Raw genomic sequence first — 72089 nt, 5'->3', positions numbered from 1 at the left:
ATTATACATAAATGAATCAAAATGTTGGAAACGCTGATCAAAGGCAGTGGCTTTTCAAATTGTCTTTTTATAGCCACAGAAATATTAAAAACAAAACCATGAACAGAATCTCTAATATCTAAAAGAGATAAAAATACAGCTTTTATGGCGATAGGGAGCCTCCCAGAGCCCGGTCATTCAACTTCCTCTCAATCTTAGCAAACTGCCATAGAACCTGAAGATATTAGAGTACATTTTTGAAAACTTGATATGCCCAAATTGTAAACTCAAATGCCTCCAAGGTCAAGGCAAGTAACAGAAATGAGTGAAGCCCATCAGAAACCAACATTTGGCTGCATTGCCATGGAGACAATGGGGGGATATTGGGGATTGTGGTGTATGCTGTCTGGAATAGATAGCTGCCCCTCAGCTCTTGTTAATTGTTATCCTACAGGATACAGGCCCATCATGGCTTGTCTCCTTAATTTTCAATTGCTGAAAATCAGGACTTTTATGTAAGATTTCTTGATTAATTTGTCATTAATTTTAAGAGAATTTTAATACTTCATAGAACAAACAAAACATGTTGCAGGCCATATTTAACTACTGGTGTGTGCAGTGTCCAGTTTTTAGCATGAATGCTAAGTCAATTTTAGACTGGTCAACTGTAGATAATTTTATTTCTGATATTTTCCATTGCCAATTCATTCTTAATTATAAGACAAAGGCCTAGAATAAATGCTTCTATTACTGGCCACATATTTGCATTTGGGTCATTGAAAACCTTTACTTATATTAAAAGCTATCTAATTTACCAAATTAAATCTTACAATGTGCTTTTTTAATACCAAAAACAAATTATATAATACTTAAGCTCCAAATTTCACAGTTCTAATTAGCAACTTGATTTAAGATTTTGAAATGTTTTGATAATTAAATAAGGTATAATTTTTAAGAAATGACTTAGAGGCTAATATTGTTCCCCCTTACTTTCCTCATACACATATACAGACAAAGACACACACACACTCACTGTAGCGGTAGTACTCCCTCAAATAATTCTGGTTTTCTCTATTTAACAGCTATCTTCTCTGTCAGGAATATACACTTTCAAATTCAACTGGAGAATCAAATTATATTTTGATAATTTATAGAGAATCCAGTAAACTTGCTTGTTTATAAGCAAGATATGAAAAATGATCATTGAACATTTATAAAGATTGTTCATACTTTAACAGTTTTTTTTTTCCTAGTATGGTGGTTGTTAGTTTCTTTATTTACTCTAACAAGGCATATTCAATTTTCTCTCCTGCTCGAAAGAAAATACACATCATTGTGATTACTTGAAACATAATAGAGTAATTAAATAGAAAAGGTGCACAGAATTTTTAGAGTTCTCACTTGGTCATGTGAACATGTTCAAGGTTGCTTTGCATTGGCCAAATGCCAACCACTGCAGCAGCATCTGTTACTAACCAGGTTTATCTATTCTTTGAATTCAAATTGCATAACAGAGCACAATTATGTAGAATTTTTTGGCAAATAGTTTTTTTTTTTTTTTTTCCTACTGGACAGGAAACAGTACTAAACATGTCAAAATAACAATTTAGGTAAGAAAGATATAATTTAAAACAGAATGAAAAGCTTTTGATCTATATTCTTTGCATTTTTGAATTAAGTTAAAAGGATGGAAATGATGAAATTGTACACAGCTCTCAGCATGTCACAGCTAGCATGGCATGTTTGAAATGTGATCTTTGTTTCAGCTTGGCCACCCAGAGAAGTAGACATGAAAAAGAGATGTCTTTATATAGTGTATGCTTTTTAACAGAGACACCTCCAGACAAAGGCTTTTGCACACAAATCCATGAAAGGGTTTGTATTCCAAAGGTTTAGCTTTGCTTTGCATTTGTGTTTGGGTTCACAAAATAGGGTAAGGTACCTAGGTCCTGTCAGAAGCTTGAGAGAATTGAAGGAATTGGTTTGCTCAAATATAACTCCTATGGTATTTTATTCCCATTTATACCATTTTGCATTCCTACCAGCAATGAATAAGAATATATTCAAAACTATAACAAGCAAAATTATTTGTTTTAAAAAAAGAAAACAATAATTTTGATTTGCAGTTGTGATGGCAACCTCCAAATCTGCAAATTAGTAACAGATTTTTCACCCCCACTTAGAACTCTATATTCCTTTCCGCGATTTCTTGTGTGTACATTTCATCAATATTCTTGGGAGCAGAGTTAACATACCTCAGAAAATGCAGCTTGTCTTTTTGCCACAATGGGAAAAGAAAACTATAGATGTGTGGACTGTTATTCTGAGCCTCCACTGTGTTATCTTTGCTAAAGTAATGGCACATTCTTAGGTCCTAAAACATACTCAATTTTATGGAAACCATCTCCAAACCAAATTATTAAGATAAAATGTGAATTTGTCAAGATAATTCATAATTGTTGATAGACTGCAGCAAGAAACCCTCTATGACCTGAGCCAATCTTAATACAGAAAAATAAAGTATGCTAGTTTGGCATGAAATTCAAGATTGCCTAAATCACATCTTTGGTTTAATGCCCTGTTATGCAAATCCACTGGGATGCTGTTAAAATTACAGATTTCCAAGCCTTATCCCAGACCTACTAAATCAGAATATCCAAGGAAGGGATCTGAACTTTTCGATTTTTAAGCAATATGTTTCAGAAACACTGTTACAGCACGAATGAGATTGTGCCATGAAAAGACTGTGTGATATTGGAGGAGGAAAAGTATGCAACTCATTGTCCCATCTAGGACACCGAGAGAGAAAAGGGACACTATTAACAATTATGCCGGAAAAATAGGTATAAATGGGATTGTTCTGGGCAAAATGGGATCATTTGTCAATCTAATATTACCTTTATGGTTGTATATTACTTTTTAAAAAATAAACTTTATTTTTTAGCCCAGTTTTAGGTTCAAAACAAAATTGACTGGAAAGTACAAAGAGTTCCCATAGACCCCGTCCCCACGCATGTTCAACCTCCCTATCAGCAGTTCTCATTAGAGTAGTACATTTGTTACAACGGATGAACCTACACTGACTTATCTGTATCACCCAAAGTCCATAGTTTACATTAGGTTTCACTCTTGGTGTTATACATTCTATGGGTTTGGACATAATGACAATGTCCACCATTATAGTATCATATAAAAAATCCTCTGTGCTCCACTCATTCATTTCTCCCTTTTCCCTAACCCTTGAAATCACTAATCTTTTTACTGTTTCTATAGTTTTGCCTTTTCTAGAATGTCATATAATTGAAACCATACACTATGTAGTCTTTTCAGATTGTCTCCTTTCACTTAGCAATATACATTTAAGTTTGTTCTGTGTTTTTATGACTTAATCATTCACATCTTTTTAGCACCGAGTAATATTCTATTGTCTAGATATACCACAGTTTATCAGTTTACCTGCAGAAGGACATTTTAGTTGCTTCCAAATTCTAGAAATTATGAAGAAAGCTGCTATAAACATCCATGTATAGGTTTTTTTGTGGACATAAGTTATCATTTCATGTGGGTAAATTGCAAGAAGCATGATTGCTGGATTGTATGGTAAGGAGATGTTTAGCTTTGTAAGAAACTGCCAAACTGTCTTCCAAAGTGACTGCACCATTTTGTATTCCTACCAGCAATGAATAAGAATTCCTGCTGCTTCACATCCTCATCAGTATTTGGTGGTGTCAGTGTTCTGGATTTTGGCCTTTCTAATAAGTGTGTAGTGGTGTCTTGTTGTTTTAATTTGTATTTCCCTAATGACATATGATATTGAACATCTTTACATATGCTTACTTACCATTTGTATATTTTCTTTAATGAGATGTCTGTTCAAACCTTTTGCCTATTTTTTAATCAGGTTGTTTAACAATTTCATTGTTGTTGAGTTTTAAGGATTCTTTTCATATTTTGGATAACAATCCTTCATCTGATTTTTTTTACAAATATTTTCTCACAGTCTGTGGCTTGTCTTCTCATTCTTTTGATACTGTCTTTCGTAGAGCAGAAGTTTTTAATTTTAATTTTTTTTTTTTTTTTTTTTTTTGAGACGGAGTCTCGCTCTGCCGCCCAGGCTGGAGTGCAGTGGCCGGATCTCAGCTCACTGCAAGCTCCGCCTCCCGGGTTCACACCATTCTCCTGCCTCAGCCTCCCGAGTAGTTGGGACTACAGGCGCCCGCCACCGTGCCGGGCTAGTTTTTTGTATTTTTTAGTAGAGACGGGGTTTCACCGTGTTAGCCAGGATGGTCTCGATCTCCTGACCTCGTGATCCGCCCGTCTCGGCCTCCCAAAGTGCTGGGATTACAGGCTTGAGCCACCGCGCCCGGCCGTAATTTTAATTTTTCTAGTTTCCTAAGGTGGAAGCCTAGGTTATTGATTTTAATTATTCTCCTTTTCTAATAAAGGCATGCAATGCTATCAGTTTCCCTCTAAGTACTGCTTTTGCCACACCTCACAAATGTTGGTAAGTTTTATTTTTATTTTTCATTTAGTTCAGACAACTTTTAAATATATCTTAGGCCGGGCGCGGTGGCTCAAGCCTGTAATCCCAGCACTTTGGGAGGCCGAGACGGGCGGATCATGAGGTCAGGAGATCGAGACCATCCTGGCTAACACGGTGAAACCCCGTCTCTACTAAAAAATACAAAAAAAAACTAGCCAGGCGAGGTGGCGGGCGCCTGTAGTCCCAGCTACTCGAGAGGCTGAGGCAGGAGAATGGCGGGAACCCGGGAGGCGGAGCTTGCAGTGAGCTGAGATCCGGTCACTGCACTCCAGCCTGGGCGACAGAGCGGGACTCCGTCTCAAAAAAAAAAAAAAAATAAAAAATAAAAAAAAAATATATATATATATATATATATATATATATATATATATATCTTGAGATTTCTCCTTTGAACCATTTCTTTTTTATAAGTATGTTGTCTAATCTCCAAATATGTTTGGATTTTCTTGCTTTTTATTTTATTTTTTTGTAATCGATTTTTAGGTAAATTCCATTGTGTAGGAATTCCCTATGACTGGGCCCTTCTGGAGTTTTAAATTCTGACTTGTACACACTGAGTCTCAAGCAATTCATCAATTACAGTTCAGGTTTTCCTACCCAGGCATTGGCTCCTGAAGAGATTTCTGTTCATGGTTTTTTTCCTCTGTTAAATTATTATTGTCTATATCTGCTTGTCTGTCTTTCCAATTTTGGGGACACCAGGTTTGCTCTGTGACCTCACTTCTCTGAAGGATCTAAGAAGAGTTGTTGATTTATTAGTTTGTTCATTCTTTTTATTTGTTGTTAGAATGGCATGGCTACTGAAATGGCGACCTCTAAGTTCCCTACATGCCAGACCAGAAACCGGAAGTCTGGGTGTTACTTTTTGTTTTCATTTTCAAAAAACTTCCAAATAGAATCTTTTGTTTGATCCGTTTGGCAATGTACCTAATAGAGCTAGATATTGTAGCTAGCACTTAGCATCCAAGGAAAGAAAACCCACCAGAAAGCATAGATTATGTGCTTACACAGTGAAGGTTAGCTCCTGAAAGTGTAGAATAGGGTGCTTTCAACTTCAGCGTGATAGCTTTTATGGCAAAACCTCTTGCAGTCTCCAGAGGTTTTGCAAATGATCCACAGGTGAAGATGGTTTGAGGAAACAGATGTGTTCTTGAACATTTGTGTGCAAATTGAATTTTTTTAATTGAATCTGATTTAGAATTCATTTAGGAGAGCTATATATTTAAAGTAGCCCTTTGGTGAATTCTTTTGTGAAATGAATAATTACTCCCTAATTTATCTTTTTTGAAAATGCAAAGTTTTATATGTGGCACTTTCTTAAAGTTAAGTACCAATTCTAGGCCTGTGTGGGAAGCATAGTATACTTGTGGCTCTTGGTAACAATGTAGCTCATTTTTCTATAATTAAAGAAGATGCTGAGCATAAATAACTGAATATATCTTATATGCAGTGTTATGTTTGGAAACAGAAGTGGCCTAGAATTATGAGCTTGAAGAATAATAGCAATTTGAAGAAGTCTAAATAAACTGAGTGTTCAGTCAGCATTGACTAACTTAATGTTAATAATACAGATTGAAACGACACTGCACTAGTTATTCTGATTCTATAGGTCATTACATCTATATATATATAGGGCCCAGGGATGTGAATTTTTGGCAAACATTCTGCACTGTCTATACGGTAGTAGTCACTACTTGTGGCTATTTAAATTTAAGTTAATTAAAATTAAATTCTGTTTCTCTGTGGCATTAGTCACATTTCAAGTGCTCAATAGTCACATGTGGCTAGTGGGTACTATACTAGATAGCACAGATTATAATGTGTTTCCATCATCTTGGAATGTTCTATTCAACAACCATGCAGTGATTTTAATAACAGGCAATATTGGGAAACAACAGTTTAATTACAAAAGGACTCTTCTCAGAGAGAGGGCCTTGAAGCCCTTGTTGTAGTCCCCACCAGAGAGGTAAGTTTCTGTAATATTAGTTTATTTGTTGCTATAGGCGCCATAGAGAGCCACTGTGCTGAGAAGTAAAAAGTCTTATCTCTCTCAATGTTAACCTTTATCATATAAATAATAACTTCATGCTTCTGCCTTATAGGTATGACTATTTAATGAAAAGAGGGGTTTTCATTGACCACAAATGAAAATCAGTTTTATTACTTTAGAAGCACACCTCAAAGATTGCATAAGCAACCGTGTACTTTCTGTAGAGGGTGCAAATAGAATTGATAAATTCCAAGTCAAGTAATAAATTTCAGCTGGTGATATTTTTTTAGGATAAATTTAGTAGAAGGCAGGAAATGTGTTATTGAATTCATATGTTATATTAAAAGATATTATAGAACTTCAGAAAGTGCTCAGCATTTATAGCTCAGAAGAACTTTGGTACAAAGAACTGGTATCCTTTCCTTCTTTCTATAATAAATTAGTAAATGAAACAAAAGCCTCTAATGTAACAGTTTGGTGCCTCAGTTTCTCTACCTACAAAATAGGAACAATAATGGTTACCACTTTATTGGAGTGTTGTGTGGATGAAATAAGATATGATAAAATCACTTGGAACACTGCTACCTATACAAAGGCTTAATGAATTTTAGCCATCGGTTTGTTAATATTATAATCAACAACATCACAGAGTTATTCACGCACCTGGGAATAGAACTGGACTTGCTAACATTTTAGTCCGTCTGTTTGTATTGTGTTGTTTCAAATTATATTCTACCATGTTCCATCATATTTAATAGACTCACTTAGAGTGCCTGGGATCTGAGATGTTTCTGACATAGCAGGAACTGCCTGAAAAACCCAGTTTTGTCCTGTGCTCTTTATTCTCCAGTTCAGTCAACCTAAATCCTCAAAGAACTTGCAAAAACTGAAGACCTAGGAATGGATCAGGCCTTGAGACTCTGAAGGAATTCACAAGTATTCAAAAAAGTAAAACTATGTCTATTTCTAGTTGTCTATTTTGGAAAAAAAATTTAACAGACTGCTCTATTTACAGTAAATATCTAAATATGAAATGACAAAAATAATATTTTTTTTTCTTTTTAGATTCAGTCCACTGATGACCCCTGACAGGTAGGACTTTGGACTAAATGTCACTTTCTTGGTTTGAGTATCTACCAGAAATTTCAGTGTTTCTGACAAGGATTACATTTTCAGTGTGGTCATTCTTTGACTTGTTTTCCAAGCCTCCAGCTAGTAGTTCATCTTGTACTTGTGTGTTATGGCCATCATTTCTTGTTGAGGTCAGTGATTTTTGACAGGATGTGTATTTTTCACTCTAGAGTATATAAATTTACACAGTAGCATATCTGACTAGGAAGAAGGATCATGTGTTGTTATGGTTTTGACGGGTAAACCTTTGTAAAGAGTCAAGTTCTTTGAGCCTAGATTGGATAAGTCCACTGGGCTTCCAGTAAAACAGATCAAAAACCAAAGGAAAATAACCATGTTATAGAGTAGATTGTAATTTAGTCATTTAAAAATAATTAAACCCTCACAATCAAAATACATTTAAAGATCAGGTGATTCAAAGTAGCGTGTTCTGAATAGCCTCCCAAGAAACCATTTTGTGAGATATATAAAAGACTGCTTTGTTTCAAACATTTCTCATCTCCTGTCGAGCCATGACTAAAGATCTTGGTTTTGCATGTTCTCTGGGAGTCACCTCCCACTCATCACTTGGCTGATCTTATAGTCCCCTTTTCCACCCACCTCACTCTTTGCATGGGCTTTCCCTGCTACTTTTTAATGCCTCCCTTCTGTGCCATCACAAAGCCCACATTTTATTGCTTTCTCTGCTAAAGCCTTTAACACCTCCTTTGTCCCAGCCAATTACTGAAGAAGCAAGTTAATTGGGAATGTAAAGGACAGGGAACACAAAGATTTTTTCTTAAGCCTTTCTCTAACCCCCTCCCCACCCAACCCCTGACTAGTTTACCAGTAATAGCCTCATTGGAAATCCCTGCTCTCTCTCCCTTCTTTATGGACAAGTTAGAATAGTATGTGTTTGCCTTTCTAGCACTATCTTGTTGCAGGCTGAAACAACAGAAAGCATTTTAAAGAGGTCCATTTAGAGGGCAGTCATCAAAGAAAGATCCATTTGAATTCACTCTTTCACCCGCACTATTCCCAAACTGGGCTTGGGTTGGGATGAGAACCATTCAGAAGCATATTAATAACCCCAGAATCAGAATCTATAAAGTGGTGCCTTATGTATCTGATTCTTTTCAAAGTGTTCCAGGTAGACTTGATTGTCCATGGGCAGACATTTAGGAACTCACTGGTGCCTGCCTCCTACATCCCCTGTTAACTACTGTTGTGGTAGAAGAGAAAGTTCTGGGCTGGTTAGCAATGCTTTTGTGTGCTGATACTCAACCTTAAGTCAGTACAGATAATTGAGTTCATTTATTAACTTTTGTAAATTATCATAATAGAACACAAAAGGCCCGAAGCAAAAAAGTAAGATGGGATTCTTGTCTAACAGAAGATTTGTTTGTATCTTATACAGTTTAGCAATGAAAAAAAGAAAATGAGAAAAACTCTGTCAGTGCAAAAGCAGAAAGGTCGCAGCAACCAGACTGCTGATGAAAACAGGTTGCTATTGTTCTTAGCCAAATTCAGACTGCTTTTACCATAGAACTACTTATATAATTTAAATCTTTTTTCTGACTTCTGTTTGTGTTATCTTCCTTTTAATTATCAGGCAGCACAGTTGGGGAAATTTGCCTGTATGATATATCTGCATTAAAAACATTCTCATCCAGTACACTTGCCTACTGTTAAAAGATAATTTTCAAAAATAAAAACTATGACTCTTTCACAGATATAAAGTGACCATGTGTTAGTGATTTCAAGTCATTATTAATGAGAGAATCTGACAACTTTTACAGTTTTACAGTGGGTACAAAGACACATTTATAGATCTTGAATATTGAAATGAACTTGCAAATGGGGGTAAACTGTTTTTTTTTGTTTGTTTGTTTGGTAGGGGAGCAGAGGTGGCCTCCCTCTTCTGGACAGAATTCACTTCCACATCCATAGACAAGAATCATTTGCATTATTGCCATCAGTTCCTTAAAATTTAGAGTTATATACAATGACTCAAGGGCAATAAAAGGTTAGAACCAGATAACCTAAAAGGGTGTGCTCTAAACAATGCATCGTTTTCACTAAAGCACAAACTTTTCCCTACACTAATGAAGAGTATATAATAACTCCCTATTGCTATTAGATTCGAACTTCTGTGCTTGACTTTCAAGCCTGTCCTGAAGTTGTTTACTTTATGCCATTCCCTTGATTTATCATGTTCTCTTTTCTGACTTCCAATTTTTAAAATCCTATTTTTAGCTAACTTTAATTTGATTATAAAATCAATAATTTCACACATTCGGGAATTTAGCAAAATACAGAAAAACATTTAAAGACAATGAAAATGATTAATAATTCTACCACATCTGGAGGAGGAGATACACCAAAACGATTGTTAAATAAAATTTATAGGAGACCATAGATTTGGACTGAGCTCCTACACTAGTCTCCAACAGACCAAAATGAAGTCACTCATGCTAAAATTCCAGGTCACCAAACTGAAACTAAATTGTTTATCTGTTTACATTCCAAGAAATCTGGAGAGAGAATGGCCAAATCCCGAACAGATCTGTTTTAGCCAGCATGAAAAGGGAGTCCTCTCTGCTTTAACCCTTACAAGAAAAGTAACCTGAAGTAATCTTGTTAACCAATCCCCTTTTTGTATTTTGCTGTTTCCTTGCTCCTGCTCGAGCTACCTTATGAAAACTGACTGTTATTTCATGCCCAGCATTGTGCCTCTCTACTTTTAGCTGAGATGCTAGCCAATTCATGAATTACAAATAAAAACAAATTAGCTCATTTAACTAATTTTATTAAAATTTTATCTTTTGACACTATTAATTGTCAAAGAAGTTTGGAGGCATTTTCACCTAATATTCCATAGCTCTCAATATCGAATTTGCCAACGGTTCTACCCACCTACCAAATGAAGATTCCACCCTTGACTTTGGCCTTGATTTCAGAAAGTTCACACCTGCCAACTCATTGTGCTCTTTTTAAACTTTCAGCAATATTTCTGCAATGCAAACTTAGTCCTTGTGCTCTATCCTAACAAAGAAGAATACTCCTTGTTCTTCTATAGCCACACATCAGTGGCATTCCCACATGCTTCTTTATGAAACTGCAGCTGAGCTTCTACATAAAGGCCATCAAAGGCATTCAGGAAATTGAGAACACTGAACCAGTTTTTCTCCATTTGCTTTGGTTTGGGAACAGCAGGTAAATGGAGGATGAGATATTCCAGGGGTTTTACACAAGGCTGTTGCTGATGCTCAAAGTCCTGCACTATGCCTAGTGTGTCTTTCTTTCCTTAGGGTGCAGACTGCTAGTCAATGCCATGTTCTTTAATCTTAGATCCAGAATCTTAAAGATACCATGGGCCAATAGCTTTCCTACACCCACATCTTTAAGACTTTCAATGGGCAATCCAACAGTCATAAAGCTGGAGAGACCACTAACCTCAAATACAGGAGCCAGTGGCACATTGCCAACAGATGAACACATACATAAAATGCATGCCTGGCCTTCATTGGTGGTTCAATGTTTAACGAATGACTCTATTAAAACAAAAATTCGTAAATACTTGATTTTATTTGTAGCATCTGCCAGTTTTCATGATATAAATATTCTCACCATGGTTGATTTTAAGCTACTACCATGGTGTTACTGAACATGGAGTTGGGAAGAGATTTGTGCTGAATAGGTTATTGCAAGGAAGTAGGAGCCAGCTTTAGCACATCACTGCCTCCTGCTCACCACCACCCACACAGAGACCTATGCATGGAGGACACCTGGCCAGAGCTAGCTTCAGAAAGAGCCATCCTAACAGTAGCTGGCTTGGGATGATCTCCCCAAGTAACCCACAAGCCTTTTGTGGCTAGTGGGCCTTAAATGATCATATTCTCTCACCTTCCTCGTGCCCTTTTGAGTTGGGCCTAGGTCACCTTGTACAGGTATTCTGGCTCAACGCTACAATGATGCCAAAGGCCAGAGCCAATTTCCTTCCACACCATCAGAAAATATGTCATATCCCGGGAAAATTCCACTCCAATGGGACCCTTATATTCTGAGGCTTTCTGGAACAAAGAGGATTCCACTAGACATAAAAACTTATTATCAGGGTTCAAATTTTCTTTGTGGAAGGCCAAGTGGACATATAGACATGAGCTTATGCAGACTCAGGGAGAGATCTTAATAAGCTATTTTTATTTTTTCATGGCTTTATAAAAGTATAATTTACCGACTGAATAATTTACTCATTTTAAGTGTGCAATTCAATAATTTTTAGAAAATGTACAGAGTTGTATAGCCATTACTATGATCTAATTTTAGAACATTCCATCACCTCAAATAGAAACCCCATACCCATAAGCAGTTATTCACATTCCTGATACCACCCACTAAAACCACCATCCCATCCCCACCTCTAAGTAATCATTTTCTGTCTCTATAGATTAGTCTATTATGGACATATCATATAAATGGATTTATCCATTAAAACCTATTGCGTGTGGCTTCTTTCACTTACCATAATGTTGTACAGGTTCATGCATGCTGTAGCATGTATCATTGCTTCTTTTTATTGCTGAATAATATTCCATTTTATGGCTATATTGCATTTTTAAAATTCACTCAGAAGTCGAATATCTGTGATTTTTTTTTTTGACTTTTTGGCTTTTATGAATAAAGCCACTATGAACAGTGGTGTGCAAGCTTTTATACAGGCACATCTTTTTGTTTCTGTTGGGTAGATAACTAGGATTTCAATTGTTGGGCCTGAGGCTGCTTTTATGCCTATCTGACTAGGACCAATAATAGCTTCAGACTGATCTCAGAAAATGGTTCAAATAATAGATTGATGCTTTCTCATCCATATCAGGTTCTCAGTTACCTCCCCCTCCACCTGTCTATATCCCTTCTACAGTTTCTCTTTTTTCCTACTTTGTTTCCCCTGGGCATCCAAGCAAGAGTTCTCCAGAATCTCACCTTGCACTTATTTTAGTCAGTTGCATTTTCACCTATTTGATATTTTTTCCTGCCTTGACTCAACATTATCTATCTTAGATTAGCTGAGCTTGCCATTTCATGGAGTGGGTGGTAATAAGACTCTTAAGGTATCTTCCTACAGGCTCTCTTTGATTTAAGGAGTCCTAAGGAGAGGATGGAGGAACTCGGAGAGCCAGCAGCTTCTGTATGTGCTTTCTTGGAAATAAGACAACCTCTGCTGTAACTTTTCTGGTCTCTGAGGCAAGTGTCTGTATTACTCTCTTTCTACTAGAAATATAATACATTTTATTGACTTTTAAAGAGTCTTTGTTGAAATAATAAATCTTTACAAATACAGTAGAAAGTTGTGTATTATCCTTTTTATTGGCTTAACAATATAACATAAGCATTTTTCAATCATGAGTAATTCTTCAAAAACATCATTTCAATAGCCGTATACTATTCCCATGTATTCCTCTACTATAATTTATTTGACCATTCCTCCATTTGAGAGGCATTCAGGATTTTTCACAAGGTGTGCTAAGATGTATTTGGCTGCGTTTTTCATTTCTTTGACTGGATTCTTATTGGATTTACTGAGACCAAGGATGTGAATATTTTTGAAGCTTGTATTTCTGATTTCAAGGCCAAATTTAATTCGACCTCTACCATAAAGGCTTCTCTGGCCACTCTAGCCCAGTGATCCCCCTTTTTCTCTGAAGCAATTGTGCTTATAGCTATTAGCACATATGAATTTCATTTAATTTTTCCCTAATTATTCATTTTCTTTTATTTTTGCATTAATGGTTATACTGCAAACTCCACAAGAATGGAGACCATGCTCTGCATTTTATTTGAATTATTCACAGAATTTTCTCCCAGTTGCATGAAAAGAGAGATAGTATTCTCAGTCTCTAAGAAAACAAGCATTTCGAAGGACAAGTGACACTCTTCTAAACATAGGAAATATGAATTTGTTGACATTATAGCTCGTTTGAGTCTGCTCTCTTAACCTTCTAAGTTTGATAACCCTCTTTCTTCAATTATTAGATTTGCATATTGTAATAACACTAGACAAGCTTAAATTTTATGTTATAACCACTTCTCTAGCCTATGACCTTTTGTACTTGAATTAGTAGAATTAGATCTACCTGATCCTTTCTGTAACTAAAATGTACACCCTTCCAAACATCCTGAGTTCTTTTCATTAACCCTAAGAAAGAGTCAAAACAGTATGTAATAGCATAAACCTCATGTTGACTGCCATCCTTGATTTACTAAACAGTCAAATGTGAGATTTTTTTTTTTTTTCAGTCAAGCATACTAGAAAGATCAGAGACCTAGAAAGTAAGACACACGGGAAGTGGGTGCCTCAAGATAGCTGACTAGAAGCATCTGGTACTCACCTACTTCACAAAGAAGAATCAAAACAGTGAGTAGACAATTGCAGTCCAAATCGATCATCTAAGAGAACTCCAGAACTCAACAGAGAAATGACAGGAAATACCTAAGGCAAAAAAGCTGAGGTAAGTGAGACAGTCTGCTCAGCTGAGATTAGCTGGGAGCCCAAAGAAGCTTCCCAATGCAAGGAAAGAGTAAGTGAGAGACCCCAGAAGATCCACATTCACACTGTGGACTCCTGGAATTCTAACCATAGGAGAGCCACTCAACCCTTGCAGCCTCTGAGAGTAACACAGAAAGCTGGAGACTGCATGAAGGCATTGCTCCAGAGAAAGAGCTCACACAGGGTCCCACACACCCCCTGAATCTTAAGCAACTACAGCACAGCACCATTTTGAAAGTCAAGTCCCAACCAGACTGCATTCAGCCATGGGGCTCAACAGCTCTGTATCTCCACATCCCTAGTGCCCCATTGACATCCCCTGCCTGCAGCCACTGTGACACTGTTGGCTGCTGCTGCCAGGGCCAAAGCACAATACATTCACAATGACCCCACAGTCCCTGGCAGCCAGGTCACCACACATTTTCATGTGCCCTGAGGACAAACTCCCCCTGCCTGCAGGCTGCTGCCACTGAGTACCAAAGCATGCTCCACTGGCAGTAACCCTGCTCCCCCTTCGCCAGCACAGGGGCTGCTATGCATTTACAAGTGCCCCAAAGTTAGGCTTCACTGCTTGCAGTCACAAAAGGGGCCAAAGCATGTATCCCCAGCTGCCTGTCTATGGCTACTGACACTGAAAGCAATTCTGCCTTCCCCAGCAACAAAGCTATAGTATAGCCAATACCACCCGTACCCAATCACTCCACCAGGGGCTTGGGGATCACCCCGCCCCTTCCCACCTTAGCACCCAAAAGCTGGCTGGGTTGAGGACAGGTCCATCATACCTGACTCTGAGTCCCCACCTCCTACCCAGTGTCTGAGCATGCTGTCCAGGAGCCTGTGGACTGTTTTGTCCAGTCTCTCACTATTGGCACCTCAGCACTCCTCTTGGGGCCTTGAAGACAGGCCCACCGAACCTGAAACTACCACCACAGCTGGCACCTACCTACATGTACTACTTGTAAGCCTAGGGCCTGGCCCTGCAAGCTCATCACAGACACTGCCAACACCAATGCAGATTGCTTAGGAGCCAGAAGGTTGTCCTGCCACTTCCACTGCCATCACTCATGCCATGCCTGCTGCCTAGGGGCCCAAGGACCTGCCCACATACCTGAATGATTGCTGGCAATCCCACTGGTGGTGCAAGAATCAACTTGCATGGATCTGCTAACAACAATGCCTGCATACTATCCTAGGGCCCCAAAACAGTCATACTCAGCACACTGCTGTGACCACTGGGGCCTGAGGACTGGCCCACCTAGTGTTCCTGCTCCCAGAAAAACTTCACAACAGCCTCCACTAACAACTGCACATTAAGACATGAATGAAATAGCAGGTGCCACTGATGATATTTAGCCAAATAAAGTATATGGAGCCTACACTATTGCACACAGCGAAAATCAGTGCCTACCCAACACCATAGATGTAACCAAAAAGAAAAAAAACACACACACAAAAATCAAAATAAAGATATTAAAGGAACTCAAATACACAGATAAATACAAATAAGTCACAAATAATATGAATAAATCAGGAAAATAATTCAGGATATAAATGAGAAGGTTACCAAAGAGATACATATCATGAAAAAGAACCAAACAAATCCTGGAACAGATGAATTCATTGAAATGAAAAATACATTCAAGAGCTTCAACAATTGACTAGATCAAGCAAAATAAAGAACTTCCGAACTTGAAAACAGGTTTTTTGAAATAATTCAGTAAGACAAAAAATAGAAAAGAATAAAGCCTACATGACATATAGGATGCCATAAAGTGACCAAATATTTGAATTTTTGGCATTCCAGAAGGCTAAGATAAAACCAAAGGGATAAAAAACCTACTTCATGAAATAATAGCTGAAACTTCCCAAGTCCAGCAAGATATTTAGACACTCTGGTACCGGAAACTCAGAGTTCCCCAAATACATGCAATTCAAAATTCAGATCACATAGTAAAACTGTCAAAAGTAAAAGACAAAGAGACTTCTAAAAACAGTAGAAGGAAAGCAGCTAGTCACTTAAAGGAGAACCTCAGTCAGATAATAGCATATTTCTCTGCAGAAACCTTACACCAGGAGATAATGGAATGACATATCCAAATTGCTGAAAGGAAAGGACTACTAGCCAAAGATGCTTTAGCCAGCAAAGTTAGCCTTCTTAAATAAAGGTGATATAAACTCCTTCACAGAAAATCAAAAGCTGAGAGAATTCATCAGCATTAGACCAGTCCTACAAGAAATGCTTAAGGAAGTCTACATTTGGAAGTGAAAGAACAATATGTACCTTCATGAAAATATAAAAAGTATAAAACCCACTGGTAAACATACAAATAAGAAAAAAAATTAAAATGTTACCATTTTAAAAGAAAAGCACCAAACCACAATGTTAAGAGGAAAAAGGAACAAAGGATATTAAACCCCAAGAAATCAATTCATCAAATGACAGAAATAAGACCTCACATATCAATAGTAACCTTGAGAGTAAATGGATTAATCTTTCCACTTAAAAGATGAACACTGGCTGGATAGATTTTTAAAAAATCAAATATATCCTACCTACAAGAACCTCACCTCACCTATAGAGGCACATACAGACTGAAAGTAAGGGTGTGGAAAAAGATATTGCCTGCAAGTAGAAACCAATAGTAACCAGGAGTAGTTACACTTATATTAGATAAAACAGACTTTAAAACAATAAAAAGAGATAAGGTCCTTATATAATAATAAATGAAACAATTTAGCAGGAGGATATAATTCTAGACATATATGCACACAATACCAGAGCACCCAAATATATAAAGCAAATATTAGATTTAAAGGGAGAAATAGACTCTGATACAATAATAGTTGGGGACTTCACCCCGCTCTCAGCGTTAGATCATCTAGATAGAAAATTTTTAAAAAGTGGATTTAAATTGCACACTAGATCAAATATACATAACAGACATAGAACATTCCTTCCAAAAGCTACAAAATACACATTCATGTCAGCACATGGAAGATTCTTCAGGATAGACTGTGTTAGGCCACAAAACATGTCTCAACACATTTTTTTAAAGCAAAATTATATCAAGTATCTGCTGAGATCACAATGGAATAAGATTAGATATCAGGATCAAGAGGAACTTTGGAAACTCTATAAATGCATAGAAACAAAACAATATGCTCCTGAATGACCATTGTGTCAAGGAAGAAATTAAGGAGAAAATAAAACAATTTCTTGAAACAAATGAAAATTTGAAACAAAGCTTCCCAAAATCTATGGAATACAGCAACAGCAGTACTAAGAGGGAAGTTCATAGCAATAATTGTGCAAAAAAGTAGAAAGATTTCAAGTGAACAATCTAATGATACACTCCAAGAAACTAGAAAAGCAAGAATAAACCAAATTCAAAATTAGTAGAAGGAAAGAAATAATAAAGAACAGAGCAGAACTAAAAATAGAGACAAAAAAATACAAATAATGAAAAAAATGTTTTTCTGGAAAGAAAAATCTCAAGCCAGTAGCTAAACCCACCAAGAAATAAAAGAGAGAAGATGCAAAAAACCAAAATCAGAAACAAAAAAAGGAAACAGAACAATTGATAGCACAGAAATACACAAGATCATCAGTGACTATCATAAACACCTATATGCTAACAAACTGGAAAAACCTAAAGAAAATGGATAAATTCCTGGACACATACAACCTACCAAGATTGAATCAGGAAGAAATAGAAAACCTGAACAGAACAACAGCACATCCAAAAAAATGATACACCATGATCGAGTGAAATGTATCCCAGTGATGCAAAGATGGTTCAACATATGGAAATCACTAGACATGATATATCACATTAACAGAATAAATAACAAAACCATACAATCATCTCAATAGATACAGAAAGATCATTTGATAAAACTTAACATCTCTTCATGATAAAAAATAACAAACTAGGCATAGAAGGAGTGTATCTTAACATAATAAAGGCCATATATGGTAACACAGCTAACACTATACTGAATGGGAAAAGCTAAAGCCTTTCTTCTAAGAACTGGAAGTAGACAAGGATTCTCACTTTTACCACTCCTATTCAACATAGTCCTGGAAGTCCTAGGTACAGCAACTAGGTAAGAGATAGAAATAAAATGCTTCCCAATTGGAAAAGAGGAATTTAAATTGTACCTCTTTAAAGATGATATCTTATAGCTAGGAAAACCTAAAAGACTTCACCAAAAGGGTTATAGATCTGATACATTCAGTAAAGTTGCAGGATACAAAAATCAACATTAAAAAATCAATATTGTTTCTATGCACCAATAATGAACTGAGAAATCAAGATGGCAATCCCATTTACAACAGATACAAAAAATAAAATACCTTGGAATAAATTTAACAAAGAATGTGAAAGACCTCTATAAGGAAAAATACAAAACACTGATGAAAGAAATTGAAGAGGACACAAAGAAATGAAAAGACATTCCATTTTAATGGATTGGAAAAATCGGTATGGTTAAAATGAAGATACTGCCCAAAGTAATCAACAGATTTAGTGCAGTCCCTGCCAAAATACCAATGTCTGTCTTCACAGAATTAGAAAAATCAATCCTAAATATTATATGAAGCCTAAAAAGAGCACAGCAATCCTGAGCAAAAGGAACAAAGTTGGCGGCATCACACTACCTGACTTCAAAATATGTGACAAGGCTATAGAAACAAAAACAGCATGCAATGGTATAAAAATACGGACCAATATAGAGAGAATAGAGAACCCAGAAATAAATCGATATATTTATATCCAACTGATTTTTGACAGAGATGGCAAGAATATATATTGAGGAAAGGACACGTTCTTCAATAAATGGTGCTGGAAAGATTGGATATCTATATGTAGAAGAATGAAACTGGGTTCCTGTCTCCCACTGTGTACAAAAATCAGCTCACAATGGATGAAAGACTTAAACCTATGACCTGAAACTATTAATCTACTAGAAGAAAACATAGAGAAAACATTTCAGGACATTGGTCTAGGCAAAGACCTCAAAAGCACAGACAACAAAAATAAAAATAAATTGAACTATATGAAACTAAAAACTTCTGCACAGCAAAGCAGACAATCAACAGAGTGAAGAGACAACCTGTTGTATGGAAGAAAATACTTGCAATCTATTCTTCTGACAAGTGATCAATATCCAGAATATACAGGGAACTAAAACACCTCAACAGTAAAATAATGTCATCATCCTCTCATTAAAATGTGGGAAAAGGCATCAGTCAACGTTTCTCAAAAAGACATACAAATGGCCAACAGATATATGAAAAGATGCTCAAATCATTCATCAGGGAAATGCAAATCAAAACCACAATGAGATGCCATCTTACTGTATTTGGAATGGCTATTATCAAAAAGACAAATGCTAGTGAGGATGCACAGAAAAGGGAACTCCTATACACTTCTGGTAGAAATGTAAATTAGTGCAGCCACTATGGAAAACAGTATGAAGCTTTCTAAAAAATAAACTAAAAACAGATCTACCATTTGATCCAGCAATCCTGCTACTAAGAATTTATCCAATAGAAAAACCAGTGTATCAGATGGATACCTGCACCCCCATATTTATTGCAGCACTATTCACAATAGCAACCTGTGTCCATCAACACATCAAAAGATCGTGAAAATGTGGTGTATATACACAATGGAATATTATTTGACTGTTAAGAATGAATGAAATACTGTCATTTGCAGCAACACAATAGAACTGGAGGTCATTAGTGAAGTGAAATTAGCTAGACACAGAAATACAAATGTTGCATGTTCTCATATGTGGGAGCTAAATTGTTCATCTCATGGAGGTAGAAAGTAGAATAATAGACACCAGAGGTTGGGAAGTGTGTGTGGGGTGGGAGGAGGGTAATGAAGAGAGGTTGGTTAATGGGTGCAAACATACAGTTAGATCAAAGGAATAAGTTCTAATATTCAATAGCAGAGTATGGTGACTATAATTAACAACAATGTATATGTGTTTCAAAATGGCTAGAAGGGAGAACTTGAAATTTTCCTAACACTTAGAGAAGATGAACACTTCAGTGATGGATACCCTATATGCCCTACCTGATTATTACACATTCCATACATGTAACAAAATATCACATGCACTTCATATATATGTACAAATATCATGTATCAATAAAAAAATTATAAAGAAACATGGGCTTTAGTCCCAACTATGCACTGAGTGTGAAGATTAGAATGTCACTTAACTTCCCTGGGCCTCAGTTTCTTTACCTGTTATGTGTGGCAGAATAACAGTCCCCTGAAGGTGACTACAAATAAATTTACTGAGCCTGTGATTACATTAGGTTGCGTGGAAAAGGGAGCTTTGCAGATGTGATTAAGTTAAGGATCTTGAGATGGGAAGATTATCCTGATGGTTCTAATATGATCACAAGGGTTCTTAAAAGTGGAAGAGAGACAGAAGTCAGAGGAAGATGTGACTCATGAAAAAGATGATAGAGGAACAAGTCGTGAGCCAAGGAATGCAGACAGTGTCTAAAAGCTGGAAAAGGAAAGGCAATAGATTTTCCCCTAGATCCAGAGAAAAACACAACGCTGTCAACTCCATGATTTTAGCCCAGTGAAACCCATTTCAAATGTCTGACCTACAGAATTTACAGTAAGGTAATAACTTTGTGTTGTTGGAAGCCACTAAGTTTCTGGTAATTTGTAAAGCAGCAATAAAAAACTGACATACTTGTAAGAGGATAGGATAGATGATATACCTCATCTCAGGCCTGTCAGATGTGAGTGATATAATTTCACATCTCTAACGGTACTTTTTGATATCTGTTAGAAGGAATGAGGCAATCATTTTAGAAATGCTGGACTTGCTGTATTCCCCAATATTATGAAGGAGTATTTAACATTAAGGAGTATTAAAATAATCAAAATGGAATAAAACTGCTTATCTTTATTGGACGATTACTTGGTAATATTACTTATGTTCCCTATTTCGCAGATGAGGAAATCAAGGCCTAGAGAAGTTAAGTGACTTGCCCAAGGTGACAGGTGAAGACGGCATCCAAATCTAAGCAGTGAGACTCCAAAACCCAACTGCCAGCACTTCACTAGGTTACCCCTGAAGACGAGTGTAACTGTGATGATGGGGAAGCTTTCTGTGTGAAATGAAGCTTGGAATATTTTCAGGACCCCTGGCACCTACTTACTTAAAACATTTTTCAGGTCTCCAAAGTCACAACCCCACCCATCTTCTTATAGATTTTGAATCATCTGAAAAATCTTCACAGGAGTCAGGTAGGTATCAAAATATTTCCTGCGATGTTGGTAAATCTGACTGCCTTTATCTTGCGGTTACAACTGGGATTTCTAACACCAGCTCCCTGAATTGAACTGGCTTTTTAATGAAGCAGCAGAACCAAGAAGCCAGAGATTTCTCCAAATGTCATCAGTCAGATGAGGCATTCCTTGCTCCACAAGGAGGAGGAGGAGGGAGGATGGGAATGTCCACTCCTATAAGAAACGTATATTTCTGGAACCCACCCAACTTGTTCTAGCAAAGTGTTATAATTCTCCAAGTCATCTCTTTTGTTTTAACATCTGGATTTTTCTAAGCTTTGCATTTTTTTTTTTTTTGGTCCCAAATCTGTTTTAGAGATAGATGTTCTAATTATCTGTTCAGGAGCATAAACTTATCTATCACTGTAACATTACATTCCTTGTCTCTCCTCTTACCTTGGGAAATATAGATTGAAAAGTGAGATGTTACCTTCTTTCCTGAACACTGAAGCAAATAATTCTTTTCAAAACTCAGCAGTTTCAATCACTACTATAATTTTACGGACAACACTAACACATGTTATTGTGTATATTAAGATAAGGAGAATCAAATCTGTGCCTCAAGTCATAAACTGATTGGCACGAGTCAATATTTTTCTTTAGTATCCTAGGCATAGCATGCCTATATTTAGGCATGTAATTCTTCTTGGTTTTGGCTCCTATAGAATTATGAAAGTTAGAGAGCATTATTAATGGACAAATTATACCTGCTGCAGGAAACATGTGGAACTGCTCACAAATGTACATCCCTAGGAATTGAGTTGGCCAAACCTATTCTCTGCTTCCAGATTGTAGAATAATTTTTCAGGATTTTGAAAGTCTTCAGTGCAAGGCAGGTACTGGTTATTTACTTTAAACAAAGCACCAGGACCTAGCCATTCTCTGAAGCTAGAAGTCGTATTTGACTTACCAGTTTTCTTACATCTCAGAAAACCTGCTACTTCCTAGTACCACCCCTTTAAGAATTTCCTCCAAATTATTTACTTGTAATACTTTCACAGTTACTTGTTGTTAAAAGTTAAATAATAAAAAGATTCTTTATGAAATGATGGTCTCTGTGTAGGAACAGATTTAACTTTCTTAATTATGTGTTTCAGTTCTGGATGCCAGCACTTTTCTGTTTTCAATTCCAGGTTAACCTTATAGCTAAGGCTAATTTTAAGCAATTTTTGTTTCTTAAGGTTATAAGGATAACATAAACTCCCTACTGGTTCTCTATATAAAACCTTAGAATATTATTCAACAGAGCAGTGTACTGGAAGTCAAGAAAACAGATTCTTGTTTCTATTAAGAGTAGTACCATGACTGATTTTAGCTGTAATATATAGAGAAACAATCTTCCAAGTAATATACCCCAGATGGCTTGGCTCTCCTCCATTAAAAAGCATTGCAGTATGTAAGTACAAAGCATTTATGAATGCAAAGTAACTCTTTCCATTACCAGATTACCTGAACAATTATTCTGCATAAATTATCAGATGCTATATTTATAAAATATAAATATATTTATCAATATAAATATACAGATGATAAAAAATGCAAAATTTAATTATTTAGCAGGTATCCATACTGAGAGTAGTACACTGTTCATATTTAGTTTTATTCCAACTTAATCCTATGATAAACAAAGTAAATACATTATATTAGTTATACTGTGTTTTTGGATGGGCTTGTTGGATTTGTTTTTCTTATTTTGGTACTACACACACCTTGAATCTGAATATTTTATGTGTTCCAATCTGTGAATATTTTATTTGTATGTTCTGTTGCTTTCCCTTTATAACATGTTTGATTTTTAAAAAGAACAATTATTTTTCAAAATGAGAAAAATATACTTCAGACAGTGAACAGAGTCCAATAGGGGCAGTTTGAAGGTATATAAAACCTTTGAACTTGTTTGTTTTGTATGATTTTTAATTCCTCCATCAGTTTCTGAATTCAATATTCTCCAAAGAGTGCCTGAAGCTTACAAGCTACTAGTCAGGCAAAGTTGGACACTGAGATTTCTAATTTAGTTTCTTTGACAGGTGAAATCACATGTATCCAGAAATTGCTGGTACTTACTCAGCTGTAACTACAGATGAGACCAGGGAGATTTTCGTGCCAACACTGGCATTCATTTGCTTTGAGGATTTCTTTCTCACTTCTCTTTCTCTCAGCTTACAATAGATGGCCTCGTTGTTTTAGATGGATTACACCTGTTTCTGAACAAATCAAATACACTTAGAGCCTTCCCAACATACATGTGGAATTTGTGAGCTGCCAAGAAATGTACTGTTTTCCAGAAAGTATAAATCTCTAAGGCATAGTTGAACAGTCCCTGCCTTCTTAGTCTTGGCCATACTCAGGGTTCCTGTCTTAGGTTTGCTTTGTTTTGTCTGAGACTTGATGAATTGATCTCTTCATTAGGCCTAACCACTTGGAGGCTAGGAAACACGGTTCCTTCAGTCTCTGATCCTGTATCCTAGCTCATAGTCAGTGAGCTTCAGAAGAGGTTTGTCCTTTATCTTTCCATTCACTTTATAGTTCATAATTCTTTTCATTCTCATTAATGCAGTGTTTCCCCTGACCACACTCATGCACACCTCAGTTCTTTTAAATAAATATAAGAAACCAAAGAATCAGCAAAGTAGTTTGGTGTCTATAATCATTTGCCTGTCCCTCTAATTTTTCTTCCTTTAAAACATTGCATATTTATTTTAATCCTAGTTTCCTTTTTTAGTCATAGTTGCTATAATATTTCATATGCATCTATATGTGCCCTTCTCAAATTTTCTAACTCTAAAAATTATCTTTGTTTTTCTTAAACTAGATTTGTCCAGTGCTGCCCACTTAATACTAGATGTGTCCAAACCTGCATCTGACCTTTCTATCTTTTTTTTTTTTTTTAATACTCCGATCTTTATTTAAAAATGGAATCTGCCAGTTTAGCGTTTTCCACCAACCCGGGGAGCTAAAACTTTCACAGGCTTCACAATCTTTTGCTTAGGTGCTGCCTTTGTGGGTGCCTTAGCAGCAGCCATCGCAGTCTTTTTAGATGCTTCCTTAGCCCTTTTTGCTTCCTTAGCAGCCCTGATAGCTTGTTCTCTTTGAGCCTTTCTAACTTCAGGTTTCTGATTCCTCTTGGCCATTATATTAGCAAGAGATGCACCAGTATTGGCCCTCTGGAATTTGACTGCTCGGCGGATTCTTTTCTTTTGAATTTCTTCCGACTGTCCCTTTTTGTGCTTCCTTCTGTAGAGGACAGTCCAATTTATCTGCCGAGGATTCCTCTTGGAAAGGAATGCCGACTCGCATTTTGCATTAAGAAACTGGAAAACTTTCCAATCGGTCCTGGCGTAGCGCCTCCGTGTCCGGGGTAGATCTTGTACCCGCTAAAACTGCACAGCTCCACCTTCATGGCGACGGCTCCACGGGAAGAGAAAAGATCTGCATCTGAACTTTCTAATCATCACGTTCTAAATCATTCTGCTCAATATCCTTAAAAAAGCAAACAACAACAACAAAAAAAAAAAAAACAGCAAAAAAAGAAAAAAACAAGCGTTATCATCCCTTCCTATTCACCACTAGAAGCGCTGTCACTAAAACACAACATATTTTAATGTTTGTAGGTATTCAGCCATATGTTACTTAACATCATGCTCATCATAGTAGATGACATACAGATTGAGTCAAAAAGTAATCATGTTCCGAAGCCATAACAATCTTTCAGTCTTGTCTCTTCCACTTAATGCTGCTGGTCTATCCCTGGGTAAAAATCTCTTATTACTACTACCGCTCTGGCCTCTTTACAAGTCTTTTTTATGTGCTCAAGTCATTTCACAATCTGCTTGTTTCTTTATGTTTGGTGGCCTACAACATACAATATTCCAATAGCTAGTTTACTAAAACACATCCCAATATGTCCAACTTTAAGTCCTAACAGCTCTTCACTATTAGTAGGCTCTTTTTGATCCTTTAATATTACACAATTCCTACTCTACATTGCTTCATACCTCTTGGAGACGGGGTTCTTGTGAGTATGATTAGAGTGATGAACTTCTAAATCCTGTTCCCCATTCATGTTAGTCAAGAACATATAAACCAAGTACCTCACCTGGTATCAACCAAAAGAGGTTTATAGTAAATGATGCATGTACATGTAAAACTATAAGAAAAATGTATAGTCCTCCCTAAAATTCTTGAACCAAATTTGTTAAGATATATACAGTAATGGCTATGGTAACCATGAATTCATAGCTTAAAGGTGAATAGCATTCCCATTGATTCCACCCCAGCCATACCACACTTTTATTAATTGATGTCTGTATTATGGCAGTGGTTATGTAGCCAAGCTGTCTAGACATATTTTCTTTCTCTTAGATAAATACCTAGAATTGGAATTACTGAGTAACAGGAGTGTTATGTTTTAGGGTTTTGTTTTGGTTTGGGGGGTTATTTTTTATTATACACTCTGATTTTATTCTATGGACTGTGATTTGTTTTATGGTAAAATATATGAACACAAAATTCACCATTTTAGCCATTTTTAAGTGTACAATTCAGTAGCATTAGGTATATTCACAATGTTGTGCAACCATCATCCCTATCCGTTTCCAGAACTTTATCATTCCAAACAGAAGCACTCCACCTATTTAAACACCCCATTTCCCCACCCCCAACTCCTTGTAACCTCTATTCTATTTTTTGTCTCTATAGATTTGCCTAATCTAGGTACCTCGTGTAAGTAGAACCATATTAATACAACATTTGGCCTTTATGTCTGGCTTATTTTACCTAGCATAAGCTTTTCAAGGTCCATCCATTATGTTTAATTTTATAAGAAACTATCAGACCTTTCACCAAGTATTTGTACCATTTTATGCTCCCACCAGCAATGAATGAGAGTTCCAGTTGTTCTACATTCTTGCCAGCATTTGATATTGTCAGTCATCTTTCTTTTTAGTCATTTTTGCAACTATTCTATATGAAAAATGACTATATGCTTTTCAGAACTGCTCTTGCTTTGATATTCTGTACCACTTAGAATTTAATTGTTCTCCATGCATTTTGTGCATATAAATTCCTTTTACCAGATGAACTTCAAACTGCTTGAGAACAGGCGCTGTGCCTTACCTATTTTTATTTACTTCGTGGTACCTTGCATTGAATTAGGCTCGTAGTAATTGCCAAATATTTTTTAATTGACCATTTGAGAACATACTGAATACAAACCAAGACAGAGGGGGAATTAGCATAAAATATTAGTTACTGTTCTATTGACAACTTTTCTTACTGTAGGTTGGGGTATCAACATTTTAATTTGTCTTCATTCTTGATCCTTCTCTATGGATTCAAAAACATAATAGAAAATAAAATATCAATAATATCTAAAATGGTAAGCTGGGAAGCATCTATGATTGCTAAAGGATTCTTAACTCAGCCATGGATTTTATTGTGTGTCCTTGTTAAATTCATCCATGAACTTAGATTCAGAAAGACTAATGAAAAACAAAACAAAACAAAAAAGAGAGAACATGAAAGAAACAGAGGCAAAGTCAGCATGTTTACTATTCCTTTCTAGGAACAAACCCAATTGAAAAAAATTCAAATGGCAAAATTTTTACCAATTAGAGTATAGCTCATTAGCAGATATTTTATTTTTCTGTTCATGAATAGCTTATTACATATTAGGAAATTAAGATTTTAAATGAAGATTTCTATCTTTTATACCATGTACTACTATTTGTTGAAAGCTAAACCTAAATGTGATGATATTTAGAAATGGGGCTTTAGAGAGATAATTAGGTTTTAGGTGAGGTCATGAAGGTGAGACCATCTTGATGGGATTAGTGCCCTTGTAAGACATCTCATGCTTGGGCGCTCACGCTGTCTCTCGCTCTCATTCTCTCTCTCTCTCTGTCTCTCTCTCTCTCTGTCTCTCTCTCTTTCATACACACATGCACACACCACACATACAGACATACACACATGCACATGCACACTCTCTGTGTCCCCTTTCTCTGTACGTTCCTCCTCCTCTGCCCCCTATTTTTGCCATGTAAGGAATCAGTGAGAAGGCAGCTGTCTATAAGCCAGGAAGAGTCGTCACCAGAAACTGACCATGCTAGCACCTTGATCTTGGACTTCCAGCCTCCAGAACTGTGAGAAAATATATTTTTGTTGTTTATGCCACCCAGTCTATGGCATTTTCTTATGGTGGCTAGAGCTGAGATAAACCTACCATTCTTTTTACCAAAATTCCACCCTTCACAAAATAAGGCATTTTTTCTCAGAAAAAATAAGTGAAAAATATTGTAACTTAGTTAAAATCTATAAGTAAAAGATTTTGCACTTTTATAAAGTAAAAAGTCCTGACTGGCACATAGTACATTCTGAGTAAATGTATTGTAAATTGAATCTAGCTCAGTATACACCTGCAACATTAGCCTGCAGCACAGAAAAGCTTAACATATAACCATAGCCAATCAACTTATATGTCTTATGATTTGAGAGGACTCGTGGTACCTCTTTCTTCAAAACAACTATCTATCCTAATAGCCAGCTACCCTTAGATATCAATTCCTTCCTAAAGAAAGCATTAGCCATGGTTTAAATGCAAATGTAGTTTTGAAGGAACATTAAAGCACTGTCAATGGTGAACACCGTAACAAGGATTAGTAAATAGGATCACCAAGCAGAATATGAGGCATGGAAATGTAGAACATGTGGACAGGTGACTTTGTATTTTCTGGTAGGTAGAGATGGATGGAGAGTAGAGTAGATGAAAGAAGTCATCTAGAGTAGTGGTGGAAAAGTAGCTAACATTTAAACATCGGGAGAATCCACATGCAAACTTAGATTTCTAGTTTCTGTTGAAAAATCAGACCTGAAAGCACTAGGTCAGCATTCCTTCATGAGAGATGCTACTTTTTAAAATTTTTAAAAAATTTATTTTGTAATTTCAATAGGTTTTTGGGGAACAGGTAGTGTTTGGCTACATGAATAAGTTCTTTTGTAGTGATTTCTGAGATTTTGGTGCACCCAGATCCCGATTAGTGTATCCCATACACAATGTATAGCCTTTTACCCCTCATCCTGCTCCCACCCTTTCCCCCAAGTCCCCAGAGTCCATTGTGTCATTCCTATGCCTTTGTGTCCTCATAGCTTAGCTCCCAATTATGATTGAGAACATATGATGTTTGGTTTCCCATTCCTGAGTTACTTCACTTGGAATAGTAGTCTCCAAATTCTATACAGTTTGCTGTGAATGCCATTATTTTGTTCCTTTTTATGGCTGAGTAGTATTCTGTGCTATGTGTGTGTGTGTGTGTTTGTGTATGTGTATATATACTTACATACTTACACACCACATTTTCCTTATCCACTTGTTGATTGATGGGCATTTGGGCTGGTTCCATATATTTGCAACTGCAAATTGTGCTGCTATAAACATGCTTGTGCAAGTATCTTTTTTGTATAATGACTTCTTTCCTATGAGTAGATACCTAGTAGTGGGATTGCTGGATCAAATAGTAGATCTACTTTTAGCTCTTTAAGGAATCTCCACACTGTTTTCCTTCATGGTTGTACTAGTTTACATTCCCACTAGCAATGCAAAAGTGTTCCCTTTTCACCACATCCTTGCCAACATCTATTATTTTATGATTTTTTTTTTTATCATGGCCATTCTTGCAGGAGTGAAATGGTATCACATTGTGGTTTTGATTTGCATTTCCCTGATAATTAATGATGTTGAACATTTCCATATGCTTGTTGGCCATTTGCATATCTTCTTTTGAGAATTGTCTATTCCTATCCTTAGCCTACATTTTGATGGGATTGTTTGTTTTGTTCTTCCTGAGTTCTTTGTAGATTCTAGATATTATTACTTTATCGATGTATAGTGTGTGAACATCTTTTTCCCACTCTGTGGGTGGTCTGTTAACTCTGCTGATTATTTCTCTTGCTGTGCAGAAGGAGAGCTGCTATTTTTAAAAGGATATTTGTTCTCACTTTTTCTATAATCCCTACCACATCCCATGTCTCTCATATCAGGTGTAACTTCATTATGGTATCTGCCAAGCCCCTGGAGGCCTTTCAGTTTGCCACCAAGGCCTAAGGCCTAGGAGGGTAGAGCTAACTGTGACACTGACTGAGAAGAAGGGATCTCCGGGCATTGAAGGATGAAAGAGATGTTGAACACAAAATAGTGATGACAGGGAGTGAGACTGCTTAGGAAGGTGACATGGCTTGCCTATGTAAAGTAAATGCAGGTGAGATTACTTTATAATCTAAGCCTTCATTTTCTGATATGCCTCCTAGTTTTCATATTTCTCTAAAAAATTAGATGGCCATATGATACAATTATTATTATAAACTATTTCCAATTGAGCACTACATTTCCAATTTATTCTCACAATTTGAAAATAATCTGTAGTTACCATTCTGAATATTTGTATTGTTCAGGATGATAAAAATGAATGAAATATTTTGGTGTTAATCTACCACATTTGTAGTATCATTTTGAATAATTCATTTTCTCATAAGTTCTCACTTTCAAATGAATTTATTTCCAAATTATATTAACCTGATAAAAACAAAGTAATGTAAGTAAGGTTACAAAAACACATTAGTGTTATCAAAATGTGATGATACATACACATCAATTTGTTTCATGGAGTGTCTTTTGTTACCTTGAAACTGGGAAGTGGTTGTTATGTTTTAAAGCCCGACAACCTCATCAAGGTAAAAAAAGAGTATTATTATTAGCTGACATAATAAAGCACTTAGCATAGTATCTGAACAAAATGAATACTTAATAAATGTTACCTATCTTCCCAGACCCACCCACTTCCTTCCTACAACTTTCTATTATTTTAGAAAGGGAAATTCCATTAGAATGAGCCTAATAACACTCTATATATGGAACCCCTTACCAGCTCATATAAAACTTGGCCAAGAAACTAAGAATATTACAAGGGTGGACAAGTGAGAAAGCAACTAGTCTTTCAAATTTAATAGCAGCTTAATCTCAGAAACAAATGTAAGAAATGGGCAATCAAAACCGTTTCTTTCATCTCAATTCCTTGTGTGGGGTGTTTAGTCAAGACCTTTGTTCATGGGCAGACACGTTGTGGGAAACGCTCTGGTTAATAATGATGGCAGGAATTTTGTCTTCTTCACCCACTGCTGTGTCCTAGCATCTGGCAAAGTGCCCATCAGATAGTATGCACTCAATATTAGCAGAATGTGGTAATAAGCTAGAAGGCATAGCCCCTGCCCTTGAAGAGTTTGAAGTTGAAACCAACAAGTAACAAAATATAACATGGAATACAACTGACTTACAAAATTGCATGGGTATAAATGAATATATCTCATTTACCTCTCTCCTTTCTCTTGTCCACCCCAATAATTTCCCCCTAAAATGCATGTAAATAGGCAGAATGAAGCAAACAAGAAATGTGTAATTTTTGATGATGTTTATGGCATTTTTCATCTCAACTCACACACTTTTGCTGTGCTAGTGCTGATCCCAAGTTACAAGGTCATAGGTTGCAGAAGTTTTTGTTTTATTATCTACATTTCCTAATGCTTCTTCTTTACTTTCTCCTCAAATACTTTAATCTAGATTTTTGTTCTTAGAGAATAAGTAAGAGAGAGAGAGAGAGAGAGAGAGAGAGTGTGTGTGTGTGTGTGTGTGTGTGTGTGTGTGTGTTGAGGGGTGGGAGTAGGGGTTGAACATGATGTTTAATTAGATCCATGATGTTCCAAAGCATGATGTTTGTGGCAACCCTGTATATATGTTGCTTCCTTTGAATTCCAGAAAGAGAATTATATTTTTTTAGTATAATCCTTAAGATACAGCTCTTCCTAGCAGCCTGGAGCGTCACACTGAGATCTTCCCATTGGCACACTAAGCAGCTGTTGGAGCTCAAAAAGCAATACCCCAAAATGAAGGCTTCAGAAGCAAAAGTTTTTCTCTGTCCTTCTCCTGCCTTCATGTCTCTCAGTCCCATTCTACCCTGAGGCTAGTCACAGAAACTAGAATCTCTCTTCCCCAAGATGGATCATAGAACCAGAACCCCTTTTCCCCAAAACCAGCCGTAAAACCTACATATATTACGCTAACTTTCCCTCCATCTTTCTGTGTAAAGACTGGTCATAAGTAAATTATCTGATGTATCTTCTTTGACTGTAGGTAATAAGACCCCCATTCCATAAAGGTTCCTACCCCATACCCAGAGGAAGAATCGCACGCTCAGAGAGGCCAAGAATCTAGACAGACAGGCCTTGCTGGATTTCCCCACTCAGACTATTAGGAATAGAGCATACCATTTTTGTCCAATCATATTTCCGCATGGCTGTCCATACTTTGTTGAACCAAAGCATAAAAAATGAACCATTTCCCCTGTATCTCTGGGGCTTAAATACAGTTGTATGTCTTTTCTTCAATGAATCTGCCTTTTGTGAATTGATTTTTTCAGTGAGACTTCAGAGAGCCCTCTGGCTTCTACACGGCATTTTTACATCACTGTAGTTGCCAGATCCTGTCTGTGTGCTATGAGGGGAACCATGGAGATGGGACTGACCATATCTTCACTCATCCTCATTTATTTTTCAAAAAGGTAGAATATCAGACAGAAGACAATGAACAAAGAGAGTAAATATGTGAGCAAATACAGTAGTCCTCACCATATATCCAATTGTTCAATGGATGCTCTACTATAGAAGCTCTGTGAGAGCAGAAACCTTGTCTGTCCTGCTTCTGCCCTAACTCCAGCACTTAAAACAGTGGCAGACATACAACTGGTGCCCAAAAAACATTTGTTGAATGAATACATTCTATGTAAAGGAGTGATTATAATTAAGGCTCAAAGTGTAGGAAGGCAGGGTAGAGTTACATGACAGTAGTTTTGCATAGGAGAAACAGCAAGTAGATTAGCTTGTAAGATGCAGAGTAATTGTGGCTGAGAGATATAAGGTAACGTATCCGGAAGTAATAAGCTATATGTGGGAAAACCATATCATTTATTACCCAAATGTGGAAATTTTTAAGAATGAAAGAGGGTAATTAATAATTGTTCCAGAATGATGACATGTATAAATCAGGACCATCCTGGGCAATCTGAGATATATGGTTACCCTCTTTACATGACAGTAAGTAACCTGAGTATGGGGTTAGGCTGATGAAAATCAAGTTTGAAAAAGATTACATTAGTTTCCATAATAGATATATACTTTAATTATGAAAGAGAGAGAGAAAGAGACTAGAAAACCTGCTAGAATTGTAATCATGATCTGTGCATGAAGTGACATATGATAGCTTTGACAACAGAGAAGAGGTGGAGCTGAAGAAGTCTGTGAAGAAGCAAGCAGATTCAAGCAACCAAGGAGTATAAATGTTCAGGCATAATACTGCCTGCCGTGTTATTTCAAAACTATATACAATGCAAGCTTTGATAAATTCTAAAATCAACTAAAGTTGTCTTATAGCTCTTCAATATTGGAAAACTTAACCTCTCTGACCTTCAGTTACCTAAAGTACCTTCAGTTAACTGAAGGTAATTTATTCAGATAAACCTCAAATTTTCAAACCGTGTTGGAAATCCAAACTGGTCCCTTCAAACTAGTATTTTTTTTTTAATGTTAACCCCAAAAATTCTTAAGTCATTTTCTCAGGTTTATTGAAAGTGCTTTAAAGCAAAAACTTAAGCTGCAACTATAAAATCAGGATTTTTTAACGTCTTTCATGATTAAGCAGTGACTCAATTTATGCCTAGACTTTGTTTTCAAAGGATATTCTTTCCAAATGCATCTTGCATCTTTCCTATATTCAGAGAACATTTATAATGAAAATCACAGGAAAAAATGATTAGATTTGGAAGATTTTGAGTTTTTCCTGGTAACTTTTGATTTTAAGAAAGAAAAATATGGAGCAAAGTCTTTAAGCCAAAGAAACCCCAGTACTACCAGATAACTTTATAGCCCCTTTCCTTCAACTCTGAGAACTCCTTCCCATTTTCCTCATACCAGGCTGTTGCAGGCCTTGGCAATTTCTGACTGTCACTCAACTATGTGAATACTGCGTTGTCCTAAAGAGGCTAGCACCTCTGCTTTTTTATTTTATTTCTCATCTAGAGCTCTGGTTTCAATTACAATCCAGTTGGCAGGTCAAAACTCTATCTTCTTCCTTCTCTATACAAATAGACATTGTGCCAAAACTTTGGAAAAGGAGAAATTATTCCCCCATCTCTCCCTCTCACTTTTGTGCTTATACACTTGACTTAAGAAAGAATTTGCTACATTATTCTCTTTAGTGAATCTTTCTCTACAATAATTGTAGCTCAACATTACCACGGGTAGAGGGATCAATAGTGGAAATTCTTGGTAGCACCTAAATGTCATGAGACTCATATTTCCCACTGTAGAAATTGAACCACTTCTGAGTTGTTGAAATTATTGCTAAATATATTTACAGTCTTTTTTACAATAAAAAGCTTTATTACTTTTATTATGGGCTGAAGAAAATGCTTTAAATCTTGAGTTCAGAAGTAATATCTCCTGTCTTAAAAGCAATGAAGCTTTTCAAGAGAGAGGTGGAAAGAAAGTGCATTCTGAAAAGGTAGTTTATGGTTTTGGAATTTTGTTGCAATTTTGGTTCATATATTTTTACTAAGTGTAACCTGTATATGTAAATTAAATGATTATGTAAGAAAGAGTAATGTTTTTATAAAGCAAGAAATGATTTTATATCCTAAAAGACAGAGAGATATAAACCAGTAAGGCAGCTCAGCATGTGCTTGATGGCTGTGAAATGACCTGTTTGATTTTCTGTTAGGGGCCAGCAGACTGTGCTGCCCTGGCCCAGCAGACCCAAACTGTGGGGTAGCCGACTTCTCGTTAGGGAGTCCTGTGGTACAGAGTGCATTCATAGCCTATAATAAATAAAGCGCATTTAAAACCTCATGTATATAAAGTCCTCCATCGTGAAAGCAATACCACAAAAAGATGTTTAGCCTTTGAAACACTATTGGAAAGAGGGAAAAAAAAAATTCTGGCTAAACCCTGACAAATGAGTTTATCATTTGGCCATATGGAATAGTGTATGCACACATGTCCAGATAGTCAAATTCATTCAAAATAGTCCTGATAGACTAATTCATCAGTTCTTTGGAGGGTAAACCCTGGCTAAGTTAAATAAAATGCTAAAATAAAAGTAGTTTAATTATCTCAAGAGAGAAGTAAAAAGAACTTGGCCTCTAGTCTTAACAAAATTTCATAATTAGCTTTAGCGAATAATCATTTGTGAGTAGCATGTTTGTTGTACACAAAAGCTTCAGCAAAAGTGGGGATTCTTTTAATATTATCACTTAGTCTTGTTTATGTGCTGAGCAGGCTGTGTGTGTGTGTGCGCGCCTGTGTGTCCCTGTGTGCCTGTGTCTGTATCCATAGTACAGATGTACATTCAGATTGGGTAGGTTGAGATTATTACAGATCCCAAATGAATGGAGTTTGTGTTAATGAGGTTTTACACTATGTGCGTGTACATGACAGACAAAGGCAGTGAAGAACAAAGTGTGCCAACTGTACCTCATATTTTAAGTCTGTCTTTCTGTTTTTCTCACTGCCAATGCCATAAACTCTAAATGTCATATGAGAGTAAACCCATTTCTTCTCTCTGTTTCTAGTATTGTCCTTTGTCATAAAAATTTTGAAGTCAGAATTTACCTGAGAATTTGTAGATACATGAAGGGATATATGCCTAGTTGTAACTTTCTGCCTTGAGGTGGCTATCTTCTGTAATTATTGCTTTTGTTGTTTCAACTTTTATTTTAGATACAGGAAGTACATAAGCAGATTTTTTACATGAGTATATTACATGATGCTAAGGTTTGGGGTACAGATCCATCACCCAGGTGCTAAGCATAGTACCCTACAGGTAGTTTATCATCCATATTCCCCTCCCTCCTTCCCACATCAGGTCGTTCCCAGTGTCTACTTGTTGTCATCTTCATTTCCATATGTGCTCAATGTTTAGCTCCCACTTGTAAGTGAGAACATGTGGTATTTTCTTTTCTGTTCCTGTGTGAATTCACTTAGGACAATGGCCTCTACTTGCAACCATGTTGCTGCAAAGAACACCAGAATTTTTGGTTGGTTGTTTTTATGACTGCATAGTATTGCATGGTGTGTATGTACCACATTTTCTTTATCCAATCCACCATTGATGAGCACCTAGATTGATTTCATGTCTTTGCTATTGCGAATAGTGCTGCAATCAACATATGATTGCATATGTCCATTTTGTAGAATAATTTATTTTCTTTTGGATATATACCTAGCAATGTGATTGCTGGGTCAAATGATACGTCTAAGTTTTTTGAGAAACCTCCAAACCAATTTCTGCAGTGGCTGCACTAATTTACATTCCCACCAACAATATATAAGTGTTCTCTTTTCTCTGTTGCATTGCCAGCATTGGTTGTTTTTTACTTTTTATAATAGCCATTCTGACTGTTGTGAGATGGTATCTCATTGTGGTTTTGATTTCCATTTCTCTGATAATTAGTGATATTGAGCATTTTTTCAAATGATTGTCAGCTGCTTGTGTGTCTTCTTTTGAGAAGTGTCTGTTCATGTCCTTTGCCAGCATTTTAATGGGGTTGTTTGTTTTTTGTTTGTTAATTTAAGTTCCTCATAGATTCTGGATATTAGACCTTTGTGAGATGCATAGTTTGTGAATATTTTCTCCCATTCTATGGATTGTCTGGTCACTCTGTTGATAGTTACTTTTGCTGTGCAAAAGTTAATTAACTTAATTAGTTCCCACATTTTTTATTTTGTTGCCATTGCTTTTGGGGACTTAGCCAAAATTTTTTTGCCAAGGTTGATGTAGAGAGGGTATTTCTTAGGTTTTCTTCTAGGATTTTTAGAGTATGAGGCCTTACATTTAAATTCATAATTCATCTACTGTTAATTTTTGTATATAGTGAAAATAGTGGTCCAGTTTATTCCTTCTGCATGTGGCTAGCCAGTTATCACAGCACCATATATGGAAGAGGGAGTCCTTTCCCCATTGCTTTTGTCTGCCTTGTCAAAGATCAAATGGCTGTAGATGTGAAGCTTTATTTTTGAATTTTCTGTCCTGTTCCATTGGTGTATGTATCTGTTTTTGTACCAGTATCATGCTGTTTTGATTAGTCTTACACTATAGTTTGAAGTTGGGTAGTGTGATGCCTCCAGCTTTGTTCTTTTTGCTTTGGATTTCTTTGACTATTCAGGTTCTTTTTTGGTTCTACATGAATTTTACAGTAGTCTTCTCTAATTATTTGAAAAATGACATTGGTAGTTTAATTGGAATACCGTCAATTCTGTAAATAGCTATTGGCAGTATGGCCATTTTAATGGCATTGATTTTTTCAATCAATCAGGATGGAATGTTTTTGTTTTTATCTGTGTGGTCTGTGATTTCTTTCCACAGTGATTTGTAGTTCTCCTTGTAGAGATTTTCCTGTACCTCTAGTGCTGTACTTCTAGGTATTTTATTTTCTTTGTGGCTATTGTAAATAAGATTGTATTATTGATTTGATTTGACTCTCAGCCTTGATGTTATTGGGGTATAGATATGCTACTGATTTTTGTACATTGATTTTGTATCCTGAAACTTTAGTAAAGTTGTTTGTCAGTTCTTGGATCCTTTCAGAAGAGTTGTCTTTACCATTTTCTAGATATAGAATCATATCATCAGGAAAGAGAGATAGTTGACCTTCTTTTTTTCCTATTTGGGTGCTTTTTATTTCTTTCTCTTGCCTGATTGCTCTGGCTAAAACTTCCAGTAATATGTTGAATAGGAGTGGTAAGAGAGAAAAACCTTGTCTTGATACATTTCTCAAGTAAATGGTTCCAGTTTTTACCTGTCCGGTGTGATGTTGGCTGTGGGTTTGCCATAGATAGCGCTTATTATTTTGAGGTATGTTATTTTGATGCTGAGTCTATAGAGAGTTTTTATTGTGAAGAGATATTGGATTTTATTGAAAGCTTTTCCTGCATCTATTGCAATGATCATATGGTTTTTGCTTTTGATACCTTTATGCAGTGAATCACATTTATTGATTTGCATATGCTAGGAAGAGCCTTAGGTCTCACAAATAAAGCTGACTTGATCATAGTGTATTTACTTTTTGATGTGCTGCTGGATATAGTTTGCCAGTATTTTGCTGAGGATTTTTGTGTCTATGTTCAATAGGGATAGCAGTCTGAAGTTTTCTTTTATTGTTGTGTCTCTGTCAGATTTTTGTGTCAGGCTGCTGATGGCTTCATAGAAAGAGTTAGGGAGAAGCCCCTTCTCCTTGATTTTTGGAATAGTTCAAAAGGATTGGTACCAGTTTTTCTTTGCATGTCTGATACAATTCAGCTGTGAATCCATGTGGTCCAGGGTTGTTTTTTAGTTGGTAGGTTTTTAAATTACAGATTCAATCTCAGAGCAGGATATTGGTCTATTCAAGGTTTTGATCTCTTCTTGATTCAATATTGGGATATTGTGTGATTTCAGGAATTTACTCATGTCCTCTAGATTTTCTAATTTATGTGATTAGAATTATTCAAAGTATTCTCTAAAGATCTTTTACATTTCTATGGGATAATTTATAATATCATCTTTGTCATTTCTAATTGTACTTTTTTTTATTTTTGTGGGTACATAGTAGGTATATACATTTGTGGGCTACATTAGATGTTTTGATACAAGCATGTAAAGTGAAATAACATCATGAGAATGGGGTACCCATCCCCTCAAACATTTATTCTGTGAGTTACAAACAATCCAATTACACTTTTAATTATAAATGTACAATTAAGTTATTGTTGACTATAGAATGGGCAAAAACTGGAAGCAATCCTCTTGAAAACTGGGACAAGACGAGTATGCCCTCTCTCACCACTCTTATTAAACATAGTATTGGAAATTCTGGCCAGGACAATCAGGCAACAGAAAGAAATAAAGGATATTCAAATAGGGAGAGAGGAAGTCAAATTATCTTTGTTTGCAGATGAGATGATCCTATATCTAGAAAACCCCATTGTCTTAGCCCAAAAGCTTCTTAAGCTTGTAAGCAACTTCAGCAAAGTCTGGGAATACAAAACCAATGTGAAAAGATAACAAGCATTCCTATACACCAACAGTAGACAAGCAGAGAGTGAAATCATGAGTGAACTGTCATTCACAATTGCTATAAAGAGAATAAGATACCTAGGAATATAGCTAACAACAACGGAAGTGAAGGGCCTCTTCAAGGAGAACTACAAACCACTGCTCAAGGAAATCAGAGAGGACACAAACAAATGGAAAAACATTCCATGCTCATGGATAGGAAGAATCAATATCATGAAAATGGCCATACTGCCCAAAGTAATTTATAGATTCAATGCTGTCTCCATCAAGCTACCATTGACATTCTTCACAGAATTAGAAAAAAATATTTTAAAATTCATATGAAACCAAATGAGCCTGTATAGCCAAGATGATCCTAAGCAAAAAGAACAAAGCTGGAGGCATCCTGCTACCAACTCAAAACTATACTACAAGGCTACAGTAACCAAAACAGCATGGTACTTGTACAAAAACAGACACATAGACTAATGCAACAGAATAGAGAACTCAGAAATAAGACCACACACAACCATCTGATCTTTGACAAACCTGGCAAAAATAAGCAATGGGGAAAGGATTCCCTATTTAATAAACGGCGCTGGGAGAACTGGCTAGCCATATGCAGAAAATTGAAACTAGACCCCTTCCTTATATCTTATTCAAAAATTAACTTAAGATGGATTAAAGACTTAAATGTAAAAAGTCAAACTATGAAAACCCTAGATGAAAATCTAGGCAATACCATACAGGACATAGGCATGGGCAAAGATTTCATGATAAAAATGCCAAAAGCAATTGCAACAAAAGCAAACATTGACAAATGAGATCTAATTAAACTAAAGAGCTTCTGCACAGCAAAAGAAACTATCATCAGAGCAAACAGACAACCTGCAGAGTGGGAGAGAAATTTTGCACTCTATTCATCTCTCAAAGGTCTAATATCCAGAGTCTACAAAGACCTTAAACAAATTTGTGAGAAAAAACAACCAACCCTGTTAAAAAATGGGCAAATGATATGAACAAGCACTTCTCAAAAGAAGACATTCATGCTACCAACACGCATATGAAAAAATGCTCAACATCAGTGATTAGAGAAATTCAAATCAAAACCACAATGAGGTGCCATCTCACACTAGTCAGAATGGCGATTATGAAAAAGTACAGAAACAACAGATGCTGATGAGGCTGTGGAGAAATAGGAATGCTTTTACACTGTTGGTGGAAATGTAAATTAGTCCAACCATTGTGGAAGACAGTGTGGCAATTCCTCAAGGATCTAGAACCAGAAATATTATTTGACCCAGCAATCTCATTACTGGGTGTATACCCAAGGGAATATAAATTTTTTTTATAAAGATACACAAATGCATATGCTCACTGCAGCACTGTTAACAATAGCAAAGACATGGAATCAACCTAAATGCCCATTTATGATAGACTGGATAAAATTTGGTACATATACACGATGGGATACTGTTCAGATGTAAAAAGTAATGAGATCTTGTCCTTTGCAGGGACATAAATGGAGCTGGAAGCCATTATCCTCAGCCAACTAATGCAGGAACAGAAAACCACACACCGCATGCTTGTGCTTGTAAGTGGAAGCTGAACAATGAGAACACATGGACACCGTGGGAGAACAACACACAATGGGGCCTGTTGGTGGGGGCTGGAGGGAGGGAGAACATCAGGAAAAATGGCTAATGCATGCTGAGCTTAATACCTAGATAATGGATTGATCTGTGCAGCAAACCATCGTGGCACATGTTTACATAAGTAACAAACCTGCATGCCCTACACATGTACCCCAGAACTTAAAAGTTGAAGGAGGAAAAAAAGAAATGATGATACTCATTTAGATACTAAAAGAAAAAAAAAAAGAAAATATGGTACATATACACCTTGGATTACTATGCAGCCCTAAAAAAAACCCAAGATCATGTCTTTTACAGGAACATGGATGGAGCTATTACCCTTAGCAAACTAATTGAGGCACAGAAAACGAAATACCACTTGTTCACACTTATAAGTGGGAGCTAAATAATAAGAACTTATGAACACAAGAAAACAATAGACACTGGGGTCTACTTGATGGGGGAGTGTGGGAGAATGGAGAGGAGCAGAAAAGATAACTGTTGGGTACTGGGCTTAATACTTGGGTGATGAAATAATATGTACAACAAACCCCTGTGAAACGTGATTACCTATGTAACAAACCTTCACATGAACCCCTAAACCTAAAAATTAAAAAATGAAACCTCAGTTGTCAATATAATGATATTTGGAGATAGAGCCTATAAGAGGTAATTAGGTATTGATATTTGAGCTCTCATGACAGATCAGTGGGGTTACGAGGATCAGAAGAAGCATGAGAGAGCTTGCTTCTTTCTCTCTGCTACAAGAGAAGGCAGTCATTTACAAGCCAGAAATCAGGCTGTCTCTAGACACCAGATCTTCTGGTGTCTTCTTCTTGGACTTCCTAGTCTTTAGAATTGTGAGAAACAAATGCTTACTGTTAAAAAAAAAAAAAATCAGCTTTTCATGAAGGTTTTACTCTAATTTATTTCACTAATTTTAATTACTATCTTAATATTGTTTATTAATATGTACAACATTAATAGTTGTATAGTTGTGAGAAAGTATTTTTGGTTTTTCTTTTTTTTGAGAAGGAGTCTAGCACTGTTGCCCAGGCTGGAGTACAGTGGCGCGATCTTGGCTCACTGCAACCTCTGCCTCCCGGGTTCACACCATTCTCCTGCCTCAGCCTCCCGAGTAGCTGGGACTACAGGTGCCCGCCACCATGCCCGGCTAATTTTTTTGTATTTTTAGTAGAGGTGGGGTTTCACAGTGTTAGCCAGGATGGTCTCCATCTCCTGACCTCGTGATCCGCCCACCTCAGCCTCCCAAAGTGCTGGGATTACAGGCATGAGCCACCGCGTCCAGCTATTTTCTTTTTTGAGATAGGTTCTCACTTTGTTGTCCAGGCTGAAGTGCACTGGGGTGATCATGCTCACTGCAACCTGTAACCTTGACTTCTGGGCTCAAGCAATCCTTCTACCTCAGCCTCTGGGGTAGCTGGGACTACAGGCACATGCCACCATGACCGGCTAATTGTTTTTTGTATGTTGTTTTTTTTTTTTTTTTTTTTTTTTTTTGGAGAGATGGGGTTTTACCACATAGCCCAGGCTGGTCTCAAACTCCTGGGCTTAAGTGATACGCCCCTGTAGGCCTCCCAGAGTGCTGGGATTACAAGCGTGAACCACTGCACCTGGCTGACAAAGTAATTCTTTAGATCTTTTTAAAATCTTCCCTTTTTTGCCGGGCGCGGTGGCTCACGCCTGTAATCCCAGCACTTTGGGAGGCCGAGGCGGGTGGATCACAAGGTCAGGAGATCGAGACCACGGTGAAACCCCGTCTCTACTAAAAATACAAAAAATTAGCCGGGCGCGGTTGTGGGCGCCTGTAGTCCCAGCTACTCGGGAGGCTGAGGCAGGAGAATGGCGTGAACCCGGGAGGCGGAGCTTGCAGTGAGCCGAGATCGCACCACTGCACTCCAGCCTGGGCGACAGAGCGAGACTCCGTCTCAAAAAAAAAAAAAAAAAAAAAAATCTTCCCTTTTTAGCCACTTCACTTTTATATTTTATTTGAAAATAAAGAATGTTTTGTTAATATGTATGCAAAGTATATTATAACTTAGTCAAATGATTCTTTCAAATATTCAGCACGCCCCAAAGTCCTTTCAACCATACCCTACATACTATATCTCCTTTCATTCTTATCGGCTAGAAACTGTAATTGTGGTAGAATATGCATTCCTTATAATCCAATGCAATCAACAAATCCTTATTAAGCTCCTACTCCATATAATTCACCTTGGTTACAAAGATGAATGTTATATTGAAATGCTTACAGAATTTCCCTTGTGGAGGTTTTCATTGAAAAAAGTGCAATATCAGTATCCCTCTCTTTATTTTTAATCCTTATCTTCTAGTTATAAAAACATAAATGTAAAATATAGTTTAAAATACAAATTTTTAACAAAATATGAGCAAAGCCATATTCTTTGAATTTTCTTCTGCACGTGCAAATGGATTTCATATAACAATGTGAATTGTCATATATTAGAGATATATGTTATTTTACTTTAATGATTATAGCACTTTCAACTAAAAGTTTACCTAAATACTATTGAACCTTTAAAAGCGATATATCACTAACTGGGAAATGGATTTTTATGCATTTACTGTCTACTAATGTAGTATGTTTTGTAAAATCACTGAATTTTAAACTACTGCAGTAATTACCTTGTCGTCTTCTTATTTTTCTGACCTCGTAAACATTCTGCATTCCTGAAACACCCCGTTGTGCACTTTATTTCAGTGCTCAAAACCGTCAGTGGCTCCATATTGTCCAGAGAATGCAAATGACTACTATTTGCTCTACATTACACTGATTTTCCTGAGAAAACTTTTATCCTTGCTGTGCTACACAGTACATTATCTTTTGTTAGTACAAATGTAATATATTTACTTAGCCTCCAAATTCCTTAAAGAAAGAAATATGTCTCTGTGTCTTCTAAATCTATTCCCCCAGAATACCCTGAATCATAGCTGTGCCCTAGGAGATACTTGATAAGTGCATATTAAATGATTGATCCAGACTATTTGAACCTTATCTGTTTTTAGTTTCTTCACTTTCTTTTGTTCGTTTATTTTACGAGATGGGGGTCTCACTCTGTCACCCAGGCTGAAGTGCAGTGGCATGATCTCGGCTCACTGCAACCGCCGCCTCGTGGGTTCAAGCGATTCTCCTGCCTCAGCCTCCCGAGTAGCTGGGATTACAGGCACGTGCCACCACACCCAGCTTATTTTTATATTTTTAGTAGAGACGAGGTTTCACCTTGTTGGCCAGGCTAGTCTAGAACACTGACCTCAAGTGATCCGCCCGCCTCGGCCTCCCAAAGTGCTGGGATTACAGGTGTTAGCCTCTGCTCCCGGCCACTTCACTTTCTAACTCAAGATTTTTTCACTATTTATTTGTAGCTAGTGGGAAAAAAAAAGTGATGAGAAGAGGAAAAATAGTCATGCTTGTTGGCCTCCAAAGGCCTGGAATCTCTACATATCCTGACTTGGCCAAACTCTCAATCCCCAAAGTGTTCAGCCTTTCCAAGACTGAACCCACCTTCCAAATTTTTCCAGACAGCCATTGTCTTCATTCTCTCAAAATAATACTACAACTGCCTCCATGTTGTGCTTTTTGATAATAGCAGTTTGCCTTGAAGCCTCTGAAATGTAACTTTAAGGCATTTTTAAGGTATTGATCAGTTCTCACATTCTATACATTGTTATCAAGTCTATGTCCAACCATTAATATACACTGATAGACACAGAGCATATTCTCCATCACTCATCTTTATCTTTCCAAATTGGAAAAAACTATTGACATATTTGTATTTATGTATACATGTACATATTATTTACTTAGTCTATGTAATCTTTTTATTAATAACTCATAGACTCTTAAGAGTTTGAGAGAAAACTTATATATAAGCTGCTATAATAAAATACCATAGATGAGGAGGTCTAAACCATCAACTTTTATTTATTTGAGTTGTGGAATCTGGAAGTCCAAGATCAAGGTGCCAGCTGATTCAGTTCTTGATAAGGGCCCCTTCCAGTTTTGTGAATGGCTACCTTCTTGCCACCTTCTTGTTGTATTCTCAGAGGGCAGAGAGAGATCATCTTTCTCTTGTCTCTTCCTGTAAGGGCACTAATTCCATTCATGAGGGCTTCACCTTCATGACCTAATCATCTCCCAAAGCTCTCACTTTCAAATACTGTCACATTGGAGGTTAGAGCTTCAACATATGAATTTTGAGAGAACACAAGCATTCAGTCCATAGCCAGTCCCAATGGTCTTTCTCAGTTTTCTTTGCAGATTTTCTCTCTTCATTTGGGATGATCAAAACTACATACAGTGATTGAGATATAGTCATGTCATCATTTCGTTCAACAAATGCAGCAAATTTGGTCAAAGTTTTCAGGGAAGAGTCAATATTCATAGTTCTTTTTCCTGGAACATGACCATTTAGTGATGATAGCCAAATTTATGGAAACCTAATAAAGATATGACTCACGTGTTTTAGTCCTGAGTGGTGTCATAGCCAAAAGTCACGCTCCAAAATCAAAAAATTCATAAACTCAAGCAATGCATCACATGTCCTGTTTCTACCCCCTCAATTTATCATACACCACACTCTTTAGAAACCATATATTTCTCCCACCCCAACCCTCCCTCTCCAGCCTTCAAAGCCTCTAAGTCCTATCTGCTCTCCCACCTCTTCATAGATTCAGTTAACTTCTTTTACTTAATCCTTTCCTCCTTCTGCAGCTTTTTTAAAAATCCTGTCTCCTTGTCATTCTTTGCCTATTCTTTGATGTATATCATGGAAATATAATAACTGGTCTGGATGAGACATGCTTTTTGCTGATAGTTGGAAGAGTAGGAGTAGTGGACAGGAGAAATTATGCATTCAAGATAAAGTTCTCTTCTGTGAAAAATGTCTATAAAAACTCTCCTGTTGATAATTATATTCTATGATGTATAGTTAGGGCTATATTTTTATATGCATATTATCTCATAGTCATTTATTTTGTAGCTCATGCCACTCTGTGCTCTTTCACACTGTCACGAAGTCTCCTTACAATTGGCCATTTAGGGATTTCTGGTTTTGTTTTGTTTTTGTGACCCAGCAAAACTTAATGTTAGCAGTAAACTTAAGTCTTTACTGTGTATTATCATTTCTAGAGATATTCCTACTTCTACTTGTATGTACATTTTTATTTACATGTCTTTCCCACCATTTTTTTTCTTCCTATGGTTGTTAGGTCCTAGAAGTCAAGGAACATTTCTATTAACAGAGCAATTAATATCAAGGCACAAACAGTTTCCAATGGCAATCAATGCCAGTATTTATGAAATGTAGGCATTTCATATATGCCAGTTGTCTAATGGTCAAGAGCAGAAATAGGGCTAATTCAAGGCAATCATAAATGCTTTTCCTGAACCAATCCCATCTCTTTTTTTCTTACTTCCTTCCTCATCTACCCTCCAATTCTAACAGCTCTTCCTATTTGTCAACTTTCTTCTTAAAGCTATGAAGTCTGAGTTCTTGCTTTCACCATTCAAATGGAGAGTATCTCCCCCAAAGTTACCAACATCCTCAAATATTTACAGAGCACATATTACATGTCAGGCATATTACAAATTAGGAGCTGTTTATAGAGTAGTAGAGAGAACAAATATAATTTCTGTTTACATAGATATAGAAACTGTAGAGACATATAGAAACCAAAGAATCACAGAAATAAGAATATTTGACAAGTGCCATAAAAGAAAATAATGACTCTATTAAGAGAATAATAGTAATCATTTTTATTGGGGAATAAGGAATGTCTATTTGAAAAACCCATGTTCAGACCAAGGCCCGAAGGATGAGAAGAGTTAGATAGAGAATAGAATAGAAGAGGAGGTTCTAGACAGTGAAAAAAACATATGTTAAACCCCTGAGGAAGAAAATAATTGGTACATTAAAAACTTTGAGAGACATTCTATACAGCCACAGCAAAAAAAAAAAAAAGCAAGGGGAAAAGTTACGAGGAAAAAAAAGCTGGAAAGTAAACTTGAGAAGTAGTATGCAGGGTTGATTTAGGCCACATTAATAATTTTATATTTAATCCTCAAGTGTAATAGGAATCTGTTTCAGGTTAAAAAGGCGTAATGAAATATTTACAATTTTATAATGTGGCTAGAGATGGATTGGATGGTACAATTGTTAAGATACTACATAATTTCAGGCAAGAAGTGATGGTATATTTGACCAGGGTAAAATTTGAGGGATATTTCAATGTGGAATTGACAGGATTTGGTATTGGATTAATGGATCAGATGTGGAAGATGAAGGAGAAGATGAAATTCTCAGTTTTCAAGCTTGGACAATTGGGGGAATTAGGTGCTTTTACTGAGATGAGGCAATCAGAAGAGCAGTGTTTGTTTTTTTGTTTGTTTTCTATTTTGTTTTGTTTTCTGAAGGATATAGGGTTACTCAAGTGTCCACTTTTTGATCTGTTAAGTTTGAGAGGCCTATATGAAACATCCAAATGGAAATATCAAATAAGTTAAAAGGGTGACCTGGTCTGAAGACATACATTTGGGAGTTATATGTATACGGATGGTATGTAAACTCATAGGAATAGATGGACAAGGACAAATGAGAGGGAACCAGAGTAACTCTCACTAATCCATACCAAGGGTTCCCCCCCCCACCACCAATTAAATGTTTTCCTTCATCTTTCTGGTGTATTTACAATTATTTTTATTATTAGAGACAGAGTCTGGCTCTGTTGCCCAGGCTGGAGTGCAGTGGTGCGATCTTGGCTCACTGCAACCTCCATCTCCTAGGTTCAAGCAATTCTCCTGCCTCAGCCTCCAAAGTAGCTGGAACTACAGGTATGTGCCACCACACCCGGCTAATTATTGTGTTTTTAGTAGAGACAGGGTTTTACCGTGTTGGCCAGGCTTGTCTTGAACTCCTGACCTCGTGATCCACCTGCCTCGTCCTCCCAAAGTGCTGGGATTGCAGGTGTGAGCCACCATGCCCGGCCTGCATTTACAATTATTAATCATGATCTTCTTGAAAGTTTGTCTACTCATAAATGTTGTAACATTGCACTCTCCTCTCAATCCTCACAGCTCTACCACATGCACATTCCTTCTTTCAGGAAAATCATCTTCTGTATCGTTTAGGGTCATACTAGTTGCTATAACATAAAGACTCCAAAATACAGTGACTCATACAAGATGCAAGTTTAGTTCTCTCTCATGTAACAGTCCACATTTAAGATCAGTGAGAAGTTGTCTTGCATAGCATAACTTAGAAGTCCAGTTTCTTTCCATTTTCTTTACTGTATCCTTGGGTATTGTCTTTATCTGCATGTTCAAAACACAGTTGCAGTCATGTCTGGGTTTTATTTTACTGGATGGTAAAAGAGACTGTGAAGGAGGAAGCAGGCTTATTATCTCAAAGGCTCTGGCCTGAATACCATGCACATTGCTATCTCTATCATTTTATTGGTGAAAAGTTAGTCAAATGGTCATACCTAACTGCAAGAATGGACGAGAAATATAGTATGTCTGTATAGTATATCTGGCCAGTTGTATTAGTTTCCTATTGCTGCTGTAACAAATTACCGAAAACTTGGTGACTTGAAACAATACAAATGCATTATCTTACATTTCTGGAGGTCAGAAGTCTGAAATGGGTCTCAGTGGGCTAAAATCAAAGTATTCGTAGAGCTGTATTCCTTCTGCAAGCACCAGGGAAGAATCCATTTCCTTGACTTTTTCAGCTCTAGAAACTGCCTGCATTTCTTGACTTATGGCCTCTTCCTCTGTCTTCAAAGCTGGCAGCATAGCATTTTCAAGTGTCTCTGACTGACCTCTTCTGCTGCCCTCTTCCATTTTACAGGGCATTCGGATTACACTGGGCTCACCCACACAATCCAAGATAATTTTCCTGTTTTAAAGTCAACTGATTAACAACCTTAATTCCATTTGCAGCCTTAATCCCCTCTTGCCATGGAGTCTACATATTCACAAGTTCTGGAGATTAGGATGGGGACATCATTTGGAGAGGGGGGGGCAACATTATTCTGCTTACCACACCAGTCATATAGATGTCAGGCTACAGGTCTATTTCCATGGAAGGAAAGGTGAATGGAGTCTGGCAGTCTTTACCACATTAACTTTCATGGCTTTTGTATTCAAGTAAATGCATTTTGACATCTATATCAAAATAGTGGTTGTTTAAATGTCCTGCTTCAATCAATTCTGTGCTAATGACTCTCCAAAATACTTATAAAATATTGTCCTACTTGTGGTTTAATTCCATATATAAATCAAAACTCATCATATAATTTTATCCCAGTTGTACCATTACTTCTAGTCATAGCTAAAAGCCTTGAGGTCCTCTTTAACTCTTCCTTCTCCTTTGGCTCCTGTATTTAAATTATCATTAAAAAAAATAAAAGATGGTTTGATATTTATCTGTAATTGCTATGTCTTTTTGATTGGCCCCTCCTCGTTCATTTTTACTTACCTTGCCTTTGTTCAGTTGCTCATCTCTTCACTTATCACTTACTAAAATACCCTTCTTGACTATGACTCCACTCTTTTCTGTGCTCTAATCTGTCCAAGTTTTGAAACTGTTTCTTTTGTTTTCTCTGTTGTTTATCTTATTGGTTCAATCCTATCATTTTCTGGCCTAGGAACTTCTCTGTTTTCTACATCATTATAACCCAGCCCCTTTTCTGGGCTTACTAAACTTTTAATAATCTTACTCAACTCCACTCTGGTAGACGTGATCACTTCTGGTATCAGTTTTATCCTTTCTCACACACACAGACCCATTTCTGTGCCTCTCCTTATGCCAAATCCCTCCTTAGTTACAGTGCTGTCTCATTGTTACCACTCCATATCCTAAACATACCCCAAGGCTTTGCTTAACCTTTAGCTTATCCGTTGTCAAGTCTTTTGTTACCATGCCAGCGAATTAGCAAATTAGCGGATCTCCCATTTCTTGACTATTGGCTTTTGCCCTTCAGGTAAATATCATATATATATATAGCATTTGGTTGGTCTGTAATTAATTCATAAATGAGAATTTTGATGATCCAAATATGTAGTAAAATTCTTCAGGGTTTAAGTCATGTCTGGCTTTTTTTTTTTTTTTTTTTTTTTCTTACTTTGCAGTGCCTAGCATAGTGCTGGGAATATAGAACCTCAATAAATACTTGTTTAGTAACTCAGCCATCCTCTTTCCTTCTCTCTCCTTTTTAATGGTAATGGCCTTAGCTTGTTCTTGAGGGGTAAATACTTGAGAAGAGGAGAGAGGGCAAATGATTAAATATAAAGGGGTGAGGTGCAGTCCCCAGACAAAAAGCAATGCAGGCCAACCATTGTATTATGCATTTTACATGTGGTGATTAAATTATTGTTGACATTAACATATGACAACCTGTTGAAATGATTTGTAAGTCTTTTAGGGTTTTACAAACAGCTTTATCTCTCAGTTCTAAATGATGAAATGGCAAAGAATTATTTATTGTGTCTTTCCACCACTGGCATATGGAATTTTTAAAAGATTTATTTTAACTTTGGGGTTCTCTTGAGATTAGAGAACTGGCAAGAAAAAGAATAAAATCTTCTTTGTCTCCTCAGGCCCACAGCATTATAAGCTCTACCATGCTATTTCGTCAAGGATCTTTCTCTTATCCATGCAAAGGAAGTGCTTTCTTTTTATTGTAATGTAGTTGTAAAACTCAAACAACCATCATAATTTCATTAAATCATGCTGAACTTCATAGAATTGCTGAAAAGGATTCATAATATGCAATATTTGTTCTGCAAACTGACTGAATATTTATAATATTTAGTCTATATCATGCTATTTATTCTAAAAAATGACATATTTGTTTTTGTTTTCTTAGTAGAGCATAAGGCAAATTATATTAATTAGGCTATTTACATGATTTCCTAACTTAGAGCAGTGAAACTTGCCTTTAGCTAGCAAATAATTGGAATTACAATTGCTAGAGATATCACAAGTTTGTTAATTATATCAGGCTTCATCAAGCTCTGATAGGTTGCTAAATGGTCTTTTTTCCCTCCTCCCCCCTTTTTGCCTTTTCTCATCTACCTCAACTCCTGTCCTCTTCATTCCTTATGTAGAATGAAATTACTATAAACTCTATATATAATACCTGATCATCTGAGCTACAATTTCCACTTCAAATGTGGGAGTCTATAATCTTCTACAGATGGACATTTTGTAGTTTGTCATTGTTCCCTTTTGAAAAAAATTAGGCTTGAATGTTGAGAAAAATCCAGGTCTTACCCTCTCTGCTTTTCAGAAATAATGGAAATTTTAAAAAGAGACATTAAAGGCAGAAACCAAAACAATGAAATCTAACAAATTTAGTAGTAATGTAGTATCCCTGTAAAACTATTTTAGTTTTTACTATTAAGATGTATTTAGAAGTTTTCCTATGCCTTCCCCCGCCCCCCCGAAATTTGGGGATAGAAGCCAGTTGGGGAAGGGTAGGGGGCAACAGAAAAAAACATGATTCAAAACGAATCACTAATAACTGAAAGAAACTATAACTAAAGCATTATCTGATTATGTTACTGTTGCCTAATGACTTCCAATGCCTCCCAATTGTTCTTAGAACACTTTCCAGACTGTGTTCTATGGACACTAGTTTTCTAGCACACTACTCCTGAGATACAATCCTCAAAATAAGTGGGAAGTATTCCAACCTCAAATAACTTCAGGAAATCCTGTATGTTATACCTCATTCTGGGAGAGTCACACAACATGTCAACAGATGAAAGGATCTGAGAAATCCTAAAGAGGACAACTATTTAATATTGATTAACCTGGTATTTCCAAAACATGTTTGAGCATAGGTTTTTCTTTCTCTTTTTACATAACGCCTATTGTCATTTTGTGGACTTACTTTCTGGAGGAAATGGTACCTTAGGCTAAGACCAAACTGTTCCATACGTCCTATAGGGCTGGTCACAGTTCATCCCTCCCTGTCTCTCATCTCACCTCTTGCTCCTTTCCTTCCTGCTCCTGCTCTTTTCAGTTCCCTAAAAGAAGCCATCCTCTCTCACTTCCAGACCTTTCTTTACTGGATGAATTTCTTCTCATACCTCTGGTCTCCAAAGAACTGTCCTTTCTTTGAAAATCCTTGCCTGCCCCCACACCTTTAAAACTCAGGGGTTCTATTTAGGGGCACCTACCTTTTTCTGTTTTCCAAGGCACACTCTATTTGCTTCTGTCTCTGTCAGTAAGCTGTGTTCACTGTTATATCCTCAGGCAGTGGTGTGATAGAGCTAGCTTGCGCTGGAACAGGCTTGTACTGGCTCACAAGAGCCATTGTTAAATTTTTGGAAATGTTGTGAGTCCATTGATGTCCCCATGGTAGCTCAAAATCAGTCATGGTGGGAATATTTTCGCGACAGAAACTGGCAAACATAACAAAGCAGGCTTGTTTTGAGCTGGTTGTTAAATATTCACCAACACATCACTGACTCCATGCCTAGCGTAGTACCTGATACCTGATGCACAGTGGGCATGTAGTAATTTTTTGAATGAATAAATAAAATAATTCTATTTTTCAAAAATATTTTATGTTGCCTCAGTGTGTCTACTTCTTAGGCTCTGGGAACAATCCTCTTCACATTGTGCAAGTTTTCTTGTGTCTTTTTTTTTAAAAAAACTATTTTGCCTAAAGAAAAGGACTCTGTCGTTTATTTCTACATAACCTAGAGTGCCTTGAAGAGAGTAAGCAGTTCATAATTTTTAAGTGACAGTTATATCTGTGAATTGAGCTTGTGCTGTCTCACCTCCTTTAGTCAGTTAATTATACCTCCTCTAACCCTTATTCCACTGGTAGTGGCAATCATTGAGCCTAATTTTTTTTTGTCTAAAATATATTGAGTATAGAGTCACCATGGGGCAGAGATAAAAATTGGTGGTTGTTTTTCAAGCCCCAATTCCACTCATCAGATTTTCCAGGTGAGGAGGGGAAGGGATAAACACACACGTACACACACGCACACACATGCATACGCACATGCACATACACAAATACTGCTCTCTCAAAGCTTAGAGAGTTGCCTAATTAACTTAAATAATTAGATTACCGTCTTGGGTCAGGTTCTCCAGGAGCCAACTTGGAGATGAGGATTTCTGTACAAGTGATTTATTAAGGAGGTTCTCCCAGGAGAAACTGGTAAGAGTGAGTAAAGCAGGACAGGGATAGAAAGCCAAGTAGGAGTATAATCTTGGGCAAAAGTCCTGGGGAACGTAGGCTTCTGCTGGACCCCACAGAGGAATGCTAGACTGTTAACATCTCAGAATCCTCCCAACCTGAGGCAAGGATGCTGGAATTTCATACTCTTGTTCCTGAAGACCATGGTGGTTGGAAACAAAAATAGGCATGGGACAGGCACACAGATATTGTAGGAGAAATCCGAGGAGATCTGGAAGGAACACGTTAAGTCTAAAATGAGATTATAAACAAATTAAGAGTTAAGCTGTCTGCCTTTGGATATGCTTTAATTATCTTTAGTCATGACTATTGTTAATCACCTCTTTGACCTTGGAGAGATAGATTCTGGGTCTCAGTTTCCTCAATTATAAAACAGAGATAAGGAGAGGTATACCAGCTTCACAGGACATGTTAAGCAGTTTGGACTTCAGCCTAAGGCAGCATTTCCTCCAGTAAATCCAAAAAATGCTAATAGGTGTTATGTAAAAAGAAAAAAATATCTATGCACAAACATGTTTTGGAAAACCCAAGTTAATCAATGTTAGATGACTGTCCTCACTGTAGAATGTCTCAGAGCCTTTTATGGGTTGATATATTGGACTACATATCTCTAATGTCCTTTTTACATCTAACATTCTATTGTTTCTTAATCACTGTGACAAGTCTGAGATTTTACCCTACTTGCAAGCTAGAAAGGTAACCTCGCAGAAGACAGGAGACTCCTGGATCAGAGGCAAGGGACAGTTTATTATTCTATAGCAGTAGCAGTACCCACAGTATCAGCATTTGTGTAAGTTCCCTGAGCCACAGTTCCCAAGGGAAATATGGAAAGGATCAGATGACATCTACATAGGCAGTGGGATGCATTATAGGAAAGAAACTCTGAGCTTAAGGAAGCCAAATAGTTTATCATGGGCGGTAAGTATGCCTTATCCTTTTCCTGGAGGAAGATATTATTTTTAATATACTCACAGAAAAAAACCCTGCCCTCTATTTCAGTTCCTCTAGCAGAGATGAGATGTTGGCTATACACATACTTTAAAAAAGATCATCCAGCACAAAAGTAGTCAGTGCTTCTGCTTGCTTAATGTGTAGAAAAGCCTAATCCCTATGGACAAATGTCCTCATACCTTGTTCTAGAGTCTATTTCACCAATTATTTATTTTAACATAATATCTGAGATGTGTGGACAAGAAATGAGTAAGCATTTTCCTGAAACTTGAGTAAATGTAATCCTTTCTGATCAGATCATCTCTTGGAAAACAGTGAGAGCTGGTGAACTCAATAGGTAGATTCTCAGGCTGAGGATATGTACCCCATAAGCTTGTTTGTCTTTCTTCCTTCTTCCTGTCTCTGTTTATTCAAGTTGCTTAGTAGTTACTAGGATTAGTCACACTATTTCCAATCTGTACTGTGACCTCACTGTTTGCTTTAAGAAATACAGTAAACTTTGAGAATAACAATAGATATTATTCACCAACTTCCTAACAAATCCACCCAAGTTATTTCTTCATCTGTGGAAAGTTTCTCACCTTGGACCACCTTCAGAGAGAATATAATCAAGCTAGGCAGATAAGTATACCCTCACAGGCCCAAGGCAAATCACAATTTTAATAAAAATTGGAAATATGACCCATAGTATTGGGACTTTGCCTCTCTAGGCTGTTCGAATGTATCATTTTCAAGGCTTGGTATGGAGCAGGCTATAGACATCCTAGAGTGCTAGGAACATGCATTAAGTTTTTCTTAATCTATTTTTCTTACCTGACAAGGTAAGCACCTTGGATATTTTCTGGAAGTGAAAAATGTGTACATTATAAATACATGAAATAAATTATTTACAAAATTGATTTCTACTCCAAGTAATAATAAAACCATGCCCAATCAGAGTACTAAAATATAGTCAGGTGAATTGATTAGTGTGATAATCTATAACAAATATCAGTTTTCTCTGAATTTTAAGCAACATAGCCAATGTCCATATCCTATAATAAGTTAATGTTTATGAAATTTTCAGATTGTCTTATTATTTCCTCAGCTTGAATCTTCCAGGTAAGTTATTCTGGCATTTTTTTTTTCACATGGATATAGCACAGATTCTTTAGCTTATTTCATTAAAGTCAAATAGAAATATATTAGCTAAAATGTTCAAGTGATTATGTCACATGGTTCAGACCCTGTCTCCATTTTCAAAGCAGAAGGGGTATAAATGTTTGAGTTGTCATCCATGAGCTTAAGTTAGTGTAAATGATTACTTTGTGCAAGCTGTGGAATCAGTCTCATTTCTCTTACCTCACATCTCAGTGATATACACACATACCAGCATAATTAACCTCAGTTCATAAGGACAAAATCAATAGCATTTATGAATTCCACAAATGATAGGTGAAGAAAATCTGTAACAGTGTGCTGGATCCTACACTTCCTCTGGGAATGGGTTGATTACTAAAATTTGAGAATCACACTTGCAATTACAGTGTTTGGCCCTGCCTGGGTGTTATGTGCTACAATTATCAGAACAGTAGAAAATAATATTTCAATATGGTTTATTTTCTATGCTTCTGAGTGAGTCTCCCTAGGAATCAGTTTTATTAATGAGACCAAATTATAAGCAGCCCTGCTTGCTTGTCCTTGATATAATGAATTTAAACAAATAGCCAAAAATAGGCCCTGGTAATTATGTTTTATAGTTATGTACTCCATGTCATTTTTCAAGTTGCTATCAGAGTGTTATGTACCCAGTAGGTGCTCAATAAATATTAATTGATGTTGATGTAACAGTTTCCTTCTGGAAGTAGTCAATTTCTCATATTTGTGCATCCTTTGTTTTCTTCTGTGCCTCCTTGATTACAAGGATCTGATCAAAGACTTCCTCACCTCCTCATGCTTAGAAGAGCGCATATTTTAAAAATTGTTAAATCCCTTCTTCATAACAAAAGCAACTGCTGTCAAAATGATTTCCTCGCCACATTTAGCATTTCCCTCTGTAAAAATAAAACCCACAGAACATCATATAATATCTTGGACAGTATGATGGAAAAAAGTGCCTTTCATAATAAAATCAACCACAAAACAGAAGTCCTTCCTTAACCAACTCTAGGACTAACGGTTATTGGAGTAGGTGGCAGCTTATTTGAGGCACAAATATATTATTCCAAACAGTCATGCTTGACATTCCCAACTTCAGAAGGGCCTTAAAGTCTATTTAAACTGGGTTAAGGGAGTGTGTTACCAAAGAGGGAAAGCACATTAATTTACACATGACTTGGGATTGGTTTTTCTGATTAATCTGTTTCTAATCACCAGCAGGGAAAAAAAAAAAAAATATATATATATATATATATATATATATATAGAGAGAGAGAGAGAGAGAGAGAGAGAGAGCGCTCATAGGAGATGAGGCACATGCTTTGCTTCTGATGAAGGAAGGAAGCAAGCCAGGATGAGGAACACATGAGATCATTGAGTCACAGTGATAGCAAATCTCGGACAGCCAGGGAAACACAAGGGCAATGGATATCTTGGGCAAGAAGAGTGCTTATGAAAAAGGCCCAGAAAGAAGAAATGACAAAGACAAACTCTTAACTCCACAATTTCTGCTTAGATCAACTGCATTCCTAAGTTTAAATTAAAAAAAATTTGCCTTGTAGCAGTGGTTCTCAACCATGTCTATACATTAGAATCACCTAGACAGCTTTTAACAAATACGTATGCTTGGGGCTCAACACCAGAAATCCCAATTGGTCAGGGGTAGAAGCAGAACACTGATATTTTTTACATCTCCCAGGGTGATTCTAACGTGTTGCCAGTTGGATAACAACTGACCTACAGTAAAATTGAGGAGTCGAGGCTTGCTTCATACATATGAATGATTTTTAGTCACTGTTTTTCTTAAAACAGTGGTTTTAAAACTTTAGTGTCCATCAGCATCCCCTAGGGATAATTGCATATTTAATTAGCACCTTCAGACAATTCTGATTCCAGTCACCCACTTTGATGAAAGGAGCCTGAGATGAATGAGAAGGATCAACGTCTGGTCTATAAGTAAAGATAAGTTTGGGAATGTACAATACAGACTATAGCTTTGCTACTTAAGATGAGGTCCTCAGGCCAGTAGTATAGCACAGTCATCTTTCATTTGAAGTGCAGAATCTCACGCACCTACCCCAGACTCACCAAATCAGGGTCTGCATTGTAACAACATTCTCCAGGTGATACAAATGCATGTTAAAGTTTGAGTAGCACTGGGCTATTGAACCCTCAGACCTCCCTTATAACTTGACCATTCCTTACTTGTTCAAATCACTGTATAAGTGGTTTTCAGACTGTTTTGTTACATGGTAGACAATCAATAAATATTTGAATGAACGATTGATTCAATGCACTGCCCACCTTTAAGTATCAAATACTGAATAGAACATGTCCCAAGTGATTTTTTTTTTTCTTTAAAAACTTGGAACATAGGCCTTTTATAAATTTGCAGCAGGGAAGGTGTTTTCCAAAGATTAACTAGAGGAGAAGAATTTGCCTCTTATTTCTGGCTACACACCCCCTCCCACGTAAAGTTCATTAACTCCACACAAGATATTCTCTTTTGACATGTGCATTTCAGACGGGTCTATGTGAACCCTGAGGAAATGTTTGCACTTTGTTTTCTCTTTACTTTGCATGTCTGTAGGCATGTGCATGCACGCGTGTGCGTGTGTGTGCATTCTCTCATGCATGTGCTTATGTACGTACATTCACTAACATACATAGTGGTACTCTGGGAACACAATGAATAGAGTTGGTCCCTATATTACTATTATTATTGCTAACCTCATCATATCTAGAATGAGATTGAATGATGATGTAAGATTCAGTCAGATTTATATATATTGTTGACATGTTTGTGATGCTGTTGATTCAGATGGCCAGAGAGCTACATCTGTTCAGAATTTGAAGGTACTTAGTAATTTCTTTTTATTGCTATTTGCTGGAAAGTGGCATTAAAATTTTACTTTGCTTGTTTATACCAAACCTTTCAGCTATGAACTGAATATCCTTGAGCATAAGAAATGCTGGCATTGCATTTTTTATAAGCACTGTAGGTGATTCTGATAAAGGTGTTCTCTTGATCACAGTTTGAGAAAACTTGGTCCAGAGTACCAATCAGGAAGCAGGAAGAACAATAAATATTATTGAACCTTCACCATGGACCAGGCACTGTGCTGTTAGGTGCTCTTCTGTATATTGTTTCACAAAATCTACACCACAGCCCTCATTTTCACATATGAGGAGAATGAGGCTCAGGGAAGAAAATAATGTGCTCCAAGTCACACAGTTTCTACATGATGGATCTCAAAATTGAACCCACAATGAGCTGAGATCACATGTTCTGGAATCAGACTGCTTGGGATAGGGACTTAGGTCAGCTACTTCCCATGTGACCTTGGAAAGTTGCTTAACCACTCTGTTGCTGGAAAGGGGTCCCAATCCAGATCTCAAAAGAGGGTTCTTGGACTTCGTGCAAGAAAGAATTTGGGGTGAGTTCAAAGAGTAAAGTGAAAGCAAGTTTATTAATAAAGTAAAGGAATAAAAGAATGACCATTCCATAGGCAGAGCAGTGGCATGGGCTGCTCAAATAAGTATACTTATAGTTACATCTTGATTATATGCTAAACAAGAGGTATTCATGAGTTTTCTGGGAAAGGGTTAGGCAATTCCCTGAACTGAGGGTTCTTCCTCTTTTTAGACCATATAAGGTAACTTCCCCATGTTGCCGTGGCATTTGTAAACTGTCATGGTGCTGATGGGGGTGTCTTTTAGCATGCTAATACATTATAATTAGCATATGATGAGCAGTGACAACGACCAGAGGTCACTTTTGTTGCCATCTTGATTTTGGTGAATTTTGGCCGGCTTCTTTACCGCATTCTGTTTTATCAGCAAGGTCTTTGTGACCTGAACCTTGTCCCAGCTTCCTGTCTCATCCTGTGATGTAGAGTCCCTAACCTCCTGGGAATGCAGCCCAGTAGAACTCAGCCTTATTTTACCCAGCCACTATTCAAGATGGAGTCGCCGTGTTTCAAACACCTCTGACAACTCCATATCTCAGTTTCCACATCTATATAATAGAAATAATACCTCACAGGGTTAGTAAATAATTGAGGTAATAGATGTAAAGTACTCAGAAGAGCAGCTGATACAGAACAGGCACTCGGTAAATGATAGCTGCTCCTGCTATTTTTATTGTTATTATCCTCATTACCATTATTATCAATATCATCATCATTATCTGACTCCAAAGGACTTGCTGTTTTCTACATCATGTTACCTCCCCATAGTTGTGATTGTAATATATTCTGCAGAACACAAAATTACTCCCTCAAGAGAAGAGAATATGTAATAGTATACTGAACACCTTGAATCAGTTACTCCACCCTCTCTCCTCAGAAATCTCTCAGGGAGAGATTGCTCCTTTCCCTCTGCTCTCACAAGTTACAGGTCACTGTGGGCTCCAGTATGGACATTATTTAAGTGCATCATTGAGTATGGAGATATACAAGAAGCTGTAACTGCGTTAAAAACACAGGCAGCAGAGGCCTCAGCAAGGTATCGCCACCTATGAAGCAGATGAACATTTGTTTCAAAGAACGATCCCCCTGTTGAGTAAACATTTCAGAGCAGCAAAAGGCATCAAGTACATTCTATAGTTTAGATGGGCTATTCTAAGTTTTAAATGTATTAGTGAAGGCAATAAAAATATTTTACCCCGAAGTGTATTTCTTTGACATATTTTGAAATTGCTGCTGCAAGACCAGACTGAGGTGGCCCTGCAAAGCTCTTTTGTGGGGGAAATTTGCATCTGTAGAGGATCTCCATTAATGCAGCTAGGCCTTCCCTTTCTAGGCCTTTCCCTAATCTAGGAGGGATTAACTTCAAGTCTGATACCTTTAAAGGTCTGAAAAGAAACATTTACCATCTATTTTCTCTTAGGGCTGCTACCTGTGAGGTTTCATCTACATAATAAGACTACCTTTGCTAGCCAGGCCTCTTCTTTTCTCCCATAACCTGTCTTGCCATTAAAACCTGCTTTACCAACAAACCTGTTTTTGGCCATGCTCTGAGCCCTCATTCTGTCTATAACCTCAAGATGGTATGTAGGTTTCTGTACCTCATTAACGGGGGCGGGGGTGGATCTTCATTCTGAAGAAGAATGTACATGTTAAATTAATTTGTATGCCTTTTCTCCTATTAATCTATCTCAGGGCAGTGATTTTTTAGCGAAACTTTAAGGGGCTGAGGGCCGTGGCCCCCATGTTAAAAAAGTCTTGTAAACCAAAAATAAAATTTGAAGGCCACCTGCAACCATCTGAATGGACTTCCCGCTAAACCAGGACCTCTAAAATTTCACCTGAAGGACTGGTTCAGGCCATAATGGGAAGTGGGGGTCGGACATGCCTCATTGTACCCCTCCAGCATTAACATCAACACAGACCTTAAGTCTGGTAAGAAACATTTACAGTCTATTCTCTCTAAAGCCTGCTACTTGGAGGCCTCATCAGCATGATAAAACCTAGGCCTCCACAACCCTTTGTCTTAACCCAGACATTCCTTTTTGATGATAATAACCCTCAACTAATTGCCAATCAGGATATGTTTAAATGTATTTATGACATGGAACCCTCCCATCTCCTCCCCCAACTCCCTACCCGCTTCAAGTTGTCCTGCCCTTCCAGATCAAAGTTGTCCCGCCCTTCCAGATCAAACCAATGTAAATCGTACATGTATCGATTGATGTATGTCTCCCTAAAATGTATAAAAACAAGCTGTACCCTGACCACCTCAGACACATGTTGTCAGGACCTCCTAGGCTGCCTCACAGGCGCATCCTTAAATATGGCAAAATGAACTTCCTAAGGTGATTGAGACTTGTGTCAGATACTTTTTGGTTTACAATCTTTAGACCACAAATACTATTTCGGAGCAGCAAATAGTATTTAATCCCATCTACTTTGGTCCCATGCTTCTAGTTCTTTTCCAGTCAGGAGGGTAAATACTGTATATGGATCAGGAATATAGATTTTAGGGGTTAGAGAATGATAAACCCAGGGCTTAGCACTGCCACTTATGAGCTCTATATCTTTGAAAAAATTACATCACTTCTCTGAGCCTCAACTTTTTCAGAGCCATAACAAAGATAATAAGAATTCTGTCCTTAACAGATTGTTATGAAGATTAAGTGAAATACCCTCAATATGGTACCTGACATAGTGTATGGCCCCAAATGTTAAAAAAAAAAAATTGCTAATATAGTAGCAATTATTCTGCCACTCCATTTGTTTTCTTCTGCTATTCCTAGTAAGCCTTGAAAGCCTCCTCACAGAATTGGACACCAGTTGTGACACCTTACAACATTACACAGATTATTTATTAAATACTCAAGAGCTCAAACTGGATTTCCACAGGTCCCAGAGAGTTCAAATTGGTAGGGCCCATGGAGATTGGGTATTGACATAGAAACTCAAAATAATTTTTTTAACAATAAATGTTGGTTTACATGTATTAGAACATAAAATAGGATTACAGTGAATGTCTTAAGATTTAATAACATATTTTAACGTGTCTTAAATTACTATATGACTTGATATACTTTCCATTGGCAATCAAAGTGAAAAATGGTACACTTGTTCAACTGCCCACATGTTTTATTCTCATTAAATAGAGAGTGAGTGCACTATTCCAAACATGAATCTCTCTGGAATGAGACATTTTGGAAGCTATGACCTTTCCTTCTGTTATCATTGGAAGAAAAATCAATGTATTTTCTACCTTAATTCATGCATGCTGGGGAGAAATCCGCCACTTGGATATTCTGGTGTAATTATTTCAATATAAGAAATAAAACCTAAATACAGAGTCTTGCTAGTTTAAATAATTAAAGCCTAAAAAACCCACTATTGAAAATCCCACAGTGAGCCAAATTTATATGTGATTACTGCAAACTTAATGTTTCTGCTCCTTTAGGAGTTTTATTAAAAACAAATTCCCAAGTTAAACACTTAGCACAGGACACCTTGTTGAGCCCCTCAGTACAGAGAATCCCCAAATTCTGTGTTCTACTTTCTGCACTCTTTGAGGAGAACCTATCCGGAGCAAAGAAAAAGTCATAGACAAAAGCTTGAAAAATGTACTCCAATGGATACGACAGGAGGCAGGGAAATGCTGGCTAGAAGAGAGTGGTTCCCCAGCAAAGGCCCCACCCACAACCCTGAGCCTGCAGCCCTAAATGAGAACCTCACATCCCTGTTTTCCTGCCCAAATGTTGCTTTTTCCAAAACCACCCTGGCCCACCATGCCTCCATCCTGTACCCATAAAAACTCGTAACTCCACTGGCAGAGGAACAGCAGCACGGCAGAGAAAGAGAAGGAAGAAGCATATGAATGTTGAAGAGGCAGCTGGATGGTTAGAGAGGAGTTTGACCAGGGACGGCCGAATTGCAGGGGAAGATTATCTTCCCACTCCTCTCCCTTTCCAGCTCCCCATCCCACTGAGAGCCACTTTCATCACTCAATAAAACCTCCACATTCACCATCCTTCAAGTCCGTGTGACCTGATTCATCCTGAACACAGGACAAGGACCCAGGTACCAAGAGGAATGAATAGGCTGTCACCCTGATTCTCCACTGAGCGATTAACACTTAGCCATCTGAAGATGGCAACTGCTTCAAGACCATTAACTGTAACACACCCCTAAAAGCTACCATAGGGCCGGAGCCCAAAAGTGCTCGCCCCAGCCCCAGTACCCGCTTGCCTGTGTGCTCCCCGCTCGCGCAAGAAGTTTGAGCGCTGCAGCCGAGTAAGCAAGCCACACCCCTGTTGCAAGTCCCATGAGGAGGTCCAGGGAACTCTCGCATCTCACAATGAATTTGGAAACATTTTCCTGAAAAGAATGAACCTTTTCCTAGTTAAAAAAGAAAAAAAAAAAAAAATATAATATATATATATATATACACACACACACACACACACACACACATCTTACCAAAATGACTCAGAAAACTTGATCTGTAAATGTAAAAAACAAATTTAGTCCTTATTTTAAAATCTAAATACAAACATAAACATATTACAGGTAGTTACGTATGAATGGGGTAGGGGAGGCCTCTACCCTCACCCAATAGAAATGCCAGGTTCAGCAATTATCACGTTGCCTGTCTAAAAATGATAATTCAGCAGTGCCAGGGAAAGGCCATTTCCTGATGGTCTACGCCTGTTAACATCAAAATGTTAATTGAATGTAGGCCCCAGGGAGAAGCAACTTCCTGGGCATGCATGTTAAGGGACAAAAATGGTGAAGTATGGTCTTCTGGGGGCACATTCCACCCTCAGGGAAGAAAGCCTCAGATGGGCACACTCATAACTCCTTAAACACACTGCACGTGCTCAATTCCAAAGGGTAAGGAAGCCCACCCTAAGGGAAGAATCATGGGAAAGAGGCAAGCTTATAAAAGTCCTAGGATCACGGTTAAATGGGGCACTTGACCTTCTCTTTTTAACCTTCACGTGCCCATTGGGTCTTTTCCAATTTCATTTTCCTTTCTTTCCTGTTCTAAGGCCTTTTAAAATAAACTTCCATTCCTGTTCTAGAACTTGCCTTGGTCCCTGTTTTTCCTTTATGCCTCTCAGTCGAATTCTTTCTTCTGAGGAGGCAAGGACCAAAGTTGCTACAGACCCTTAAGGCTAGGCCACCAGTAACTTGGGGTAACTCGGATCTCTTCCACCAGTAACACACACACCAGGCTTAAAATGTTGTACAAGCTTCTTTTCCTGGCAACATTCAAGGAGCAGATAGTCTCCATTTTATGTAAAATATTCCAGAGCATAAAAGATGTTTAATCTCAGTGATGTGTACATGGGTATTTGTTATACATTTGCTCTTTTGTATATTTGGAATACTTTCTTATTTAAAGTTTAAAAAATAAAAAAAGTGTATAAAAAAGAAATGGCAAGGAGCTTCTCAGGGAAGAGATTAGTTATGCAAGGCCAGAAGAGGAGGCAAGAAAGAGAGTGGGAACGAATGAGCACAGGTGGAGTTTGGAGTCAGAGAACAGAACTAGAACCTGAGGAGAGATTGTTTTAGTAACTGGAGTAGAGATTGAGAAAATCATTTAGGATGTTGTTGCATGGCCCAGTTAAAAAAAAAAATCTACATATGCTTAAGTGCTCTTTGACTCAGAGATTACTCTTCTTTTGGATGTGAAAGAAATAAAAATATTTTACCCCAATATATGGCCCCCTGGTATAGTGGGCATTTTTAATTAAAAACACTTGGAGAATGACAAGTACTGGAAGAGACTTTTCCCCTATCTACATAAGGATAGAACTGACCCACCAAGGAGAACAATTGTTCTTCTCCTCCCTGTTATCTCATTATTCATTACAGGAAAAAAAAAAAAAAAAAAGAGAGAGACACCTGAACAGACCCCATTTCAAGATAATGACTGTCTCCAAGGATCATATAAATTCCAAAGAAAACTATTCACAAGTTAATCTCTGTTCCCTAATCCAATCATTCTCCCTAGCAATTATGTGTTGTTCCTCAATAGAATTCCTCTTCTACCTTCTCCCATAACCTGTTTTACCAGAATCCAAGACCCCATTCTTTCTGTAACTTCAAGATGGTATATAAGTTTCTATACCTCATTGGGAAGTTGGGTCTTCATTCTGAAGGCTCCTGTGTATACATGTTAACTAAATTTGTATGCCTTTTCTCCTATTAATCAATCTGCCTTATGTCAGTGATTTTTAACAAACCTTTAGAGGACTAAGAGCCTTGGCCCCCACAGATTGTGGTGCCATGTTAAGATTGTCCCAAACACCATCCACAAGGAGGCCAAGTTTTATTTAAGCTGCATATGTATATATATTTACATTCCTTAATAGTATCTGACCACCCAGAGAAAAGTACCATCAACATACAAGAAGCCAGTTCAAATTGGCCAGATCAAAGCATGTAAAAACCGAATGTTCTGGTTTGCCTTTTGACCACAGTCAAAATCACAGAAGCTTACCTGCTCTTATAAATTGACACAGGAAGACGAAACTTGCAAAAAATGTAAATCACCAAGCTTATGGTTATTCCTCCTCAAGACCTGAAGAAACCGATGAGCCCACTTTTTCAAATGTTAAGATTTAGCTTTCCCTTCTGCAAGCAACCAGAGTTCTAGCGTTCCCAAAAGTCAGTCTCTAAATAGATGAGAGAAGGATGTGCCAAGAGAGAATGTTTTTGTTGGACCTCTTTGAGGGCAGGAATTCTGTAAATGTTTGGTGTCATAAACCCCTAATGAATGAAATAAAATCACTGCAAATCAACTTCTCAGCATAGTCACTACTCTTCTGGGTATGGTAGCCAAGGTATGCCTGAAAGATGGTGGGCTGGGTTAATGAAGCTACACGATGTTGGTCATGTTACATCTTGGCATCAAGGGAGACCAGCCTCCAGAAAATAAGATCTTAGAAGCCTATGTTCCATTTTTGCTAAATAAAGTAAGCCTGTTACAGAGTATTAGACCTTCATTAGCGAGTAGGAATAAGAGATGGGCATTCCGGAAAAATAATAACTACAGAAATTTTAAAAAGCAACAGATAGTACAACTTAGCAATATTCAAAACCTAAAAAGATTAGCTTAGCTGTTTTCAAATGGCAAGAAAAAATGGCATGCATGCAAAGCATATCTAAAGTGCTGTAACTACAACAAAATGAAATTCTCTGGGCAGCGATTACATAACTTACCTAGACTTGCCTTGAACTGGTGCAGTGAAAATTGCATAAACAAAAAACAGCTACATGTGCATCAGCTATTGTGTTATGGCTTTACCCCACTAATTTATTCTCCCTGGTCCTGACCTGGATGATAGCAGCTAATAATAGCAAAGAGAAAAAAAACAAAAAACAAAACAAAACCAAAAAACCCTTACCATTTTAGGTATTTCTTGTCTTTTGGATTTCATTCCAATGCTTTCACAAGGAGCTGCATTGGTCATGAACTACTTGAATTTTATACCTACAGCAGTTTTTAAGCAGAAAAAAATTGCTCATGGGAATTCTAATCCTTCCATTATAGAAATAATGAAGCTGTTTTATTTGCAAGAGGAAAATTGTTGGGGAATGTAGAAAAACTATCAAATTGCAAAAGACAAGATATAAACAGACTGCTTATTAAAATTGCAGTAGTGTTTTGTGTTGAAAGACACAAAGGAACTTTGAAAAACTAGCGTGTAGGGTATCTCCTCCATCGTTTGTTGTAATTCTTTGGCATAACTGATGGATTAGTCCACTTGTGTTGCTTTAAATAAACACTGCAGGCTGGGTAATTTATAAAGAAAAGAGGTTTAAATGGCTCATGGTTTTGCACGCTGTACAGGAAACATGGTGCCGGCATCAGCTTCTGGTGAGGCCTCAGGAGGTGTACAATAATGGCAGAAGGCAAGAGGAGCTCCATGTCACATGGTGAGAGAGCCAGAGAGAGAGAGAGAGGTGAGGTGCCATACTCTTTTAAACAACCAGGTCTCACATGAACTAACTGAGCAAGAACTCACTCATCACCAAAGGGATGGCATTAAACCATTCATAAAGGATCCATCCCCATGATCAAATCACCTCCCACCAGGCCCCACCTCCAACATTGGGAATCACATTTTAACATGAGATTTGGAGGGGAGAAACATCCAAACCATACCAACTGGTAATTTAGAAACTCCTAGACACATAGATATGCATCCACAGAATTATATACTTTGCTGTTTTGCTGTAAATACATATAAGGAAATGTAAAGTCCAAACCTGTTTTGTGGCTTTTTATCACTTCACCCTCCCAGTACTTAAAAAAAGGGGGGAATGCCTGCTACAGTTCCCTTTTTACCACATGGCTATCTGTTTCACCATCGAATACAATGACTGCATGGGCCATTTTCTGAGATGTCTGGCTAATTAGAGTCCTAGGTATTAATAGAAATGAAATCAGCTTGTTCCATTGTGGAAACTTGCATTGTCAGCGGGGCCAGATGAAGACCTTAAAAAATTTGTGTTTTGTACCTCAAAATACAATTTTGCTGTTTGAAATAATATATACATGTGTACTGCAATGATTGCAAAATGCCAAATAGGTTTGTTACAGCTATGTCTCTTTTTGTTGCCCCTGATATGCTGGTGCCTTAGTCATGCGCCTAGCTCACCTATTGGGTAAACCAGAACTATAAGTTTTCATACTGACAATATGGTTTGCTGTTTTTGTTTGTTTGATTTTCCCCCAACTCCAGTAATGACTGTTTTAGATTCATATCTTAGGGTGTCCCTAAACTCTCCAAATTGACCAACAGGGCTGTTATGTTGATTCTAAAATTGACAATCTGGCAACAAAAGCTCAGAGTAGAAATTGTCATACATACTTTCAGGTTCTTTCTTCAAAACAGATGCTTCTGAAAAAAGAAATATGGGTACCAGGGGAACAGAGCACCCTATTTGTTCACCATCCATCAATAAATTTATTCATTTAACGAGTTAAGTGCCTATTATGTGCAATGTATTCTCTCAGGCAATGAAAAAAGCAGAGATGAAAAAGACACACTTCTAAAGAAGTTTCCAATCCACTTTGAAAACATGATCTTGTGGGCCATAGCCCTCATTTAATGGCACAGAAAGGAAATTCCATTTGGAAGGAAGAGAGCAGAAAGGCTTTTTCCACTGCCTTATCAAATGTGACTTTAAGTGTCCCTGCCTGGTAAATATAATCACATTGTAAACTTTACATGCCAGAGAATGCTTTTGTCTTCTTTTGAATTTGCCCACAGTGCCTAGAAATATAGCACCTGTGCACTTATTAGGTATGTAGTATTTATGAGTTAACTACTAATTGTCGCAAAGCAGTTATATCTGCATAATGCCTTTGTTCTTTATGTATACTTTAAAAACATTTAACTTCATTTTATCAAGCGAAATTGCTTTCTATAATTTTGGCTTGTGATGTAGTCAGTACAATTAATATAAGATTAATATGAGATAAAATTAAATTACAATAGTTAAAATTAATGTAAGATGAATATATAAGTACAATCATACATTTGTCTAGTTTTTAAATTTAAAGTTCACGTTTTTGGGAGCCAAAAATCAAGGTAAACTGTGCTGTACTTAAAATCAAAAAAAGAGGGGACATAAATAGCATGATAAAAACAGAGGCTTTCAATTGTGAGTTAGTTAAGAGCAAAGAAAATGTCTTACTCATTTTCTGCATGATAGCTTCTTGCATAGGGCCCACCCAGTACGTGTTCTACAAATGTTTGGAAAAGAAGAAAGAGATTTCTGAAGAACAGCTAAAAAGTAAGCCCTCTGAAGATGTTGTAATCCCCAAGTGAAGGCTGAAAGAGACATTTGGGACATTGGATACCATATGCAAAGTTTTGGAAGCGTGAAACGGCAAGGTGCATTTAGCTGTATGGTGGGAGTTCTTGTAGATCTGGAGAATCTATTGTGCGGAGGAAACAGTTAGAGATAAAGCTGAGGAGATAGACAGAAAACAGACAAAAAGCATTTGTATTTTATGTGGAACTCAATGGGGAGCCACTATCAAGTTTTAAGCGAGGACAGTAACATAAGATTTATAATTGAAAAGTGTCAACTGGTTGCAGTGAGGAAGAGGGATTGGAACTGGTGACAAAGTAAAGTCAGATGGACTACTTTAGAAAGCTATGGCATGAATTCTGCAATCCCTCACTTACCATTATTTCCTAAACCTGTCATCACATTCCTTCAATCCCAATTTTTGTGTTTCTCTTGTGTCACAAACCTTGTTTCTTTTCTCTTTGTTTAGTCCTCCTTCTAGTTTGCCATTTACACTCATCCTTACCTGATATCATTCATCTGCTTAAGTTTCTTAGATAGCTACTCTTTTTTCACCTGTCTCTCCAAAATCCCCAACTTTGTATCAAAGTAGAAATAAGGAGGAAGTGGTGTGTGCAGAGGAAGGAAAGAAGGATTCAAACCTAGGTCTATCTGCACTCTTACTATGCCATATTGCCTCTCTAGCAAGGCACAGTATTGGTTAATAATATATATATTTTTAAATCCAAAGTCTAGGAAATATTCACATCGTTTAATCTACTTCAAAAATTATGTATTTGTATTATTTTTCTCTAACACACAAATGTTAGAGAAACTCTTGATTTTCCTCAAGGTTACAATTTAATGGGAGGGGTTAAGAGAAGCATGCTATAATTTTCTATTTAATTTAGTGCTTTTCATTTTAACCAGAAGCACTTTTCTTCAGAGAGGAATCCACAAGTCCTAATCTAAGTACATAACAAGATCCACAGCTCCCTTCTGAAAAAAGTGGCCCCAAGTTGTTCTTTCTGCAAAAAAAAAAAAATGCCAAAGCTCATGCCCAGGGCTTCCATTCATATACTGATTTGATAGAAAAGACTATTTTCCCCTGAGGTGGCTTTGCATGGAACTCTGCCCAAGAGGAATGTTCCCTACCAGATGACTGCAGACTAAGTGGAGAAAAAAACAGAAGCATTCAGAAGAGACTGGTGCCCAAAATATATCCTAAATGATGATAACCTATTTTGCCAATTTCTGTGAGATCTATGGTATGTTCCCGGCAAGACAGTTTCTGAGATATAGAGTTATTTCATGGTGCAATCACCCAGAGTGATCAGAGAGACGGTCATTTGTTCTATCTCATTTCTCTTCCCCTGTGTAGAGCTAGAAAAAGCCCACCACTGAGGGCAATCTGTGTCTGTCTATTCCCTGCTATCCTAATCTTTCTGTATAATTCACGTATACTGTCACACCCAACTGTGGAGATCATATGGATATTATCTCAATTCCATAGATAGGTGAATGGTGACTGAGAGATATTTGTGGCCAATTGCAACTAGTGCTGGGTTGGGAGTCAGAGGTCTCTATAAGTCATGGTCTTAACCTTAGATCACTTAATCTTGCTTTGTCTCAATTTGTCATCTTTGAAATGGGAATATGAATGGTTCTTTGCTCATAAGTTTGTTGTGAGTAATAAGTGGGAAAATATATGTCAACTGCTGGGAACATTGCTGACACATGGTAAGTGCTTAGTAAACGCCAGTTATTATTTTAGAAGTTGTAAATACATGAATTGCCCACCCTTAAACATCTCATAAGAGATGGAACCAGAATTATTTCTATTATTTGTAGTTTAACTATTTTTACCCCCCACAAGCCATAGTATTAATATCATGGTAAGCCTTTGTCATGGGAGTACTGAGGAGCACTCATAGTATTTGTGATAATGTTAAAGTATAATTCAACTGCCTATATCCCCACAACAATAAAATGAACCTGAGACAGGCTACAGAATAACAATATAACTACATTACAAAAGGGTTAACTAAATTACTGGTTGATAGAAGTTATTTCAGAGAAAGTTGGGATGTTCAATATATGTGCCTAATTTCTGAGCATAAAGTCTTAGAAAATAAGCTAATTAATTTCTCACTGTCTCTCTAATATCATTAAAAAAAATACCTAGGTCTGTCTCAGGCTGACATTCCTAAAACAAATTTATTAGCTTAATATATGGTACAATCTTTAGTGTTTTATGTTTCTGTGTAAATATCAATTAGCAGACTGGTTAAAATTTAAGATATAAATAAACATGCTATCTCCATATAATGGAATATTATCCAGCCATAAAAAAGAATGAAATACTGATACACTATAACATAAGTAAACCTTGAAAGCATTATGCTAAGTGAAATAAGCCAATCACAAAAGACCACATGTTTTATGACTCCATTTATATGAAAACCACGTAATGGGATAATTTATAGAGATGGAGAATAGAATAGAGGCCTCCTAGAGCTGGGAGTGAGGGTGAGGAGTGATATTCATGGCTATAAGGTTTTTTTGGGGGTTGATGAAAATGCTCAAACCATAAATTTTGGTGGTAATCACTGTGAATATACTAAAACCACTGAATTGTATGCTTTAAAGGGATGAATCGTATGGTATATGAATGACATCTCAATAAAGATGTTTTAAAAATTATAGCTAACACTCATTTTATCAGCTATTGACTGATGACATAATGCTGCATTGAAAACCACCCCCAGGCTTCATAATTTACAACATAGGCATTTATTTCTTGCTACTGAGTGGGCAGTTTGGCCGGAGTGGCTCTGCGTTAGGCTCTGGGTCAAGTTTAGGTCTGTGTTACACTTATTAGGCTCAGTAGTCAGCAGCTATCAGGAGTATGTTTTTCTCTGTACAGAAATTAGAAGGTCCCAGGAGGCTAAATAGGAACATAGAATACTTCTTAAGGCTAGTTCCAGTACCAGCACACTGTCACTTTCAGTTACATTCCATTAGCCAAAGCAAGTTACTGGCCAAGTATGGCATTAATGGGATGAAGAAATATTCTTCTTTCATGAAGATAAGGAAAAGAAATGAATGTTTTTTGAAAACTAATCGGATCTGCCACATCATTTAACAATATTTTTGTAATGAAACCCAACGTAGTTACTACATTGTATATTTTCACATGTATTTTTGTATACATATATACTTGACACATATTTTCCCATTTATTACTCACAATGAACTTATGAGCAATAAATACACACACATATACACACACATACACACACACATACAGTCCCCGCCTGTCTGGCTGCAGAAACAACAAATTAAAGAAATGGAAACTTCACTGAAAACAACAATAACAAAGACAATAATGCTGCTCTCCTTTGCTTTATTAGTAAAGAAGGTACATTGCCAAAAAGCTGTCCAGAAAATGTTCTCTGATCATTGCAATATTATGCAATTGAAGTATGGATCATCATCAACTAAAACAACAAAATGGAGCCAATGCGCCTTGCAGTGTTGCAGGTGGTCCTGGGTGTTGGAACTTTTTAGAGCTCTACACAGTGGTGGGGCCTTAAGGCCTACCAGAGAGGCAGGTGGCATGTGGGGGCTGGCCCAGTGAGGAGCCAAACAGGATATTGTTCTGATTTACAAAACTAGATCTGTGGCACCACAACTGTATTTGCTTCATGATTTCAAAGCCATTCAGTGGGGTCAGAAGAAGCCAGAGCTTCAAGCTAAAATTTATCTTTCCCGAACAAAACAGTTCATCAAAATCCAAGCCTTATTTCAACTTCAAAATTTATATTTTGAACTAACTCTGAGAACTCATATTTCCCTTTAAAATTGCCTGTATTTGTGCAAAAAAAAAAAAAAAAAAAAAAAAAAAAAAAAAAAAAAAACCAAACAAAAAAAACAAACCAATCTAGTGCTCAAAATCTCAGAGGTTTAAGTTTTCCAGTTTGGTTTGAACATGACACATCCACGAATGATATTGAGGAAGTTACAATTGCTGAATTCCAAACCTCCCTGAACCAGTGCTGATTCAGCTAATGGCAACTTTACATTGAGGGCAAAGTTGCCTGCTTTCAACAGCACGGACTTTACACAGATGGCCTTAAAGCTAGCAAGTCTGAAAGATGTAAAAAAAAAAAATTCTCTCTCCAGCTATGTGACACGA

At 37.1% G+C, this 72089-nt stretch overlaps 1 long non-coding RNA gene and 1 pseudogene across 1 annotated transcript; one reads left to right on the top strand and one right to left on the bottom strand.

Annotated features, from left to right (window-relative positions):
• Positions 1-13900: 13900 nt before the first annotated feature.
• Positions 13901-40699, top strand: LOC135969054 (uncharacterized). Its single transcript, XR_010584117.2, has 3 exons — positions 13901-14131; positions 21163-21458; positions 40146-40699. It is a non-coding gene; the product is annotated as an uncharacterized lncRNA (long non-coding RNA).
• Positions 23795-24906, bottom strand: LOC107128511 (large ribosomal subunit protein eL24-like; annotated as a pseudogene).
• Positions 40700-72089: the final 31390 nt, after the last annotated feature.

This window comes from Macaca fascicularis, chromosome X (assembly GCF_037993035.2).
Source record: "Macaca fascicularis isolate 582-1 chromosome X, T2T-MFA8v1.1".
Taxonomy (NCBI): domain Eukaryota; kingdom Metazoa; phylum Chordata; class Mammalia; order Primates; family Cercopithecidae; genus Macaca; species Macaca fascicularis.
The sequence above is the reverse complement of the archived record's forward strand: the minus strand, read 5'-3'. Positions and strand labels throughout refer to the sequence as shown.